Consider the following 71,692-nt stretch of genomic DNA (forward strand, 5'->3'; position numbering starts at 1 on the left):
TTCCAGAGGAGACAGACACGATGCCATCTTCCGTGCTTGCAGACGAGTAAGCTTCCGCCTGAAACACGGCACAAGAAAACACTTTCGCTTTCACAGAAAATGAAACTCAAAGTGGTGTCAGTGAGTCTATGGAGCCTCTTGCAACATTAATAGTGTTCTAAGACCAGCAAGTCGTCTTAGCTCGATAACATTCGGTTTCAGGTTGAGCGAGTCTAGGTTAAAGATGTAAACATATCATTTTACAGACAGTAAGAAAACAGCATGTGGTTCAGGTTCTCGAGGACAGGCGTGTAGTTTCATTTCTGCAAAAGCGAAGGCCATTAAAGTTTTACAGAAGAATCACTTCCCGGCATCTGTGAGGATCTAGTGCAGTGACGATGGCGTCATCTCACACGAAGCTGGAAGAAAACCTCAAGTGCTCTATCTGTTTAGAAATCTTCAAGGATCCTGTGGTTCTGCACTGTAGTCACAGTTTCTGCAAGGCTTGTCTGGACGGGAGCTGGAATGGGAAGGAGGTGAAGGAATGTCCACTCTGCAGAAAAATATCTACGTATACTCCTCTCAACAATCTAGTCCTCAAGGATGCCTGTGAATCATTTGTGGAGGAAAGGAAGCACAGAGTTTCAGCAGAAACTGAAAGCGTAACATGTGTGGTCCATTCTGAAAAACAGCAGCTGTTCTGTGTGGATGACCAAAAGCTGGTGTGTATGCAGTGTATAGCTCAGGACCATCAAGATCACAGCTTCTGCTCCATCAGCAAAGCTGCGAGTCATTGCAAAGTAAGGACTAAACAACTTCCATCTTATTAAGTGCTTTCGGTGCTTAGGGATGCCGGTGGGTGGGTTCTGTTTAGGTTTATTCTCCCATCCCGTTTTCTAGGGCTTTTCATGTAAATATTTTTCCTGAGGAAGTGGAAAAAAGTTCATCAGATCAGTGACTTCTGTTTGTCTGTACAGCTCACTTACTATGTCTGTCTAAGGATACACACATAATGCATAAAAACGTATATAATTGGCAATAAATGTAGTTAATATGTCTAATATTTCTTATTTTGAGATGGTTGTAAGAATATTATACTTTGTTGTCAGATCATTTTTTCAGGACATAACTTGTTTCAGGACATAAAAATGCTTGAAACATGAAATTAGCTGACAATAAAACAAGAAAATTCCCCAAAGAAAAAGGTCTAGAACTAAGTTTAATAATCCCACAACATTCTTACAACAATCTCATTGCATATCAACCTAGTTAATTTAAAAAATACTTTTCTTTCTTTTTAAAATATTTTTAATTATTATTTTATCTTTACCTTATTTTTCTTCATGAGTTGATTGCATTTTTTGCTTTTCAATCTATTTTCATTATATTTGCACATGCATGCTCAGATGCATTGTAAATGAGGGCCACTATGTATTTCTGGGATAAAATGAGGGTGACTAATTTTTTGTAGTGTTTTATTTTAGCCTCAGATACGTAACTGTAGATCACAGATTTGTAGTTAATCTTCCAGCTGGGTTTCCTTTGCAGCACTTCCTCTGGTACTTTTATCGGAGTAGCTGCCATGCTTTTACTGCTGATATACTTTGTGCAATTAAGAACGTCTTTCTTCTGATCCTCTATTGACTCTAACCTTCTCAATACTAGCAAATGAAGTAACTTCTTGCTGCAATTTAGGAGGAGCTGAAGTCTTCCCAGGTGGCTTTGCAGGCATTGCTGGATACATTTAAGGATTTTAAAAGCACCTATGAGGACATTGCCAAACACATCAAGGTGGGTCAACCTGAAAGGAATTCACGTTCTCTACGAAAAGCATTCTCAGCATGCTTACATAGCCTACATTGACAAATCTGACTTGTGAAGGGTTTGAGCACTAAATAAGTGTGTTAGACCAGTGTTGTGCATGGGGTCCTCAGTTCCGAAACTGAGAATTCCTGATGAATTTATAGAAGTATCTGTTAGAGTTGTGGTCATGAGCATGAAAGGCAAGATTGAGACTGAGACACATTAAGTCAAGACAAAGAAGATTTGCAGTTTGTATGCATTACATTTTACATTCATTATGAGAGATAGAGTTCACAAAAATACATTCAAAATTGTAATGTTGGGGAGCGATGATGAGACGGACGCATATGCGAAGAGAAGTGAGATTTATTAGGGGCAAAACGAGATTCAGGGTCAAAAATGGTCCAGGGTCAGAGAGCCAACACGGAGAGATCGGGGAACAGACATTACGAATGAAACACAGACTAAACACACAACGGAAGTCAGAAGAACAAACACCAATACAAAGACCAGCAAACTCACAGCTTAAATACAGGAACAGGTTAACAAGACACAGGTGAAAACAATCAAGGGTGGAGTCCAGAAACAAGGGGGCAGGACAGGGAAGAAGCAAAACAAGGAAGCACATGGACAAGACCAAAAGGTAAACACAGGCACATGGATGACTGAGAGGGGCCAATCGTACAAAAATGATATTAAAAACAATAAATAGTCAAATTAGCTCAGCTCTGCTTTCCGATCTTTATAGGGATGAAGCAAATACTGTAGACATTTCCCTGCTTTCAGTTCTCAGTTCTTTGGTCAAATACTGAATGAGGAGAGTAGTGATTTGTCTTTCTCTTATTAGCCCATTTTCATGCATTTTCTGCATTTTATTTTAGATATATATATATATGCTGATGTTTGATATTGATATTTGAAGCTTATGCTATTATGAATACGACTTTAATTAATTTAATGAATATGAGTTAAGCTGAGTGGTGTATCACTGAGCAGAACGTGTTAAGAGCGCATTAGGCTAATGCTATTTTCTTACAACCAAAGTCTCAGGCTCAGCAGACAGAGGCGCATATAAAAGAGCGGTTTGAAAAGCTTCACCAATTCCTCAGAGAGGAGGAGGAGGTCAGGATCACAGCACTGAGAGAGGAAGAGGAGGTGAAGACAAACAGGACGAAGGAGAAGATTGCAGCAGCTGATAAAGAGTGCAGCTTACTGGACCAACTGATCCAAGAAATAGAAGACATGATGGAGGCTGAAAATGAGAGTTTCTTTCAGGTCAGTGTGCAAATATGAATAGAAAAGAAAATCTGCTTCAGATCAGAACAAAGTCAGTAAAACGTTCAATTTCCATGTCTTCCTCTTTCTCTCTAGAACTAGAACATCTCTCTAGAACATCAAGATGTCAGTGAAAGGTACTGTTTCATACAGTCATGCTATACACAGATCAGCCGTAACATTCTGACCACCTCCTTGTTTCTACACTCACTGTCCACTTTATCAGCTCCATTTACTGTATAGCTGCACTTTGTAGTTCTACAGTTACAGACTGTAGTCCATCTGTTTCTCTGATACTCTGTTACCCTGTTCTTCAGTGGTCAGGTGGTCCCCATGGACCCCCATGGAGAGCAGGTACTATTTGGGTGGTGGGTCATTCTCAGCACTGCAGTAACACTGACGTGGTGGTGGTGTGTTAGTGTGTGTTGTGCTGGTACGAGTGGATCAGACACAGCAGTGCTGCTGGAGTTTTAAACACTGTGTCCACTCACTGTCCACTCTATTAGACACTCCTACCTTGTCGGTCCACCTTGTAGATGTAAAGTCAGAGACGACAGCTCATCTGCTGCTGCACAGTTTGCGTTGGTCATCCTCTAGTCCTTCATCAGTGGTCACAGGACGCTGTTGGCTGGATATTTGTGGTTGGTGGACTGTTCTCAGTCCAGCAGCGACACTGAGGTGTTTAAAAACTCCAGCAGCTCTGCTGTGTCTGATCCACTCAGACCAGCACAGCATACGCTAACACACCACCACCACCACGTCAGTGTTACTGCAGTGCTGAGAATGATCCACCACCCAAATAGCACCTGCTCTGTGAGGGTCCATGGGGGTCCTGACCACTGAAGAACAGGGTAACAGAGTATCAGAGAAACAGATGGACTACAGCCTGTACCTGTAGAACTACAAAGACCAGCTATACAGTAAGTGGAGCTGATAAGGTGGACACTGAGCGTAGAAACAAGGAGGTGGTCAGGATGTTAGGCCTGATCAGTGTATTTTCATATAATTTTTATTCTCCAAAGAAATACTGCATATCTTGGGTTGAATTTCGAAGACTGAAGAATAACGATGCATGTTCTTTTAGAGCTCATTACACAACAGCATCTCCACAGCTGGACTCAGAAGCTCTGATTGACGTGGCCAAACACCTGGGGAACCTTACATACAATGTGTGGGAGAAGATGAAGGACATCTGTCCATACTGTAAGTACAGATATATTGGTCAGAAAGTCTAAAGTTGGTCAGATTACACATTTTGTTGATTTTAAGTCAGAAGAACTTAACATTGCATTTGAATGAAATACATTTAAACATGACATTTTTCTACAAATTTGAACACATTGGAAAAATGTATAACATGAAGTGTGGCAAGTGCAAAAGTTTAGACACCCTTTCAGATGCTCCACTAGTGTTATTTCTTCAAGTTCCAGTGATTCTGGACCCAAACACTGCACGGGCAACCATAAAACTCTGTGACGATCTGATAAGTCTCAGTGGAGGACACCCATCGCAGGATCTTCCAGACAACCCAGAGAGGTTTAGAGTTCATCCAGTCATCCTGGGCTCAGAAGGTTTTGACTCTGGATCACACAGCTGGGTAGTAGATGTTAAAGAGTGTACAGATTGGATCATAGGTGTGGCAAAAGAGTCTGTCAGAAGAAAGGAAATATGTAAAGCAACTCCTGAAGAAGGCATTTGGATAATAAGTTTCTGCAACAATAAATACTCCTGGACCACTAGTAGGCCTACCACTAAGTACCAGACATTCAGAATTCAACTAAACTGGGACGCAGGGGAAGTAAAGTTTTACAAAGATGAATGTTCTTGGGTTTTGTGTAGTTACAAAGATAGATTTACTGAGAAGATCTATCCTTTCTTTCATTACATTGATGACAAACCATTAAAGATTTTACCTGCTAAGGTCACAGTTCAGCATCCAGAGTAACAATTGTTAGCATTGCTGTCTAAAACCAGGGTTACAGTCAGAGTCCTTGAGTCAGCTGCACTGTATAGATTAGTATTATTGTCTTTTACTTCTAATTCAGATTCTCCGCTGAAGAGGAATGCATAATTATTTGAAAATTCACTGAGTGACGTTTAGTGTATATTTCATGATATGAGCAGAAAATAAAACTGTAATATGTAGTATGTTTAAGATCATAATCCATTTATGGTTGATACAAAATCCAAGCAGACTGCATTACCTACTCATAAGCCCTATTGGAGCTGGATTAGTTTTACCGGAGGAGGTCTAGTAATGTAATTTGTAAGTTTGAAATTGTTCATTTTTACAGGATGTCCACTTAAATGGATCTAAACAATTAACAAAAAACTTCTAGTAAGCATATCAGATAGAACAGCATTAGGCTACTGAGATCTCTTAGGCAGTCATTCAAATTACAGCACCTTCCCACGTAAAACTAATCCAGCTCCAATAGGGCTCATCATGAAGTATTCCTTTAGCATGCATGAACTGCACAGCAATATTGCAGTCAGATGATGATCTTAAGAAGTATTAGTGAATATTACATGAAACGCAGTTTTATATAATAGGATAGAAATGTGAAATATTATTGATTTGCGTGATCATGAATGTAGATATTTTGGTATATGTGCTTAAAATTGTGTTCCCAAAAAAGAGAACTGTGTATTGTAATGTATTCATAATCATATACCTAAGTAAACATCAATGAGTGAGGCTTCAATTCTGTTTGAATATTTAGTGATTGTTTAAAATTATTATTTGATTATGCAATTGTTAAGCAAGTGTTATTGTACTGTTTATAGAGATCCAATTAATGCTCCTGTGAATAAAGCTTTATCCTGGTTTTATCTCACCTTTTTATTTGAATGAATAACTATGAGTTAAATATGGGTTAAATATGAAATATTCCCTGCCCTACCATATTCTAAATTGAATTTAAGCTTATCAAACTGGTTCCATATTATGACCATCTGTTTTTTTTAGATTTTGGGACACTGGGTTTTATATATATATATATATATATATATATATATATATATATATATATATATATATATATAAGGTTGTTCTGAAGTTCTAATAGCCATAGGACGTGAAGCTATAAGTGAACTGACCATAACAGACGTGTGGTCTGAAAATGCAGTTGCAAAAATTGTCACATTGTCTACATTAAAACCATACTCCAAGCTGTCCCATCCCAAAATATACCTAAACTTTATGTTTAAGTTAAGAATACTTCATTATACATGTAGGCCAAATATACTTCTAGTCATATGTTCGAAGACTTATTGTGGACAGTTGACACCTTAGACCCTCCTTTTTTAAGCACTGCTTAACAATGTTAATAGTAATTAATATAATGATATTTTTTATTTACATAGCACTTTTCATGCTGGTGGCAGCTCAAAGTGCTTTACAGACAGGTGATAAAACACAGTTACGCGAGATATCATTAGCATTTGTTTAGATTCAGAGGAAAATGAAACATAAATAAGATATATACCACAAGACGTAGAGCTTTAGTTAAATGCTCAGTTAAAGAAATTAATTTTTAGATGCTTTTTAAAAGTGAACACTGAGCTTGACTTTTGAATAAAAGGTGGAATTGAGTTCGACAGTTTAGAAGCAGAATAACTGAAAGAGCCTCTCCACGTTTTCTACATTTTATAGAGGGTGATTGCTGAAGGCCACTATCTGCAGATCTTAGATTACGTGCCAGAAGATAAACACACAGGCACTCTGTGATGTAAGCAGGTGCTAGGTTATTTTGAGCTTTGAAGACTAGTAGCAGACCCTTAAAATCTATCCTGAAAGCTACAGGCAGCTAGTGCAGTTCATTTTAAACAGTGATCTGATCTCTCTCTTTTGTTTTTGTAAGGATGCTGCTGCATTTTGTGCGAGTTGTAATTGATGTATCATTTTCTTAGGAAGTTCAGTAAGAAGATCATTACAGTAGTCAGGTCTGCTTGTAACAAATACATGAACAAGTTTCTCAGCGTTGCTTGGGGAGAGAAAAGGCTTTACCTTAGCGATATTTCTCAACTGATAAAAAGCTACGTTAGGGATTGTGTTTACAATGCGGGATAAAACAGAGCTCAGAGTCTAAGACCACATCCAGGTTTCGTACTTCAGGTTTGGTTTATGAAGGTAAAGAACAAAGTATCTCGTAAATGATTTTTCTCTGAGTTTCTGTACCAACGATCAGTATTTCAGTTTTTCATGATTTAATTGTAGAAAGTTGTGACATCCACTGAGAAATATCTAACACACAGCTGGTCAGTCAGTGTTGATCTTCAGAAGGAATAGAAATGGATAGCAGGGTGTCATCAGCATAGCTGTGAAAATGTATACTGTGCTTCCTAATGACATCACCTAGAGGTAGCATGTGCAAAGAGAAAAGCACAGGACCTAAGACTGAACCTTGGGGGACTCTACAAGAAATGGTATATGTTTTTGAAGAATGACTTCCAAGTGAAACTATGAACTGCCTATTACTCAAGTATGATTTAAACCATTCTAAAACTGTGCCTGAGAGGCCGACCCAGCATTGAAGACATTGGATTAGAATGTTGTGGTCAATGGTATCAAAAGCTGCACTAAGATCTAATAAAATCAGAATAGAAGGTTTTTGTGCACCGGCGCTGAACCTGAGGTCATTCATAACATGAATCAATGCTGTCTCAGTACTACGGTTTGAATGAGTACCTGACTGAAACTTCTCCTACACATTGTTTGATATTAGATATGTATTTAGTTGTTTGAAAACAACTTTTCCTAAGACTTTACTTAGAAAAGGTGGGTTTGAAATTAGTCTAAAATTATTCAGGACAGAAGAATCCATCCTTTTTTAGCAGAAGCATCATCAGGGCCGTTTTAATGTGTCTGGAAAAACAGCTGTTGACAGAGAACAATTTACAAAAGTTGAAAGAACATTGTGAACACAATCAAAAACCATCTTAAGTCGGAACAGGGTCAAGATGACATGTGGATGAACTTAGTTTGCTTAAAATAGTTGTGAGCTCCTCATAGTTGATAACAGAGCAAGATGTCATTACTGATGTAGCTGGCTTATCAGGAACATTATAGGAGCTTGTTTGAGTCCGCTGAGCTACACTCTGTTGTATCAGATCTGTTTCATTTTGGAAATGAACTGAAAACTCTTCACAGACTTTAGAAGACAAATCATTAAACGCACTAGCAGATAAGTTAGGGTTAATTAGTTGGTCTTCAATGGAGAAAAGGACTTTGGTATTAATTTTGTGTCTATTGATTACGCTGGAGAGATTTGACTGTCTGGATATTTTCATAGCATTATTATAGATTGAGATCTGATCTTTGAGAATATCATAGGGTACCTGCAGTTTAGTTTTCCTCCATAAGTGTCTGATTTACAACAATTTCTCTTAAGTTGGCATCTTTCCGCATTCACCCATGGATTTTTAAGAGTGAGCAAACTTATCTTGCTTTTTACTGGAGCAGGAATGTCAAGGGTTTCCTGTAATCTAGCACTTAGATCGGAGACTAGATCATTAAAGGATGGAGTCAGATCCTAAAATCTAGCTTATGCTCTATGATAAGATCTTGGCAGGGTTTTGTTATTTAGTGACTTCACATTGAGTAAAGCAAGGTTAATTGACCACGCATGTTTTTCTCTGATTTTTGAATGACACATCTAGCAGAAGCTTTAGTGTTAAGACGGCAGAAACAGAGGGGAATGGTAGCAATTAAGGGCACTTCGTCTATAACGTTAAAGGCACTTACTTGTCTGCTGTTGATGCTGCTTACCCATTGTCTCCTACAGTTAAGTCCAGTCGGGCCTAGTGTAGTACTTTCTGGGACATGATAACAGACCCGTGGTGGCTCGGGTGGCTCAGGTGGCTCGGTCGCTCCCAGAAAACACTCCACTTGCTCACATAGCCGATGCCGTTGATCTTACACCAGCCTTGGAGCCAGCAGTGCAGTCACTGACCTAATCTGCAAAAGATTGATTGACATGACTCACGACAAACCGTCACTGCTTATCAACTGTCTCTGAGGACTACTTTCTTCATCAAGTGAAGGAAAAATTCCTCAGGTCAACCCTGTGCTGAGAACATCAATGGTGATGAGTTAGAATTACTAAAGAGATGGGTATGTCACTGAGAAATACTTCATTTCAACACAACCTCAACATTTGGTGTGTAGCACTGTTTCATTTTGTTGTTTCATTTATTTCACGAATCCGAAAAGGTTTTGGATTAAACTAAGGGGAAGACCTGCACTGACTGCTCCATGCTAATAAAACAACCAACTCCAAGGTAAGCTAAATGTGATCTCGGTCACTATTTTTAGTGGCACAGATTTGATTGTACTGCCCAACATTAATGTTCAATTAATAAATGTTACAAATGAGCAACATTGAGATCAGTTAGATTTTGTCAACTTAGAATTGTAGAAACCAAATTAGAATCTGTGAACCATCATTTTCTTTGTTATGAGTGATGGCTGATGAAAGAGCTTTGGGTATAATAGGTGTTCCCTTGGTATAATGCTGGACTGAGCAGCTCTAGTTTTAGCTTTAGTTTTAACTAATCTATAGAGGCAGTTATAGTTGAAACTCTTTGTCAATGAGAAAAAGGGGGGGGGGGTAAGTTTTTAGATATTTTAATTCCATTTTAAGTGTCCAATATTCCAATATTATGGAGTCCACACCCTCTTACACAGTGCATATTTTGTCCCAAGACTTGTTGACCAGCTGCCTCTATTTTGGACACTCCTTCACTACGAAGTCAGAAGAGTTTCTTACAGCGAAATCCACTGGTGGCTTATCACTGGAAGCCTGCTGTCTGCAGACACGACATTCTTTCTTTCCTCTTTTGCTCCAAGCACTTTCTTGGAAACTGACTGGAGGAGAGAAGCACAGGTTCTGAGAAAACCTCATTGCACATGAGACATTAAGACCCTCATCCAAAGATGACAAAACCATTCCTAACTCGGGTTTCATTTGCATGAAACATGACTCAGTAAAATACTTTCCGTTTCAGTGAAAATGAAACTAATTTTAAACAAATTTTACATGAATGACACACCTACACCTTTAGGCGTGGCCAGCCTCTGTAGTCTCTAGCAAGGTTAGGCTAGAGCCTGACGTTTTACCGCGACGTTTTAAAGCGAAGACTGTGGAGGTTTTACAAGGGAAACAGTCCGGCATCTGCGTAGATCACGTGCAGCGATAATGGCATCGCCTAACACTTTGCTGGAAGAAAACCTGAGGTGTTCGGTCTGTCTAGAAATCTTCAAAGATCCTGTGCTTCTCCACTGCACTCACAGTTTCTGCAAGGCTTGTCTGGACAGGAGCTGGAATGGGAAGGAGGCAAAGGAATGTCCACTCTGCAGAAAAATATCCAAGTCTACTCCTCTTCGCATTCTATCCCTTAAAAACACCTGCGAATCATTTATAGAGGCAAAGAAGCGCAGGATTTCAGCGGAAACTCAAGGTATGATATGTTTGCGCCATGCTGAGAAACAGCAGCTGTTCTGTGTGGATGACCAACAGCTGGTGTGTATGCAGTGTGTGGCTCAGGACCACCAGGATCACAACTTCTGCTTCATCAGCAAAGTGGCCAGTGAACACAAGGTAACATTTTTTTAAATTATTTTTTACAGTGGGAAAACTGATGGTCACTCGGATGAAAGCAGTATGCCAGTTTTGATCTTTGCTGACACCTTCCGATTTCATGATTGTTTAACTGATTGGTCAGTTTGCGCATTCTGCTCTATCTGGTCAGCATCCAGAGTAGTTCTGCTCCTGAACAAACTCTTTCCGGGCTCCACCTTCACCTGCTGTGTGCTGTGTAAAGGTGAGCCAGACTTGCCGGCCGGCAGGGAATGAGGATTGCATTATCTTGTAAAAAAGGAAAAGGGCTGGGATTCCAACACTGCTTTGAGGCAGCTGAGAAAAGCGCTTTCTGTGGGAGAAAGTTTCACCGTCTAGAGTGAACTTTGAGCTTTACAATTTTGCAGACTCCCTCAGGGTCACTCGAGCCTATCCCAGAAATCATCAGGTGGAAGGCAGGATACACCCTGGACAGGTTGCCAGTCCATCACAGGGCAAACAGACACATTCACTCACACCTAGGGGCAATTTATCATGTCCAATTGGCCTGTTTGCCATGCCAACTGCATGTCTTTGGACTGTGGGAGGAAACCCATACAGACCCCAGGAAACCCATGGTCTCCCAGCCAGGGAATCAAACCCAGGCCCTCATCGCTGGGAGGCAACAGCGCTACCTGCTGCACCACCACGCTGCCGCAGCGCCCCAGAAACTATAATAGAATCATTTGAATGTAGTAAAGCTCTATGTGTGCCGCATTAGCCTTGCACTTTTAAAGTTAACTGCCTTTTTGTGAAAGTGAGCCAAATCGCTTCTAGGTACCAACTGATGCTTTGGGGGCTAAATCACTAACAGGTTGATGTGCACAAAGGGAAACAGTATGCAGAGTTGTAGGCTAGTTCAAAGCCTCAAAGTAGCCTAATAATGTTTTTTTTTTATCTTAAAGAAATCCTAGAACGTGATAATGTCCTGTGCAAGATTTGTTCTAGCCTTCTGGGGGCCCTACATGGGATTATTTGGGGGCCTAGGCACTTTCCCAGTTGCAAATAATACAAATCATTTAAAAAATAAGTGTGGAGACTAAGATTTAAACCAAATATTTGAATGCCAAATAAGATAAATTTCCAAATAAGTAAATGAAAAAAAAAAAGTTTGTTAGCTGCTGTATCTGTAACATTAGAAGCTAACTAATAACTTTGGCTACCACAAGCAGTCTAAATTGTAGAATTTTATAACTAGTTAAACGAATTAGTTTGTCTATCGCAGTTGATTAGATGATCTTTTGGGTTTCTAATGAGTTCAGTTATAAAAGACCTCAGCATTTTTTCATGATGCAGTATTTCTTGCTGATTTAGCATCTTTAAGATTAGGTCAGTCTAGTCTTGGATCTTCTGTGTCATGACAGCAGATCACTTTAAACCAGTATAAATCACCAGGGCAGCTTATTCTGCATGCCTGACCAGTTCCAGGGCAGTAACCACTCACATTGTGGTTGTGGCGAAAGTATTGCTGTGAAATATTGTAAATGGATTTACATTCTACATATTTATGTAATATGATCTTTTTCCTTCTTTGATGATTAATCCTGTTTCACATCACTGGCTAGTCATCAAAAATGTTGCACTTCCATGTTCATGTGCACTAGGATTAAATATTATTTAAACCTGAATTAATCACAGTTTGAATATTTAAACTTGGATTCATCACAGTCTGAATGTCTAAAACTGGATTAATCACAGTCTAAATATCTGCATCTGGATTAATCACAATCTGCGTGTTTAAACCTGAATTAAATACTACTTAATTATCTGCACCTGAATTAATCACAGCCTGATTATCTACACCTGAATTAATCACAAGATGAGTAAATAAATCAGGAATAATCACATTCTGAGTACTTAAACCTGAATCAATGACAATCTGCATGTCTAAACCAGGATTAATCACAGTCTAAACATCTAAACCTAGATTAAACACAATCTAAGTATTTAAACCTGAATTAATCTCAGTCTAAGTATTTAATCCTGGATTAAACACAGTCTGAGTATCTAAACCTTGATTAAACATAGTCTGAGTTTTTCAACATGGATTAATCACAGTCTGAATATCTAATCCTGGATTAGTCACAGTCAGACTATCGAAACCTGGATTAATCACAGTCTGAGTATCTAATCCTGGATTAGTCACAGTCCGACTATCGAAACCTGGATTAATCACAGTCTGAGTATCTAATCCTGGATTAGTCACAGTCAGACTATCGAAACCTGGATTAATCACAGTCTGAGTATCTAAATCTGGATTAGTCACAGTCAGACTATCGAAACCTGGATTAATCACAGTCTGAATATCTAATCCTGGATTAGTCACAGTCCGACTATCAAAACCTGGATTAATCACAGTCTGAGTATCTAATCCTGGATTAGTCACAGTCAGACTATCGAAACCTGGATTAATCACAGTCTGAGTATCTAATCCTGGATTAGTCACAGTCCGACTATCGAAACCTGGATTAATCACAGTCTGAGTATCTAATCCTGGATTAGTCACAGTCCGACTATCGAAACCTGGATTAATCACAGTCTGAGTATCTAATCCTGGATTAGTCACAGTCAGACTATCGAAACCTGGATTAATCACAGTCTGAGTATCTAATCCTGGATTAGTCACAGTCTGACTATCGAAACCAGGATTAATCACAGTCTAAACATCTAAACCTAGATTAAACACAATCTAAGTATTTAAACCTGAATTAATCTCAGTCTAAGTATTTAATCCTGGATTAAACACAGTCTGAGTATCTAAACCTTGATTAAACATAGTCTGAGTTTTTCAACATGGATTAATCACAGTCTGAATATCTAATCCTGGATTAGTCACTGTCCGACTATCGAAACCTGGATTAATCACAGTCTGAGTATCTAATCCTGGATTAGTCACAGTCCGACTATCGAAACCTGGATTAATCACAGTCTGAGTATCTAATCCTGGATTAGTCACAGTCCGACTATCGAAACCTGGATTAATCACAGTCTGAGTATCTAATCCTGGATTAGTCACAGTCAGACTATCAAAACCTGGATTAATCACAGTCTGAGTATCTAATCCTGGATTAGTCACAGTCCGACTATCGAAACCTGGATTAATCACAGTCTGAGTATCTAATCCTGGATTAGTCACAGTCAGACTATCGAAACCTGGATTAATCACAGTCTGAGTATCTAATCCTGGATTAGTCACAGTCTGACTATCGAAACCTGGATTAATCACAGTCTGAGTATCTAATCCTGGATTAGTCACAGTCCGACTATCGAAACCTGGATTAATCACAGTCTGAGTATCTAATCCTGGATTAGTCACAGTCTGACTATCGAAACCTGGATTAATCACAGTCTGAGTATCTAATCCTGGATTAGTCACAGTCAGACTATCGAAACCTGGATTAATCACAGTCTGAATATCTAATCCTGGATTAGTCACAGTCCGACTATCGAAACCTGGATTAATCACAGTCTGAGTATCTAATCCTGGATTAGTCACAGTCCGACTATCGGAACCTGGATTAATCACAGTCTGAGTATCTAATCCTGGATTAGTCACAGTCAGACTATCAAAACCTGGATTAATCACAGTCTGAGTATCTAATCCTGGATTAGTCACAGTCTGACTATCGAAACCTGGATTAATCACAGTCTGAGTATCTAATCCTGGATTAGTCACAGTCCGACTATCGAAACCTGGATTAATCACAGTCTGAGTATCTAATCCTGGATTAGTCACAGTCTGACTATCGAAACCTGGATTAATCACAGTCTAAACATCTAAACCTAGATTAAACACAATCTAAGTATTTAAACCTGAATTAATCTCAGTCTAAGTATTTAATCCTGGATTAAACACAGTCTGAGTATCTAAACCTTGATTAAACATAGTCTGAGTTTTTCAACATGGATTAATCACAGTCTGAATATCTAATCCTGGATTAGTCACTGTCCGACTATCGAAACCTGGATTAATCACAGTCTGAGTATCTAATCCTGGATTAGTCACAGTCAGACTATCAAAACCTGGATTAATCACAGTCTGAGTATCTAATCCTGGATTAGTCACAGTCAGACTATCGAAACCTGGATTAATCACAGTCTGAATATCTAATCCTGGATTAGTCACAGTCCGACTATCGAAACCTGGATTAATCACAGTCTGAGTATCTAATCCTGGATTAGTCACAGTTCGACTATCGAAACCTGGATTAATCACAGTCTGAGTATCTAATCCTGGATTAGTCACAGTCAGACTATCGAAACCTGGATTAATCACAGTCTGAGTATCTAATCCTGGATTAGTCACAGTCTGACTATCGAAACCAGGATTAATCACAGTCTAAACATCTAAACCTAGATTAAACACAATCTAAGTATTTAAACCTGAATTAATCTCAGTCTAAGTATTTAATCCTGGATTAAACACAGTCTGAGTATCTAAACCTTGATTAAACATAGTCTGAGTTTTTCAACATGGATTAATCACAGTCTGAATATCTAATCCTGGATTAGTCACTGTCCGACTATCGAAACCTGGATTAATCACAGTCTGAGTATCTAATCCTGGATTAGTCACAGTCCGACTATCGAAACCTGGATTAATCACAGTCTGAGTATCTAATCCTGGATTAGTCACAGTCCGACTATCGAAACCTGGATTAATCACAGTCTGAGTATCTAATCCTGGATTAGTCACAGTCCGACTATCGAAACCTGGATTAATCACAGTCTGAGTATCTAATCCTGGATTAGTCACAGTCCGACTATCGAAACCTGGATTAATCACAGTCTGAGTATCTAATCCTGGATTAGTCACAGTCAGACTATCGAAACCTGGATTAATCACAGTCTGAGTATCTAATCCTGGATTAGTCACAGTCCGACTATCGAAACCTGGATTAATCACAGTCTGAGTATCTAATCCTGGATTAGTCACAGTCCGACTATCGAAACCTGGATTAATCACAGTCTGAGTATCTAATCCTGGATTAGTCACAGTCAGACTATCGAAACCTGGATTAATCACAGTCTGAGTATCTAATCCTGGATTAGTCACAGTCTGACTATCGAAACCTGGATTAATCACAGTCTGAGTATCTAATCCTGGATTAGTCACAGTCCGACTATCGAAACCTGGATTAATCACAGTCTGAGTATCTAATCCTGGATTAGTCACAGTCTGACTATCGAAACCTGGATTAATCACAGTCTGAGTATCTAATCCTGGATTAGTCACAGTCAGACTATCGAAACCTGGATTAATCACAGTCTGAGTATCTAATCCTGGATTAGTCACAGTCCGACTATCGAAACCTGGATTAATCACAGTCTGAGTATCTAATCCTGGATTAGTCACAGTCCGACTATCGGAACCTGGATTAATCACAGTCTGAGTATCTAATCCTGGATTAGTCACAGTCCGACTATCGAAACCTGGATTAATCACAGTCTGAGTATCTAATCCTGGATTAGTCACAGTCTGACTATCGAAACCTGGATTAATCACAGTCTGAGTATCTAATCCTGGATTAGTCACAGTCAGACTATCGAAACCTGGATTAATCACAGTCTGAGTATCTAATCCTGGATTAGTCACAGTCCGACTATCGAAACCTGGATTAATCACAGTCTGAGTATCTAATCCTGGATTAGTCACAGTCCGACTATCGGAACCTGGATTAATCACAGTCTGAGTATCTAATCCTGGATTAGTCACAGTCCGACTATCGAAACCTGGATTCATCACAGTCTGAGTATCTAATCCTGGATTAGTCACAGTAAGAGTATCTAAACCTGGAGTTCTCACAGAGTACAGATGTTATATATTGCTTGTCATCTTTATCTTTAGACCCAACTTCACCAACCACTGCAGCAACTTCAGACCGATCTGAAAACCCTGAAATCAAACCAGGATAAATTTGATCGCACATCTACAGAACAGCTCCAGGTACCACTGTATGTGTTATAGCAAAGTTGTTCTTGGCAAACACCTTGAATTCCAACTGATAATGAGTGACGGCTTTCTCCTCCTAGTCTCAAGTTCAGCAGACGGAGAAGCAGATAAAGCAGGAGTTTGAGAAGCTTCATGAGTTCCTCAGAGAGGAGGAGAAGACCAGGATTGCTGCACTGAAGGAGGAAGAGAAAAAGAAAATGCAGATAATAAATGAAAAGGTTAAAGAAGCTGATGACTTGTGTTCTGGTCTCTCTGAGCGAATTAAAGAGATTGAGGATGACATGAAGGGTGATGACAGTGTGTTCTTACACGTAAGCACGTTGCCGTATCTCTGCTTTGATCATGCATGTTTTATACAAAACGAAGTTACATCTCCTAATGGTTCTTTTTTTTTCCAGAAATTCAAAGATATACAGGAGAGGTAAATTTTGCTTTATCAGTGTTTTCTTTCATAGTGCATAGTTATTAGTTTGTCTATTGTATATCCCCTTTCTGAGCACAAGAAACAGTCCCTAAATCTTTTTCATTTTATCTACCATGGACCGACTGTGATAAAGAAGATGATTTTTCAATTGATTTAAAAGGCATGAAGACTTAAATTCTTATTTAATATATTGTGCCTGTGTGTGTTTTTGTGTGTATTTCTCTCCCAGAGCTAACTACGCAGTGCCAAATCTACAGCTGAAGGTTGCTCATCTGATTGATGTGACCAAACACTTGGGGAACCTAAAATACAAAGTGTGGGAGAAGATGAAGGACATCTGCCCTTACTGTAAGTAGATGGGTGCAATAGTAGGTAGCTTAGATCTCTATTTATGAATATATATATATATATATATATATATATATATATATATATATATATATATATATATGCATAGGTATAACTGCCAGATCTAGACCTTATGTCCTTATGAGTCTATTTTTTCCTGCTGTGTGAAAATCTCAAGACAAATTGACGAGTACACTTTATATTATAAACCTTGAGCTCATTTAAAAATTGGGAAACATCCCTTTTTCCAAGTAAAATGACAAATTTATTTCACATTTACGAATTGATTTTAACTTAAGTAAATGTAATTCTAAAGCCAAGTTCAGAATCAAACGTCAGTCTTTCTATGCAATAATTGCCTACTTGCTGAGCTTTAGTTACAATTCTTTTATTATTCTACAATTCTTAGACTAAATTATAAGTGAATAATAATAAATTTTTAAATTATTAGTTAATACATCATTTTGCTTAAAACTTTGTTGTAAAAATATACTCTGTACTAAAATATACCATTCTTTAGTATAGATTGTAGCCATGTAAACAAATAAAATAAATAAAAACAACAAATGAGCTAAATATAAACTCATGTATGCACGTATTTCTACAATGACTTTTCCTCCCTTTTCTCCTAAAGATCCAGTGATTCTGGACCCAGCTACCAAAACGCTTAAACTGAAACTTTCTGAGGATTTAAGTAGCCTTACTTCTGAACGAAGGCTGACTCCAAACTCACCAGAGAAGAATATCAAGCTAGTACTGGGCTCAGAAGGATTCACTTCAGGAACTCACACCTGGGAGGTAGAGGTTGGGAACAACCAATGGTGGGCTGTTGGAGTCATCAAAGAATCAGCTATAATCAGAAACTTTTCAAACAGCTCAGTACTAATGTATCAGTTTAAAGGTAAATGTTCATGGAATCCAGCAGCTCCAAAGTTCATGAAAGTCCGTGTGATTCTGGATTTTGAGAAAGGCCAAGTGATGTTCACTGATCCTGATACCAACACAACGTTACAAACACAACCATACAAATTTAATGAGAAAATGTACCCTTGCTTTTATACACATAGCCAAGTTCCACTGAAGATTCTACCAGCAAAAGTATCAGTGTCTATGTAGGTGATAATCACTCCAACAGTTTGAAGCACGGTCAACTAGAAAGAATAACAGACCTCTATCAGACTTTCTGATATAAGCAAGTTATAAAGATGCCAATCTAAGTCAATTCCTGGCTTGCCTTGATGTATGAACTGGGCTGTGTACAACCCCAATTCCAATGAAGTTGCGACGTTGTGTAAAACATAAATAAAAACAGAATACAGTGTTTTTATTGACTACAATATGTAACAAATAACACAATTATAGTAAATAAACAAAAATAACATTTTGGTTAAGAAACAAAACATGACAACATGACAGGAAACAACATTACAATTTATAGGGGTCCAAATATCAACTGTAATATGTTTTACATTTTCAGACATAAGAGTCATTCAGTCATTCTTTAAGTAATTAAAAAAAATAAATCAATCTGCTTCATTCTGTTAAATCTGGTAAATCTGATTTTCTTTTATTTCTGGACCAATTCCTTCATTAGGAAGAGGCTCAGGTCATTTTAGTAGACTTTTAAACCTTCATACCTGGCTTCAGAACACCTGCCTTTCCCAAGGCTTGACTTTTATAGACAATTTTAACCTCTTCTGGAACCGCCCCTCCTTCTATAGATCTGATGGGATTCATCCCAATAGGCTGGGTGCTCAGATTTTAGGACATAATATGTTTTACTCTGTTTTTAATTTTAAATGACAACTCAAGACCTACAATGCAAGTTCAATTATACCAGTAGTCATTAATAGTAGAAGAACTAGGACCAGCATTTTTACAAGAAATGCCAATAATCCTCATAATTTTAACGTTTTTATTAATTGTGATAATCTTATCCGCATTAAGCCATCTCTAATTTCCATAAACCCCCAAGAAAACTGCACTGATAACCCAATGAGTAGTCTTGAGAGTTTTAAGAAAAGAAAAGGTTTAGATATAATCCATCTGAATATTAGAAGCCTACTACAAAAAGATAGAATGGATCATCTTAAAATCCTGGCTGCACAGTCTGATCCTGATATAATCGTTTTAACAGAGACCTGGCTTAGACACTGTACCACTGATGAAGATGTAGCTTTAAATAATTTTATCCTCCATAGAAAAGACAGAGTTTCAAGGGGAGGGGGAGTTGCTATTTATACCAGAGTAAATTTACAAGCTAATGTTTTATGTGCAGTATCCAAAGAAAAATGTTATGAGTTCTTAGCCCTCCAGGTTTCACTCGGGAAAAATAACTCTTTTGTTGTAATTGGGATATACAGGCCTCCCTCTGCCCCACACTCTGCAGTCGAGGAATTAGCGGATCTTTTATTCAAATTTAGAGCTTCTGAATTGCTGGCCTTGGTGATTTTAACCTCAACTGGCTTTCTAATGCATCCAATCACTTAAAGGAAATATGTGGCAATCTTACCCTAACACAGTTAATCAGTGAACCGACTCGCCCAAATCTGAAAGAACCCACCAAGTCAACCCTGATAGATCTAATACTCTCCAATAAAGCCGACAAAATTACTGCGTTTGAGTTTTTGAACTTGGCATAAGTGATCATTGTCCCATCGCATGCATTAGAAACAGTTGTACAAACAAAACAGGCTCTCGGTTGGTGGTTAGAAGAAATTTTAATCATTTTAATGAGCAAGCTTTCCTTTCTGACTTAGCAATGAGTGAAATCCACCTTACACTAGAAATCTCAGGTGTTGATGGGGCACTAAACCACTTCAGTAAAACTTTCCTAACAGTCGTAAACAAACATGCCCTCCAGTGGTTGGTTAGTGTAGTGGGTAGTGGGTAGTAGGGGGTTCAATCCCCCACCTGGGTAAACACCCTACACTATACCAATAAGAGTCCTTGGGCAAGACTCCTAACACCATCTTGGCCTACCTGTGTTAAAATAACCAAACTGTAAGGGGCTCTGGATAAGAGCGTCACCCAAATGCCTAAAATGTAAATGCATTCAAAAAGTCAAGAATCAGAGACAGATCAAGTCCCTGGTTTACGGGTGAGGTTTCCTCATTGTTTAAGGCCAGAAATAAAGCTTGGTCAACTGCTGGACGCTCAGGGGAGAGAGACCACTGGCTTACCTTTAGACAGCTGAGAAATAAATGTACTTCTGCTGTTAGAAAAGCTAAATCAGAATATTACCTCAGCTTAATCACCAGCACTAGAAACCCTCAAAACTTCTGGAAAATAGTAAATTCTCTAAAAATAATTCCCCCCTTTTTCCAACCAGTGTTTTAGTTGACGATCAGCTGATTTCTGCCCAGAAGGAAATATGTCAAGCCTTTAACTCACATTTTGCTGCAGCCGGCCACATCTTTGATAAGAATAGCACAAACCCATTGAATAAAACTGATCTCAGCTCTACTGTTTCTAGAACACGGTCTTTTCTCACTCCAGCCATTTTCCCCATACTTAGTTGCTAATGCCCTGGCTAAAATTAATCCACGAAAAGCCACTGGAGAAGATGGGCTGGACCCCTTTTTATTGCGTGTCGTAGCCCCGATTATTTTAGAATACATTTTATACATTTTTAATCTTTCAGTTTTATCTTGCAGAATTCCCAGGGTCTGGAAAACAGCTCATGTAATTCCTCTGCATAAAGGTGGTGAGACAACAGATCTGAATAATTATAGGCCAATCTCAAAACTGTCGTGTTTAGCAAAAATGTTAGAATCTCTAGTAAACCAGCAACTGAAATCATTTCTTCATGAAAATTCTGTTTTATCTAAATATCAGTCTGGTTTCAGAGGAGCTCACAGCACTATCTCTGCTACAACACTGGTTTTAAACAATCTTTATTCAGACATAGACAAGAGGAAACATTGTGCAGCTGTTTTTATTGACTTAGCAAAAGCATTCGACACAGTTGATCACACTCTTCTTTTACAGAACTTAGAAAAGATTGGCTTTGATGCAACTGCGCTGGACTGGACCCAAAACTATCTCACTGACAGAAATCAATGCATGGCATTAAATAATTATAAATCAGAGTTGGTGTCTGTATCTAAAGGTGTACCACAAGGTTCAATTTTGGGTCCAGTCTCATTTAATATCTACATAAATGATATTGCTGCCTCTGCTTCAACCTCAGACTGCAAAGTTCTTTATTTCTTTTTTATTTATTTATGTGCAGATTTTTATTTTCTCTCATTTTATTTTTAATAGTTTTGTATCATTACTTTTTAATTTGTATTACTGTATTATTACTTTATTAATCTCTTATCTTCTTTTGATCTTAATCTCTTATCATTTAAACCTCAAGTTTTATTTTTATCTATTTTTATCTTTTATTCACTGTTATTTTACATTTTCTTTTAATTTAAAAAGATTAAATATAGTTATTATTGTCTTTGTCATGTCAATCCCTGTTTTTGTAAATGCTCAGTTACATTGAAAATGAGGGTTGCCCTCAATGTACTTCTGAGTCAAAATAAAGGTTGATTGATTGATTGATTGATTGATTGATTGATTGATTGAATAAAACAAAATAACAGAAATTCAATTTCCTTATGTGGAAATAGTTGATAGGTCAGATTACAACAGGATTAGAAAATATTTCTTATTTACAACTGAGAGGTCTGGTTTGTTCATTGTTATTGGTGTGTGCGTGGTATCACCATGCTTTGATCAAAAGATTCCTCTGAGGCCTTCAGAAAGAAGGTTGTAGATGCCTCAGAGTTTGGGAAGGGGTCTAAAAAGTGTTTTCAAAATACACCGTCCAGAAGATCAACTAAAGTGGTCACCTCAAAATTTCCCCCCCAAAAATTACAGGAACTGCCAGTAGCTCTACCTTTAGAGCAAGACTGCACAAATTTGACCTATACAGGAGATGTGCCAGGAGGAAGCCTTTACTGTATAAAGAGAACATTAGGGAAAGGTTCAAGTTTGCTAATGAATATTTAGGCAAGGGCCAGGACTTCCGGATCAATGTACTATGGACAGACGAATCAGAGATAGAGTTGTTTGGCCCCAGTATAAGAAAAGATTTTTGGCAAAAAACAAAAACAGCATTTGATCAGAAGAACCTCATACCAGCATGGTAATGGAAATATTATGGTTTGCAGCTGCTTTGATGTGATTAGGTTACTTACTTTTACTTTAAGACTTCTAATCTGTAGTGTATCAAAAAGATTTACACTTGTGTAACTAATTGGTGGGACCAATTCCTGTTACTGTGATTAAACACAGATACACACATGGTCATCAAAAAAAAAAAAAGCCAGAATGGCCAAAGCTTTCAATGGTCTTAACAACAAATCATTGAAAAAATAAGTAAAGTAACTTGATATGAGAGACACTCTCCCTTTGATTTCTTTACGTGTTGATGTTTTGTGTGTAAACTTGCAGACAGTCTTTTACAGAAATTAGGGTCAGTATTGCTCCACTCGGCATTCACAGCCTCAAACAGCTGCAAAACACCTGCCGAGCTGGTTAATGTTTAATGTGGCACCAAATATACTACAGGGTTTAAATCTGGACTCATCAGACAAAACTGGGACCATCAGACAAAACCCGTAAAAAAACAGTAAAAAGGCCCATTTTTAGCAAGTTTCTGTTTTCTTATCTTGAATAGGGTTAGGGTACCATAAACATCATTCACCTAAAGTTCATTCATTTACGGCATTTGGCTGATGCTTATATTCAGAGTGACTTAGAATTTGATCATTTTACACAGGTTGGCCAAGGCAGTGTTAGGAGTCTTGCCCAAGGACTCTCATCAGTATAATGTAGGGTGCTTACCCCGGCAGAGGTGTTACCCACTACACTACACCAGAAAGTGTGAACTCAAAAGTGAAGTGGCTTTGTATAAGATAGTTAAGATGAGATAGTTGCATTAAGTCACAGAGCTTGTGGCCTTTCAGCCAAAAAAAAAGTACAAGGGACTTCTTTATTGTCAGCCTACCACACCCCCATACTGAACTTTGAACAGGAACAAGAATGACTTCTGTTGTTTATGTGAACAAGTCAGAGACTGCCTACAGTAGCTTCTACAGTCCAGACGTGAAATAAGCAGCAAAGCAGTGATGGCGTCGTCTCTCTCTTCACTGGAGGAGGATCTCAAGTGCGTGTTGTGCCAAAACGTCTATAAAACACCTGTAATGCTACTTTGCACTCACAGTTTCTGCAAGTCCTGCCTGGAGACCAGCTGGGCTGAGCGGGAAACTAAAGAGTGCCCGGTCTGCAAGAAGAGGTCTTCCATCGAGAACCCACCAGTCAACCGAGCGCTGAAGAGCGCCTGTGACTCCTTTATTCAGGAGAAGAGTCGCAGGGTTTCGGAGGAAGAACGAGGTCTGCTCTGTCCTCAGCACTTGCTGAACATGCAGCTGTTCTGCCTGCATGACGAGCAGCTGGTGTGTGCTGAGTGTGTGACCCAACAGCACAACAACCACAACTTCTGCTCCATCGGCAAAGCCGCCAACGAGCGCAGGGTAAGAGGAAGAAGGGCTTATTCAGCATGAAAATGTAGCAGAGATAATGATGGTCTTGATCTCTCTTATTAAAGTCTGAAAACGGTTTTTAGACCAGACTTTACTACATACAGTACGTAACGTATTAACTGGTTTATGACCTCAGACAATGACGAATATTAGCGAGTTCCTTATTGCAGCGGTAAACGAGTCGTAATCTTTTCATGTGATCAGTGGCCTTGTTTTCTGTTGCATGTGCAGGAGGAGCTCAGAGGCCCCCTTCAGGAGCTACAAGCCAACCATGCAGCGGTTTCTTCAGAAAAGCTCACCTGTCTCTCCGTCTCTCAGGAGATCCAGGTTTGGGTCTTAAATGTGCATTCACAGTGGGCAAAGTGCTTTATTTTTTATTCCCTTATTGTTATGACCCCGTGTTTTGTCCAGGGTGCCATGGGATCAGTAACCTGTGGCATTAGTCAAGTCAAAGTTTATTTATATAGTGCTTTTACAACAGGTGTCGTCACAAAGCAGCCTTACAGAAAAATAGTGGTCCAAGCCCCCATGTGTGTCACCAATGGTGACCGTGGCAAGGAAAAACTTGCTAAGAGCAAGAGGAAGAAACCTTGGGAGGAACCAAAACTCAAAAGGAGAACCCACCCTCCTGTTTCCTATCCGGTGTCAAGCAGTGTTAGTCTAACTACTAAAATACAGAAATGGGGGAAAAGCTGAAGCCATGGTTATGATGAGGGTTTCAAAAACATTACAATACAGTACTGGCGGTGATAGATTAACAGCTTGAGGAACAGACCAGTAGAGCTTTTGAAGCCATTTCATTAGAACCAACCACAATAAAACTGGCATGCTATGATACCTAGTACCACAGTGGAAGAGTCCAACTCCAAAGCACCAAAGAAAAGAACAAAACCTGCCTACTCAGAAACAAAACGTACTTCACTAATCTAAAAATAAAAAGGAAACCAAAGCAACCAAACCAGAAGATTTCCCTGGCCAGTGACCAAAAGCACATGTGACGGTGCCCTCTGACCGAGGGACCTAGAAAGAGCAGACCTCTATGTGGCGCAAATGTATAGGCAACCCCTCTTACCTGTTTCACAGCCCAATCTCTTGTATAAGAAGCTAAAAGACCAAATAAAAGAAATTCCCCTAATAGGAAACAAACTCATACACAAAGTTAAAATAAGTGCTGGTAAAATACATGAAACCCAAGCCCACCCCCAACACGGGAGATTAAAAACCCCCACTGAAGAGCAGCACACATGGTCAGTCCTCTCTCCAGCCAGCTTGAAGGCCTCTTTTAAAACATAGGCTCCTCCACCCAACTGCACCAGTCAGACCGCCGATTGCTAGAGGTCCTCCTCACATGACTCCTGGCAGAGCAGGTACCTCAGGCCAGGATAGAGACACACAAACACAAAACAAACAAACAAACAAAAAATGTGACACGTAAAACTTTTTATCAAAACATGATTGGACACTTTCTATTTGACGCCTTTTCTGAAGGTATTTAATGGACTGACTCATTAGTGGATCTACACACTGTTGCGTTGCTGCATTCACACCATTCCAGGAATTTCCCAATCACTGTTGACACTCTGCTGCTCTTTTTCAGTCTCAGTTCCTCCACACTCAAATGCAGATGAAGAAGGAGTTTGAGAAGCTTCACAAGTTCCTCCACGAGGAAGAGGAGGCCCGGATCTCTGCACTGAAGAAAGAAATGGAGAGAAAGAGTCAGAAGATGAAGGAGCAAATGGAGCAGATGGATGAGACCTTAGCTTCTCTTTCCAAAAGGATCAAACTGATTGAGGAATATATGAATGTGAGAGACAGTCTCTTTTTAAAGGTAAGGTTTTTTTCATTATTAGGGAAACGCCTATTGCTTCCATATCAAAACTTCATATCTGCAGAGGCACCGCTGCTCTTTATGAGGATCGGACCATTAGAATCAAGTCTTTTTACATTTTATTGAAGAATGTTTTGTTGTTTATATTGTGTATTTATTCATATACATATATATATATATATATATATATATTTAAATCTGCAATGTTATTATTTGTCATTAAATGTTATTTTCAACAATTTTCCTTTTCAGAACCTTAAAGATGCAGAAGAGAGGTAATCACTGCAATATTAAGAAAAAAACGTTTTTGATTATGTGTAATCATCTGGAAAATGTTAGATGTTAGATTATGTATTTTAATTTAAATGTGGCATTTTCTGCACAATTTTAACACATTGGAAAAAAAAAATAAAACATAAAATATGAGAACTTTTGCACAGACCATGTTTTGTGCAGAAGTGTGTTCTCTGTAGAGGATGTTCACTTGAATTCACCTAGAAGATCAACAGAACATGTAATTTAAGCAGGGGCACCCAAACGTTTTCATATGGCTGCATTATTTTGGTTTAAAATGTGTTTTAAAAGTGTTTGTGTGATCATTTTCAGTGCTGAGTACACAGTGCCGGATCCAGAGCTGGATTCAGGAGCTCTGATTGATGTGGCCAAACACCTGGGGAACCTGAGATACAGAGTTTGGGAGAAGATGAAGGACATCTGCCCTTACTGTGAGTAGATGGGCATTTTTTATTGTACAGCTCTGTTCCTGTAGTTCTAACAGTCTCTCAAATCTTCTCTAACCATTGACAATGGTCTTAACCAAAGTCAATGAGAGAGTTGCATCAACAAGTTTAAAACTTAAATGAAATTAATCTACCCTCTTAAAAATGATGGTTCTTCAAGGGTTCTTCAGTGAAGACAGTGGTCCTATACAGAACCATGAATAATCAAAGAACCGTTTGTAGGCTCAAATGATTCTTTGCATGGTGATTTGATTCGTTCCCTTGATGGTGAATGATCTATAGTTCAATACAGCACCAAAAAGCGTTTTTCTATTGCTGCAAGCTTTAGCTTTACATCGTAACCCTTTTTGGTGCTATGCAGCAGTGGTGGACAGTAACTGAGTATCTGAGTAAATGTAATTAGTTTCTGTACTTTAGTATTTTTGGTGTATCTGTACTGAAGTTTCTCCGTTCTGGGCGTCTTTTTCCTTTCACTCCACTACATTTCAGAGTCTAATATCCAACTTTTTCCTCCTACATTTTGAGAAATCTGTCGTTCCTTTTGGTTTCTGTGTGTATAAAAACGTAACATGTCAAAACGAAAGAAGCGCAAAGCCAGAGCACCAATCAGGGCCCAGCGGTCACTTTGTTTAGAGCTGGTTTTGACCTGTTGGTCATACCGACCCAGTGCAGCACGCGGTTCAACGTCAGCGCAGCAGCGTAAAACTTTGGGAGTCTGTTCAACATAAATGATGAACTAACCTAACTTTGTGTAAATAGAGCTCAATATAGAAATATGTCCACATATGCAGTCGAGACTGACGCGGCTTTTTTCTGAATTTCTACAAACACCATTTCATTTTATAGTAAATGAGTTTGGGCTGGTTTATGTTTATGAACAGACGCCTACAGATCAACATAGTAAAGGAGCTCATCTGTGATCCTGAGTTTAAAGCCAGTTTTTATTCAACTTAAACTTGGAACTAAGTTGTAAATAAATCTGAAACTGAAACTTTGCTTGTGTGTAAAAAGGGATTTCAGAGCCACTCGGTTCTCCCTGATGGAAACTGTTTACCTTCAGTGTTTTGTGCTTCTGATCATTTTAATAGACGTCAGCGTCACTAATTAATGACGTTCTATTAAAAGACTGGTTTATCAAGAGAGACGCTGGAGGACTTTCACCTGAAATGAGTTCATGAAGCCAGTCTGGTTATAAAAATGATAACAGGACATCAGAGCCAGAATTCCTCTTTTAGTACTTTTACTTTATACTTAAGTACATTTGAAGGGAAATACTTTAGTACTTTTACTCAAGTGGAGGTCTAAAGGGAGGAACTTCTACTTTTACTGGAGGAATATTTTACCTTGGGTGTCGACTTTAACTCGAGGACATGATTTGTGTACTTCGTCCACCTGTGCTATGCAGAACCCTTTTCAACAGGGTTTATGTAGAACCATGTGGAACACATTCTCCGTCAATCTGAAGAATGATCTCACCATGCAAAGGACTATTTGAGCATTTGACCATTTTGAGTGCTCATGATTCTATATAGAATCATTGTATTTACTAAAGAACCCTTAAAGAACCATCTTTTTAAGAGTGTAGTTGAACTGCACTTTATATATTAATAACACTGAATAGATTTGCATATAATCATTGTTTTTAAACATATCCCATGAGCATTAAAGCCCTTGGTAAAGTCCTAGAAAATACAGAGAATTGCATCAAAAGCTGGTTCTTCAGGGGTCTTTAGTAAAGATTGTGGTTCTATATACACCCATGAGCACTGTGAACCATTTGCATGCTTACAAGGTTCTTTGAACAATAAAAGGATTCTTCAGATTAATGGGGAGTGTGAGGTAGAGGGTTCTTTATAGAACCTTTTTGAAAATGGTTCCATGCAGCACAAAAAGTGTTATTCTGTTGTTGCAAGCTTGAAGAATCCATTTTGGTGATACATCTAAGCTTTTTAAAAGACCTTATATAACACATTCTCCATCAACCTGACAAACTACTGACAAACTACTTCACAATCTGAAGCATCATTTAAGTACCCAGTGTACATGGTTCTATGTACAGCCTTTGTCTTTACTAAAGAACCCTTAGAGAACTATCTTTTTTAAGACTTTTGTTCATTAAAATGTTTACAAAGAGTATTACACAGTCACATATAAGTGGTCATTAATTGGTATATGTTTATTTGTTTGTTTGTTTTTTATTATAAGACCCTGTGATTCTGGATCCAAACTCTGCCCACAGCAGTCTTCACCTGTCAGTGGACCTGATCAAAGTGAACTGCAGGGATACGAAACAGAACCTTCCAAACAACCCAGAGAGGTTCATGATGCACCCGGTCATCCTGGGCTCTCAGGGTTTCAGCTCTGGAACCCACAGCTGGGTAGTGGACGTTGGGGAAAGTGACAACTGGACCATAGGGGTGGTGAAAGAGTCCATCAAAAGAAAAGATGAGATCTCAGTGAGCCCTCAGGATGGGTTCTGGACCATAAGTCGAGAAGATGGAAAGTTCTCATTCAGCACAGGGTACTATGGAGCTCAGAGGGTGCAGAGAGTCAGGGTACAGGTGGACTATCACAGGGGCCAGGTGATATTCACCAACTCTGAATCCAACACACAATTACAGGCCTATTCACACTCAGGAGAGAAAATGTACCCATATTTTTCTACACTCAGTGAGCTCCCACTGAAAATTCTACCGGTCAAGATTTCATGGGCAGCTTGTTAAATTGATCTTGCCACTTCAAAGTCAAGTTAATGGTAAAAAATGAAAAATGTGTGTGAATTATAACGTTTATGTAGGAAAGGAAGCGTGGTGACTAATGAAATGATTGGTATATGACTAGTTATAATCACTGTGTGATTATGGGTCGGGGATAGGCTCTTGCCTCAAGTGGAGGAGTTCAAGTATCTCGGGGTCTTGTTCACGAGTGATGGTACAAGGGAGCGGGAGATTGACAGGCGGATTGGTGATTGGTCAGCAGTGATGCGGGCTCTTTACCGGTCTGTTGTGGTAAAGAAAGAGCTGAGCCATAAGGCAAGGCTCTCGGTTTACCGGTCGATCTACGTTCCCACCCTCACCTATGGTCATGAGCTTTGGGTAATGACCGAAAGAACGAGATCGCGAATACAAGCGGCCGAAATGAGTTTCCTCCACAGGGTGTCTGGACTGTCCCTTAGAGATAGGGTGAGAAGTTCGGTCATCCGGGAGGGACTCGGAGTAGAGCCGCTGCTTCTTCACGTCGAGAGGAGCCAGCTGAGGTGGTTCGGGCATCTGGTTAGGATGCCTCCTGGACGCCTCCCTCGGGAGGTGTCACAGGCGAGTCCACCTGGGAGGAGACCCCGGGGAAGACCCAGGACACGCTGGCGTGACTATATCGCCCAGCTGGCCTGGGAGCGCCTCAGAATCCCCCTTGGAGAGCTGGTGGAAGTGGCTGGGGAAAGGGAGGTCTGGGCTTCATTGCTTAGGATGCTGCCCCCGCGACCCGAACCCCGGAGAAGCGGAAGATAATGGATGGATGGATGGATGGATGGATGGATAATCACTGTGCGCACAACTACTAACAACTTCTGTGCTGTTGAAAGGATTTTATGTCTTTTTGAAATGAAACCGACTGCAGCCAAAACGGCTTCTTCAGCATACTGGCCCAGAAATATTACTAAGCTAGATGTTCATCACGACAGTGGACAGCAATAAATAGCAACATGATTGTGATCAAATGAAGAAATCAATTTTAATCATTCAATTAAAATGAAATAAAATAATGTAATAAAAAAAAAAAAAAACTCAACTTACTGTTTCACGCTGCCTGAAGGTGGCTACACTCCTGTAGTGAATTCCATCTCACTGGCACTCTGCAGCAAAAAGCAGATTTTATAGGTGCAGTATAAACTCTCGGAACATGACAGTCAATAAAGCAAGTCTGGTCATTGCCATTGTTTGAGAGATCATTTACATTTATGTCATTTGACTGACGCTCTTATCCAGAGCGACTTAGTTTGATCATTTTACACAGGGAGGCCAAGGCGGTGTTGGGAGTCTTGCCCAAGGACTCTTATTGGTATAGTGTAGGGTGGTTACCCAGGTGGGGATTGAACCCCAGTCTACAGTGTAGAAGGCAGAGGTGTTTTCTAGGCATTTAAAGCTAGTTTGTTCTTCTATAGAGCCATCTATAAGGCATTAAATGAACACTGGAGTTTTTCTATTGCTGCATGTGCAGATTTGGCTAAAGAATATAAAATCATGTCATCTGCACAGAAGTGCACTTGGCAGTCTGAGGTGGTGGCAGCAAGATCATTGACGTATATCATTAATAAAACTGGACGCATGATTGAACCTTGTGGGACTCCTTTAGTTACAGAAATTAAATCAGATTTATGGTTAACCAGTGCATTACGTTCAAGCTAGGCCTTTTTAAGTATCCCAAAAGACAACTATGGTCAACAGTGTCACAGTGCTTCTACCTGTCTAGCGCCATTTAAAAGCAGTGTGGTTGCAGAGGTAATGCTTTGTGTGACTGAAAGTTAAACCGAAATGAGTTTTCACAAAAAAGTGATTAGTGTTGTCTATTCCTAAAGGATTCTAAGATTTAACCCAGACCCGACAGTTCTGAGATTGGTCTGTAGCTATTTAGATGTGCTCCTGTGCCTCTTTTATGCATTGGAATAACATGAGTTTTCCAGATTTTGGGGATTCTAGGAGATAAAATGGAAAGAGTAAAAATGTATGTAATATATTCTAAAATAACCAGGGTGGCTAGATGCAGGAAATTGGGTCCAGACCCTCCTTCCTGTAGTGTTAATAGCAGGGAGAACATTAGACAATACATATGGAGAGAAGGTCTGGAGTGTGAAGAGACTGTGGTCCTCTGTAGCCGTAGAAGTAATGCCTGATTCAAAAGTAGCTGTAAGTCTTTCATTTTTGAATAAATACCTGGCTGAAGAAAAATGTACATGAAAGGTTTGGCAAAGGTCTTTCTGGTATATCAGTTGATTATGAACTAAAATTATGGATGAGATAAAAGAGGAGTTGTTTTTGAGGGAATTTACTTATGTTGCAGTCTATGCAATATTCATTTATTATTGCTCAAACCTTTGGATTAGGGAGTGAGGCAACCTGGATTTATGATATTAGATTTATATTAAGTTCCCAGAACAGAGTAAGAGAGAGAGAGACGCTCGCACCAAGGATGCTTCAATAAAATGGAGTTTATCGGCTAATATTAAACTACCTTGGACTACATTCAACTATAGATGAAAGAAAGAGAATAGAACAAAACACAACAAAAGGATAAAAGTTAAAAGGACAACAGCTCACGTGAAGTGATTCAGTTAAATGCTATGAGGCAGGGTGGTTCTCGGGAAGACGTGGGAAACTTCAACTTGAAGAACTAACCTAAGTATGGATGGGAGTAACTACATATGCCTGAGTTAAATGAACCTATTAAACGCTGTCTTATTAAATAAATTGGCATCAGAGCCCTGATCAGGGATTGGTAAAGGCGTCTCGTGGCCGTCTCAGGGTGGCGTCTCGTGGCCGTCTCAGGGTGGTGTCTCGTGGGCACCTCAGGGTGGCGTCTCATGGCCATCTGAGGGTGGCGTCTCGTGGCCGTCTCAGGGCGGTGTCTCGTGGCCGTCTCAGGGCGGCGTCTCATGGCCGTCTCAGGGTGGCGTCTGGCAGCCTTTCGCTGGTTAATCTGCTCACAGATTAGTGCGTGGCTCTGGGGGTGCTGCTGGGTCTCTGTGGCGTCTGAACGGCTTGTTATTTTCCTGTGTCCAGTTTGATTACAGTCAAGGTTCTGAGGCTGAGACGCAAACTTAACTAACTACCTCTCTTTAGCAGACAAGAAACATCTACCTACCTTCTCTGAGGGTGGTCTAAACTGAAGGTCTGTAGACGGACTGATCTAAGCAGGTATGATCTTGGAGCATCCCAATTCTGGCCTGTCTCTCTGACTAAGACCGGCACAAACTTAGGAGTTCAGCTATCTTCTGCTTGAAAACGCTGGCTCCTGCTCACTCTGTCTCTCTGTTCTGTCTCATCTCTTTCGGTTCTGTGCCCTGTGGTTTTGCTCCAACTGCTGACCCTTCCCCTTGGGGTGGAATCAGAGTGCTGATAGGTTTTCCTGACCTAACACTTCCAACCCTGATTGATTGTGCATGATTTTAGGAACGCCTTCCCCAGAATCACTGCCTTCTTTGTTTGAGTTAGTTTAAACAAAGGAACATTCTTATATCATCAGCTTGGTTCCAACTTTCAGAATCAGTGAATGAACAGAATATTCAGATATGTTTATAAAATAGAGTTTGACCCTCGGTACCTGATACCCAACACATGTTAAAGAACATGGGTAATGCTTTTCCTATACTATAGACTATAGAACTAAAATTGACTACAAAAGGAAGGGATCAAAGGAAATAAAAGACAACCACATTCAAGTTCAAGTTCAAGTTCAAAGTGTTTATTGTCATATGTACAGAGGAAACAGGTTTCCTTATATACAATGAAAAGCTTACTTTTCTCCTCGCTAAGAATGCCAGATATAACATTAAAAATACAAAAGAGTATATATACAACCATATATATTAATCAAGAAATAAATAAATTACAGTGGTATGGATGGATAGTGCTGTGCCTTGCCAGGAACATGATTATCTGCAGCAGAAATGAGTAGTAAAGTGAATCAGGATACATATTGGTCACTCCATATTTCTAGACATAATACAAATCTCTGGACTTCTTGAAATGGTGGAAATTCCATATTGGTGCGGTCTAAATGATGATTTCTGTTAATGCATAGCTGAGTTAAGGTTTGGGAAGATCTGCAGCTGGAACCCAGGCCAGGATTTATGGCTTGGTCTGGTATGCCCAAATGGCCAAAGGGGATTGCAGGTCTCCCACTGTGTCTGTATTTTCAAGATAACATCCTTTTAAGTCATAAAACTTGTAGGCACCGTAATCCTGTTTGGATGACATCTGCTTGACCTTTGAAACAGTCCTGAGCTCAAAGTTCAGGAGTGTGGAGTTCTCCTAAGCAGTGTGATTCTGGCTGACTAGATTGGGTGTGTCCGCTACACTTAGATTCTGAATGTTGCAGGAGCACGTTTATTTCTCAGTTGTCTGAATTTAAACCAGAAGAAGTTTCACTAGTAAAGCAGAGACACTATCTCCTATCTCCTACTCTAGCTTTTTGTGGGGGGCATGTTTGTTCACCGCTACTAGGAATGATATACTGAGATGATCTAGTGTTAAATTGTCATCGGAACTTTGAACGTTAAGTGAATTTCACTCATTCTTAGGTCAGCAGGAAAGCTTACGCGTTGAAATTTCTAATGTTTCTTCTAACCACAATCTGAGAGCCTGTTGATTCTACTGCATCCGATCAGGCAAAGGTCACCGACACCAAGATCAAAAACTCCTAAAGTGCTAATTTTGTTCATTCTGTTGGATAAAACTGAATCAATCAGGGTAGACCTGGTGGGGTCATATAGGTTTGAGTGAGTTGATTCAGTGATGCTGTGTGAGGGTAAGATTGCCACATATTTCTGTTAAATGATCAGATGCATTAGACAACCAGTTGGGATTAAAATCCCCTAGGACCAGCATTTTTGAAGCAGTGCATTGCAATTGAACATCAGTTATTTCTGAAGGAGCGTGTTGCAGTAGAAGATCAGCAGAAGGAAGCCTGTAAATCCTTAATAATACAAAATAGTCACATTTAGGAACTCAAAGCATTTAGCTACTCTGCCTCTGTTAATTCCATATACAGTGATATTATTTATAGCTAAATCTGCATCACAATTAGGGTGACAACCATAATCATTTGGTAATGCTTGCTACTCTCTTAAGAACTGTTGATATGTGAAAATGTATTGTAAAGCGTTACAGTTTTCCTCATGCACTTTTGAGGGAAAGGGAAATATCAGCGATAGATTAAACAGACTAAATGGAACTGCAGCTACACCCAGCTATGGAATAACTTCATATGTGGAGAATTTACATTCAATGCCACCATTACAGCATCACAGTTTGACAGTTGGTCTTGAGGTTCAGGCTTCAGTAGACTGAATCCGATTGGTTGCTATACAGGTTTAGGCTATAGTACACTGGACCTGATTAGTTGGTGTTGGGGTTTAGACTCTGACAGAATCTGATTGGTTGGTGTTGGGATGTAGACTCTGGGAGACTGAATATGACTGGTTGATATTGGAGTGTAGACTCTGATAGACTGAATCTGATTGGTTGGTTTTGGGGTTTAGACTCAGGTAGACTGAATCGGATTGGTTGGTGTTGGGGTTTAGACTCTGGTTGGCTGAATCTGATTGGTTGGTTTTGGGGTTTAGACTCAGGTAGACTGAATCTGATTGGTTGGTGTTGGGGTTTAGAATCTGGCAGGCTGAATCTGATTGGATGGTGTTGGGGTTTAGACTCTAGTAGACTGAATATGACTGGTTGATATTGGAGTGTAGACTCTGGTTGGCTGAATCTGATTGGTTGGCTTTGGGGTTTAGACTCAGGTAGACTGAATCTGATTGGTTGGTTTTGGGGTTTAGGCTCAGGTAGACTGAATCTGATTCGTTGGTGTTGGGGTTTAGGCTCTAGTAGACTGGACCTGATTAGTTGGTGTTGGGGTTTAGGCTCTAGTAGACTGGACCTGATTAGTTGGTGTTGGGGTTTAGACTCTGTGACACTGAATCTGATTGGTTGGTTTTGGGCTTTAGGCTCCGGTAGACTGAATCTGATTGGTTTGCATTTGGGTTTAGGCTTTGTTAGACTGAATCTGATTGGTTGGTGTTGGGGTTAAGACTCTGATATACTGAATCTGATTGGTTGGTGTTGGGGTTTACACTTTGGTAGACTGAGTCTGATTGGTTGGTGTTGGGATTAAGACTCTGATATACTGAATCTGATTGGTTGGTGTTGGGGTTTACACTCTGGTAGACTGAGTCTGATTGGTTGGTGTTGGGATTAAGACTCCGATATACTGAATCTGATTGGTTGGTGTTGGGGTTTACACTCTGGTAGACTGAGTCTGATTGGTTGGTGTTGGGGTTTAGACTCTGGTAGACTTGGCCCATGCTGATGTTCTTGTTTCCAGTTGGATTATTTTCACAGTCATAATCAACCTGAGAAAACAGCACAAAACACATAGTTTACATTTAACATTAAACATTAATAAGAATCTATATTCTATTCAGAAAGCAATGTAAACAAACTCACTCTTTCAGTGCAGCCTGTGGAAAAAGAGAAACATCTGTAAAAATATTATAAAATGAACAAAATCATTACAGCCCCAATGGATGTGTATGCATCTCATGAACAACTGGACCAGCTGTAACATATAACTCTACCTGTGTGTGTGTGTGTGTGTGTGTGTGTGTGTAATACCTTCTATCTTGCTACATCCCAGTTTGTAGAGAACCAGCACCACAATCAGCAGCACCGTCAAGCAGACACACACAGTGATGATGACAGGAGAATTTGAAGGAACACCTTTTAAATAAGAATAAAAGTGCTGTTTGCAAAGCAGCAAAACAATAAATGCAGAAGCAAAACAGCCCCAGACGCCACTACACTACCACCACCATGTTTCACTGTTGGTATAATGCTCTTATGGTGTAATTCAGTGTTAGCTTTATGCCAGTTGTATTGCAACCAAAACGTTCTGTCTTTGACTCATCAGTCCACAGAATATTATCCCAAAAGTCCTGGGGATCATCTGGATGGTTTCTGGCAAAGTGGGACAAGCCTTTGTGCTCTTTTTGGTCAGCAGTGATTTGCCTATGGATGACATTATTGCCCAGTGTATTTCTTATTGTGGAATCATTACGTTGACCTTAACTGAGATAAGTGAGGCCTTCAGTTCTTTAGATGTTCATCTGTATTCTTTTGTGACCTTGTGGATGAAATTTACCACTGTTTTCTTTTCTCCATTTGTGCATAATAGCTCTCAATGTGGTTTGATGGCTTAGCAATGGCTTTGTAAACCTTTCCAGACTGGTAGATTTCAATGACATTGTTTCGCATTTGTATTTGAATCTCTTTAGAATGTGACATCGTGCATTGCTTTTTAAGACCTTCTAACTGCTTCCCATCACCAGACAGGTTCTATTTAAGTCATTTCAAGATTCAACGGGTCTGGAAGTGATCATGTCCGGGTGCGGTTAGTGAAACTGAAACCAAAAAACAATTGAATTTGGTTAAGGAGTTGATTTAGTAGCTAAGGGTGCAGTTACTTTTTCACTTATGGCCAGGCCTGAACAGCATTCTTCTTTCAATACTGGCCCATGATGACCAATCCACTTTGGAAGCTGGCACATTCCCCGAGTTTTTCCAGCAAGATGGTGCACCACCACATTATGGGTGTCAGGTCCGAGCATTTCTAGATGAACAGTTTCCTGGAAAGTGGATTGGTCGTCGTGGGCCAGTTGAATGGCCCCCAAGGTCTCCCGATCTAACCCCCTTAGACTTTTATCTTTGGGGTCATCTGAAGGCAGTTGTCTATGCTGTGAAGATACAAGATGTGCAGCACCTGAAACTACGGATACTGGAAGCCTGTGCTGGTGTTTCTTCTGCGGTGTTAGTCTCAGTGTGTGAAGAGTGGGAGAAGAGGCTGCACTGACAATCCAACACAATGGGCAGCACTTTGAACACATTTTATAAGTGGTCAGAAACTTGTAAATAACTCATGAAAGAATAAAGTTACGTTAAAACCAAGCACACCGTTGTTTTTCTTGTGAAATTCTCAGTAAGTTTGATGGGTCACACGACCCTCTTCCCATTGAAAAAACTAAAGTTGGATCCAAAATGGCCAACTTCAAAACAGCCGCCATGGTCTCCACCCATCTTGAAAAGTTTTCCCCGTCCCATAAACTAATGTGCCACAAACAGGAAGTTAATATCACCAACCATTCCCATTTTATTTGGGTGTATCCATATAAATGGCCCGCCCTGTAGTTTGAGTATCTAAACCATGAGTATCTTTTTTTTTTGTTTACAGTGTCCTCTACTGCATGAGTTCCAGTGTCCTTTGATTTTCTATGTTGTTTTGTTTTCTTTAATTTCACATTGGACTTCTACTCACTGCAAATAAAGCCTGCCTGCACCCACATCCCACCACCTCGCCTCAACTGTCACAACTGCACCGCTGAGACGTTCTTAAGAGCCTTAAAGTGTGCTGTGAAAACACTGCTTAAATGTTTTCATTAACATCTGCTTTTTGGAACAGCAAATACATTTTAATAAATTTTACAACAAATTTTAGAGCAAAACAGTAAAACAAGTAGTTCCAGTTTCTCATCTGCTCAGCTGCCGTGATTTAGCCCCATCCTGGTTGACTGATAATTGGGAAACTATGAAAATAAAATTGTAATCTTTTCTAAAACAGATGCTACTACCTGTCATGCTTCCTGGCTCTCAGTTGGACTCCAGCCACATCTATCATGTGACTCAGCCAATCATCTGTTAACCAGCAGATCCAAGTCACCGGAATACAGTTTACTTTCACCGGTTTACTTGTACATGCCTGTCGTTCATTCTCTCTTTGTGAAGGATTGCTTCTGCCTTGTCAGTGCAGATCACTCCTTTCTCTTGTCTTGCAGTTGTGACCTTGTTTTATTTGTCATTGTCGTTTTTCAGATTTAACCCTTTGTCCTGTTTCTTGGCTCTTTGATTTTAACCCTCGATTGTTTGTCTACTCCGCTTTGCCTTATCCCATGTATCCTGTTTTGCTGCGCTTGTCTAGCGTAAACCCTGTTCCTTTGGTTAATCCTTTCAATAAACCTTATGGTTGTATTTTATATCTGCTTATTTTGTGTATGTTTTTTTTTATTTTCTCATTTAACTATTTAACTTTCTACTTAACTTATATGGGTCATTTCTGACAGTGAAAAAGGAAAATATATTTTCTCTTTCTTCTCTTTGGATATTATGGGCTCCATTTCCCCCCACGACTCGGGAGGATAAGCAGTTTAGAAGGTGTGTGTGTGTGTATGTGTGTTTGGATATTTTTGGAGAGCAAAGAACCAGAAAAAAAAAATATTATATACATGTACACTGCTCAAAAAAATAAAGGGAACACTCAACACATCCTAGATCTGAATGAATGAAATATTCTCATTGAATACTTTGTGCTGACAATATGTATATATAATGTGTGTAGCGGCATTTCAAAGTTTGTGGGGGCAATGTGATGGTCTTACCTGTACAGGTAGCAGATTCTGTGGGCTTTTGGAAATGCTCACACGCGTATGAGCCAACAGTATTTATACATGTTGTATTTTTGGTACACGGGTTGCTTGATATACACTCGTTTATGTCTGAATGGTGAAGGACAGAAGACACAGAAGCAGAGTGACAGATAAGACCGTTTAGACCTTACAGCAGTTTTTTTTTATGTCTATCAGCCACATCAGTCTATATTGGACCCCTCAGAATTAATGCACCTCAGAATAGAGTGTCAGCTTCTGGATTTTGGTGATATAGTAAGTCTTCTGCCTTGCACAGCTGTCTTAATCTGCATTTCCAATGTTTTTGGAATGTGTTGAAGGTGTCAGTTATCTCTATGCTGTTGTCATTTAAAAGAAGGTCAAAGTGAAATTACACATGACTAATTTCTGTTTTTATCTGGATTTTATCACTGTCCCTGCTTGTTAGGGAATTGGGTTTTGTATCACAGACGATATTGGCCACATTTTTTAAAAATACATTCGTAGTAGAAGCCACTGGGCAGTTGCTCAATTATACAAATTACATTTTAAAATGTGTGTTTCTATGATGTGAACCGTAAACTAGGGCTATATAGTTTACAGGACAGGGACTCCAAAGAGACTAGCAGGAGTTTTGTCTGACACTGGAGCAACCCAAGTTCCAAAAGCCAGTTTCAGCAACTGAGGATCAGAACTGAAGGGGTGTGATTGGGAGGAATGGCCTCTCTGATCTGAACCCAAGTGGTGTTCAGTTTTTGGACTTCTGTGCAAACCACAGTTTGTCCATCACGAACACCATGTTTGAACACAAGGATGTCCATAAGTGCACATGGCACCAGGACACCCTAGGCCGCAGTTCAATGATTGACTTTGTAGTCGTGTCATCGGACTTGGCCGCCCATGTGTTTTGGACACTCGGGTAAAGAGAGGAGCTGAGCTGTCAACTGATCACCACCTGGTGGTGAGTTGGTTCAGGTGGTGGGGGAAGATGCCGGTCAGATCAGGCAAGCCCAAACGTATAGTGAGGGTTTGCTGGGAACGTCTAGCAGAAGAACCTGTCAGATTGATCTTCAACTCACACCTCCGTCAGAACTTTGACCAGATATCGGGGGAGGTGGGGGACATTGACTTAGAATGGGCCATGTTCCGCTCCTCCATTGTTGAAGCGGCTGACTGTAGCTGTGGCCGTAAGGTAGTTGGTGCCTGTCGGGGCAGTAATCCTCGAACCCGGTGGTGGACACCCCTGGTGAGAGATGCCGTCAAGCTGAAGAAGGAGTCCTACCGGGCATGGTTGGCCTGTGGGACAGCAGAGGCAGCTGGCAGGCCAAGCGATCTGTGGCTTCAGTCGTCGCCAAGGCAAAAACCCGGGTGTGGGAGGAGTTTGGTAAGGCCTTGGAAAGTGACTTTAAGTTGGCTCCGATAAGATTCTGGCAAACCATCAGGCGACTCAGAAGGGGAAAGCAGTGTGCCACTAGCACTGTATATAGTGGAGATGGTGTGCTGCTGACTTCGACTGAAGACGTCATTGGGCGGTGGAAGGAATACTTTGAGGACCTTCTCAATCCCACCAACACGTTCTCCAGTGAGGAGGCAGAGTCTGGAGACACGGGAATAGGCTTGTCCATTACTGATGCCGAAGTCATTAAGGTAGTTAAAAAGCTCCGTGGTGGCAAGGCTCCAGGGGTGGATGAGATCCGTCCCGAGTTCCTCAAGGCTCTGGATATTGTGGGGCTGTCTTGGCTGACATGCCTTTCCAACATTGTGTGGACATTGGGGGCGGTGCCCCTGGATTGGCAGACTGGGGTGGTGGTGGTGCCTCTTTTTAGAAAGGGGGACCAGAGGGTGTGTTCCAACTACAGGGGAATCACACTCCTCAGCCTGCCTGGTAAGGTCTATGCAGGGGTACTGGAGAAGAGAGTCCAGCTTATAGTCGAACCTCAGATTCAGGAGGAGCAGTGCGGGTTCCGCCCTGGTCATGGAACACTGGACCAACTCTTCACCCTCTCCAGGATTCTGGAGGGTTCATGGGAGTTTGCCCAACCAGCCCACATGTGCTTTGTGGATCTGGAGAAGGCATTCGACTGTGTTCCCCGGGGTATTCTGTGGGAGGTGCTTCGGGAGTACGGGGTACATGGCTCTTTGCTACGAGCCATTCAGGCCCTGTACAAACAAAGCTGGAGTTTGGTTCACATAGCCGGCAGTAAGTCAGACTTTTTCCCAGTGAGAGTTGGACTCCGTCAGGGCTGCCCTTTGTCACCGATTCTATTCATAATTTTTATGGATAGAATTTTTAGGCGCAGTCAGGGGATGGAGGTTTGGTGACCTCAAGGTCACATCGCCGCTGTTTGCAGATGATGTGGTCCTATTGGGGACATCAGGCCGCGAACTTCAGCTTTCGCTGGATCGGTTTGCAGCCGAGTGTGAAGCGGCCGGGATGAGAATCAGTACCTCTAAATCCGAGACCATGGTTCTCAGGTGGGAAAGGGTGGAGAGCCCTCTCTGGGTCGGGGATAGACTCTTGCCTCAAGTGGAGAAGTTTAAGTATCTCAGGGTCTTGTTCACGAGTGATGGTAAAAGGGAGCGGGGTGACAGGCAGATTGGTGCTGGGTCAGCAGTGATGCGGGCTCTTTACCGGTCTGTTCTGCCTCTAAATCTGATCACCACTTTTGAAATATGAGAAATTCTGGATATTATTATTAACTTTGATAGAACTTTACTTTCTACATTGTACAGCACTCTCAGTCATTGTTGAATATTTTACAGCTCTGTTCATAATCCTAGACACGTAATATTTCTTCGTTTTTTACAATTTTGTACTGATTAGTTGAAATGAAATTGAAATGGAAAGTTGAAGAGAAGCAGCATCATAATACAATCATTTCAGTAATTTTTCTGCAACTTCGTTTTATTTTAGTTGAAAACAGGGATGCCAAACTTTTGAACTCATGATTCCAAAATTTTAAATGCCAGTATGAATAGAAATTAGACAAATCAATGGAAAAAAGATAAAAAGATTTGTATCTTGTAGCACTGTGTATTGAGTAGTTCCTTATTTCTGTGAGTAAATGTTTGTAATATGTGATGGTATAATGTGAATTTGTAACTGCAGTCAATACACTGTAAAAGTACATGGATGAGAGTAGCTGAAAGAATGTCTAATTTAAGCTGATTTTAAAATCTCGACTGACATTCCTACACTGATCAAGAAGTACCACAATTTCTTAAACTTTTTTCTATCTGAAGAACAAATTCTACAGATTTGCAGTATAGTTTAGAAAAACTTTAGACAGAATAATTTCTATAAGTTCTCAAAAGAAAACAGAAGTCAGGAACTGCCCTTGGGCTTTTATTAAGAGAGTGTTCTGAATCAAGTAGAATTTTTTTGGTGATGAGGATATACAGATATTTCTCCACATCCTGTGTTGCCAAAGGGGGGTGATAGGGACACAGTAATTGCAGTGTCTCCTACAGCAGACTAGGGACTCACAGCATGACATTGGACTCCAAAGAGCACCTGCAAATGAGTGCTGGACTCCACAGCACTGTCCAATGCTCTGGATATCACCAGTGAGAGAGAGCAGGGCTCCAAAGCTCTGCCGAGTAATACGAAAAACACTTATCCATCATTGTCTGCCCTCAAGGCTCTAATCAGTGCTATAGAGAGCATTGGTTTATTATTGCCTGCCCTCAAGGCTCTACTCAGTGCTACAGAGAGCACTGGTCTATTAGTGCCTGCCCTCAAGGCTCTAGTCAGTGATACAGAGAGCACTGGTCTATTAATGCCTGCCCTCAAGGCTCTAGTCAGTGATACAGAGAGCACTGGTCTATTAATACTTGCCCTCAAGGCTCTACTCAGTGCTACAGAGAGCACTGGTCTATTAATGTCTGCCCTCAAGGCTCTACTCAGTGCTACATAGAGCACTGGTCTATTACTGCCTGCCCTCAAGGCTCTACTCAGTGCTACATAGAGCACTGGTCTATTAATGCCTGCCCTCAAGGCTCTACTCAGTGCTACATAGAGCACTGGTCTATTAATGCCTGCCCTCAAGGCTCTACTCAGTGCTACAGAGAGCACTGGTCTATTAATGCCTGCCCTCAAGGCTCTACTCAGTGCTACAGAGAGCACTGGGCTATTAATGTCTGCCCTCAAGACTCTACTCAGTGCTACAGAGAGCACTGGTCTTTTATTGCCTGCCTCAAGGCTCTACTCAGTGCTACAGAGAGCACTGGTCTATTAATGCCTGCCCTCAAGGCCCTAGTCAGTGATACAGAGAGCACTGGTCTATTAAGGTTTGCCCTCAAGGCTCTAGTCAGTGATACAGAGAGCACTGGTCTATTAAGGTCTGTCCTCAAGGCTCTAGTCAGTGATACAGAGAGCACTGGTCTATTAAGGTCTGTCCTCAAGGCTCTAGTCAGTGATACAGAGAGCACTGGTCTATTAAGGTCTGTCCTCAAGGCTCTAGTCAGTGATACAGAGAGCACTGGTCTATTAAGGTCTGCCCTCAAGGCTCTAGTCAGTAATACAGAGAGCACTGGTCTATTAATGTCTGCCCTCAAGGCTCTAGTCAGTGATACAGAGAGCACTGCTCTATTAATGTCTGTCCTCAAGGCTCTAGTCAGTGATACAGAGAGCACTGGTCTATTAAGGTCTGTCCTCAAGGCTCTACTCAGTGCTACATAGAGCACTGGTCTATTAATGCCTGCCTCAATGCTCTACTCAGTGCTACATAGAGCACTGGTCTATTAATGCCTGCCTCAAGGCTCTAGTCAGTGATACAGAGAGCACTGGTCTATTAAGGTCTGCCCTCAAGGCTCTAGTCAGTGATACAGAGAGCACTGCTCTATTAATGTCTGCCCTCAAGGCTCTAGTCAGTGATACAGAGAGCACTGCTCTATTAATGTCTGTCCTCAAGGCTCTAGTCAGTGATACAGAGAGCACTGCTCTATTAATGTCTGTCCTCAAGGCTCTAGTCAGTGATACAGAGGGCACTGCTCTATTAAGGTCTGCCCTCAAGGCTCTAGTCAGTGATACAGAGAGCACTGGTCTATTAAGGTCTGTCCTCAAGGCTCTACTCAGTGCTACAGAGAGCACTGGTCTATTAATGCCTGCCCTCAAGGCTCTACTCAGTGCTACAGAGAGCACTGGTCTATTAATGCCTGCCCTCAAGGCTCTACTCAGTGCTACAGAGAGCACTGGTCTATTAATGCCTGCCCTCAAGGCTCTACTCAGTGCTACAGAGAGCACTGGTCTATTAATGCCTGCCTCAAGGCTCTAGTCAGTGATACAGAGAGCACTGCTCTATTAATGTCTGTCCTCAAGGCTCTAGTCAGTGATACAGAGAGCACTGGTCTATTAAGGTCTGCCCTCAAGGCTCTAGTCAGTGATACAGAGAGCACTGTTCTATTAAGGTCTGCCCTCAAGGCTCTAGTCAGTGATACAGAGAGCACTGGTCTATCAATCACTGCCCTCAAAGCTCAGCTAACCCAGTTGGATGGTATGCTGGGGGAGACTCAGCTTGGAGTCTCCTGGGCTTCACTAACTTTACTCCTCTCACACACACCTGCGGCTCATTTCAAACACATCAGGATTCTCATGTACCCCTTTGTTTTTCAGTTCTTGCTGTGTCTTTTTTTTTTTTTTTCTATGTGCTTTTGCTTTCAACTGCTTGTGTGTTGACCCCTGCCTGTTAGATGGACAGAGTATTGGACTGCCCCAGTTAAACACCTTTGCAAAGCTTCGCAAGGCTTCAGCGCCTACAGTGCAATGTGGAATCAACTTCCACAAATGGTTGAATAGTGCATTATATAAGCCTGTGTTTCTGATGAGTAAATGCCATGTGTTGTCTTACCTGTGCATTTGGCCTGGTTGTTTCCATAGTTACGGTATCCAGGGTTGCACGTGCAGTTGTAGCTGCCAGGTAAGTTGATGCACTTTCCATGTTCTCCACACTTGTGTTCCTCACTTTCACATTCGTCGATGTCTGAGAGAGGCAGACACTCTGTCTGTTATCTGGTTCTTTGTTTTGGTTCTAATATATCTATGATTATTTGTGCTTACATCACATCACATCACATCACATCACATCAAGGAATTACAGTTACAAGAGCTGTGAATCTTTGAGCTGACACCAAAACAATTCATTTTTGTGATTAATTAAAAATGCTTTGATTGATGAAGCAGTGATTCAACTTAGTGAGTCAGTATAGTACCTTTAGTAAATACTACTATGAATTCAAAGTGTGTAATAAAACGTTTGGCCACGTGAGGCTGAAGCTTAATCAGGAACCGTTTAAAGTTAAACATGCTGTGTCAGCTGGCCCCAGGACAGCTGGGGTCTGGCAGCTCCTCTACACTAAACATGATCAGTGATCAGGCCCCTGTGGGTTTAGTAGTGCTGCTGTCCATAGAGAGTTGCAGATGAGTGTGTGTTGAAGTGATGAGGTTAGCCAAGCAATGTCAGTGTCCATCATCTACAATCCTATTGGCCCTCACCTTCACATGGGGTACTGCTGTTGCCCTGGTTACGGAACCCCACGGGGCAAGTGCAGGTGAAGCTGCCATGTGTGTTACTGCATAAGCCATGGGAACCACACACAGCGGGATCATTAGCACACTCATCAATGTCTGCAGTGGAGACACACACACACACACACACACAGATTTGAATCAGTTGGTGAGTCAGACGACATGTCAGTTTTATAAAAGGTGCAGAGAAATATACTTTACACAAGTACATGCTGTAAAAATTCACTGTACATTCTGACTGTAGTGCAGTTCTAACCCTCAGGACTGAGCTGGGACCTTTGCTAAGTGTTGTGAGTGTAACTGTAATTGTATTTATTGATGTAGCCACAACAATAATAAACAACTAAAAATTCCCATATAAGAAACAATATTCAAATAACATAACAATAATCATAACAACCAAAACATTTCACTATCTCAACAGACAAAAAATAACAATAAACATTCCAATATTCCAGTACCTTCAGCAAAATTCTCATATTACCATACCCAAAATAAAAATTCTGTGTTTTGTTAAGGTTGTGATAATATTGGAATTATCAACATATGGTAAAATTACAATATTACATTAAGCAAAACAATCCAATATTTCTAAAGCTATAACAAAAACATTTTAAAAAGTCCCATAACCATAACATAAGGTGGTTGGTTAGTGTAGTGGTTAACACCTCTGCCTTCTACACTGTAGACTGGGGTTCAATCCCCCACCTGGGTAACCACCCTACACTATACCAATAAGAGTCCTTGGGCAAGACTCCTAACACCGCCTTGGCCTACCTGTGTAAAATGATCAAACTGTAAGTCGCTCTGGATAAGAGCGTCAGCCAAATGCCATAAATGTAAAATGTAAATAACTATACAGATATTCAAATATACCAAAAGCCACAAACTATAAACATTCCAGTATTCAAATAGCGATAAAAAATATTATTCTCAAAAATATAATAAAAATATTTCCATAATCATGACAGTGCAAATGTTTTAATGTTCCAATCACCATAATAAAACTACTCCAATATCCCAATAGCCACATTTCCAACTGATACAATAACAATGAAGATTCCACTTTTCCAATAGTTATAATTACAAGAAATCCTCTAATATACCAATAAGTATAACTGCTAAATATTACAGTAACCATAATATTGGGCTGGAGGTTAGGGAACCAGCCCTGTGACCGGTAGGTCGCCGTTTCGATTCAAATCTCCCACTTTGTTCTGTATGACTCTCTTGGGGGTGCGGAGTCTTAGAGTATTAAAGCCCTGGGTCCAAAACTGGTCTTCAGACTTGAATATGAAGATTAAGTCACCCTTATTAGTCCCACAGTGGGGAAATTTCTCCACCACATTTAACCCAACTCTCACATACACACTAGACCCACACTAGGGGGCAGTGAGCACACGTGCCTGGAGAAGCGGGCAGCCCTATCCACAGTGCTTAGGGAGCAGTTGGGGGTTAGGTGTCTTGCTCAAGGGTACCTCAATCATGTGCTGTGAGCTCAGGCGATCAAACCAGTGACCTTTCGGTCACAAGGCTGGTTCCCTAACCTCCAGCCCACGACTGCCCCATTAGCAGAGGATGTACCAAGTGCTCTTTTAATAAATCATATTTTCTGCAAACCCCAGTCTCCTGAATCTTTTCCATAGCAAGATCAAACATCTACCTTAGCAGCCACCTTGAAACCTGAATAATGCCTGTACTTTAGTCCATGTTTATACATAACAGTGCCACAAAGTGTCAGAAGCCACATTTGACTTTGAAACAAATGGAAGAAGTCAGGAGAACAAACTAGAACCTGCCAATGCAGAACGTAAATCAAATATCAATGTCACGCCCCCCTCTGACCTGGTCATTACTTCTGCTAATGGGCCCGCCCAGGACTCCAATTCCCAGAACTCCTTGCTGCAGGACATGACCACTGACTCTAAACTCTCACAGCTCCTCTTCCCCAGACTGATTTGCACTCATCAACACTTTAGTATGTAAGCCCGGGCTTTAGGTCAGGTCTTTGTGACGTATCGTCGCCCATATGCGTACTGAGCGTTCTTCCCGTGTCTGATCGCTTTTTTTCATACACACAATGACCAAAGAAACAATAAAACCATGGACAAGATCTCACCTTTACAGGTGGAGGTCTCTGTGGACTTCCAGAAGCCAGGTTTACACTCACACGTGTACGAGCCAATAGAGTTCCTACACGTCGAGTTCTTGGGACACATCTTCTCTTTATCTGTGCACTCATTTATGTCTGAGGAGAGGAGGACAGGAGAGAGAAGGGTTAACATGTTTACAGATTATTTATAAGAGTATCTTGTGTGTTTACAGTCCAGTGTGCTCTAAGAGTGATAAGAGTGTTCGTAGGTGTCTCACTCTCACCTTTACACTGGCCAGTGGCGGCAGTAAAGTTGAGCTTTGTGGGCTGAAATCCTGGCTGACAGCTGCAGTAATAGCTGCCGTCTGTGTTGTGACAGACTGAATTATGACCACAGATACTGGGATCATCCTCACACTCATCCTCATCTGAAAGAGATGGAGATAGATAGATAGATAGATAGATAGATAGATAGATAGATAGATAGATAGATAGATAGATAGATAGATAGATAGATAGATAGATAGATCATTTGTGGAAATCAAGAGCACACCCAATGTTTTTCCCTTTCTGCTGCAGAAACTGTCTCTACTTTTCTGGGAAGGCATTACGCGACATGTTGAACATTGCTGTGAGGATTTTATTGAACAGTGAGGTCAGGTACTGATTTGGATGGTCAGTTCTGGACCAATGCTGGGCGGCTTTATACCCGTATACTTTGGGCATGATGACAATAGGCTCATGTGCAGCCATTCACCAAATATTCAGATATGTTACCTATACACTGCTTTCCCACGTTGTGGAACCCAGTACCACAAAACATGGCCTTTCCAATGAGCACAACCTGGAGGAGACCTAAAAAAGAAGAAGAAAGAAATTATCACTGGGTATCAAAGGGCCATCCATATACTGACCCGTCCATCTGCTAAAACGTGATACTGATACTCCATCATACTTCTCTTCTTCTCTTTTGCAGTGTAATTAGCATTTTATATATATAATATAATATCCATATAACTGCTGTGTTCCTGTTTTCATGAGGCTTGGTTTAGTTCATTCTGTTTAGTGTGAGTTACTGAAGGTATTCAGAACCGGACAGTTACTACAGTCATTTTCTACAATATCAAAACAAAACAAAACAAAAACAAACAAAACAGTAAAATCCATAAAAACCAAACTAAAAAGCACTTTTCCTTTCTGTAAGTGCGTTAGGGTTGGAGGTCATGCTTGGTAGCTGAGCTGCCCCACACTGTGATGGACGTGGTGATGACAGACTCTATGATGGCTGTGTAGAACCACACCATCAGCTCCTGGGGCAGGTCGAACTTCCTCAGCTGACGCAGAAAGTTCATCCTCTGCTGGTCTCTCTTGATGATGGAGTTGATGTTGCTGTCCGACTTCAGGTCCCTGGTGATTGTTGTGCCCAGGAACTTGCAGGACTCCACTGCCACCACAGTTCTGTCCAGGATGGTGAGCGTTGGCAGGGCTGGAGGGCTCCTCCTGAAGTCCACCGTCATCTCCACTGTTTTTGCTGTGTTCAGCACCAGGTTATTGTGGCTGCTCCGAAGGACCACCTGATCAACCATCCGTCTGTAAGCAGACTTGTCACCATCTCAGATGAGACCAATGACTGTCATCTGCATACTTCAATATTTTGACTGAGGGGTCCGTGGAGGTCCATTCATTCATGTACAGAGAGAAGAGCAATGGTGAGAGGACACAACCCAGTGGAGCGCCTGTACTGATGGTCTGGGTGTTTGAGGTGAACTTTCCCAACCTCACCTGCTGCTCTCTGCCAGTGAGGAAGTTAATGATCCACTGGCAGGTGGGGCTTGGCACGCTGAGTTGGAGTAGTTTGCTGTGTAGCTGTCCTGGGGTGACTGTGTTAAAGGCTGAGTTGAAGTCCAAGAATAAAATTCTTGCATATGTTCCTGGGTGTTCAAGCTGTTGAAGAATAAACTGGAGTCCCATGTTCACTGTGTCGTCCACTGACCTGTTTGCCTGGTTTGCAAATTGCTGGGGGTCTAGCAGATGATCTGTGATGTTCTTCAGATGGGAGAGCACCAGTCTCTCAAAGGATTTCATGACTACAGAGGTCAATGCAACGGGTCTATAGTCATTCAATCCTGTGATGGTTGCTTTCTTGGGAACTGGTACTATGGTGGAACGTTTAAAGCAGGAAGGTACAACACACAGCTCCAGTGATTTATTAAAGAGTGCTGTAAAGACTGGTGCAAGCTGGTCAGTGCAGACCCTCAGACAGGAGGGTGAAACTTCATCTGGTCCTGGTGCTTTCCTCACTTTTTGTCTCCTGAAGAGTCGTTGCACATCCTTTTCGCAGATCTTCAGGGCAGGCTGAATGTTTGGCTGAATGACAGGAGGGTGTGAATCTGTGCTGGACGGGTGTGTGGAGCTGGGCTTTTCAAACCTGCAATAAAAGGTATTAAGCTCATCAGCCAGCTGACAGTCACCCATTGTCTGGGGGGTGTCCTTTTGTAGCTGGTGATGTTCTGCAGGCACTTCCAGATGGTTGATGGCTCATTTGTGGACATCATGCTACTCAGCTCTGATTGCTTTGTTAAGTGTGTTCCTAGCCTGAATGTACAGAGCCTGATCTCCACTCCTGTACGCTGCTTCTTTAGACCAGCGCATTAAACCAGGGCTTGTCATTGTTATATTTTATGCAGGTCCTGGTGGGAACACAGGTATCTTCACAAAAACTGATGTAGGATGTCACAGTGTCTGTATATTCATCCAGACTTCCTGTAGCTCCTCAAACACACTCCAATCTGTTAGCTCCATGCAGTCCTGAAGCCTTTCTTTAGCCTCGTTGGTCCACCTCTTCACAGAGCCGGCTACAGGTTTGGCACACTTGAGCCTCTGCCTATAGGTTGGAAGGAGGTGGATTAGCGAGTGACCGGAGAGGCCCAGAGCAGCCCCCTTTAACACAGTGTAGCAGTGGTCTAAAGTGTTACACTCCCTGGTGGGGCAGGTAACATGCTGTCTGTATTTAGGCAGTTCGCTGGTAAGTTGGGCTCTGATGAAGTCCCCTAAAATGATAAAACCAGAATCTGTGTTTGAGCTCCGCGCTGGTGACCTGGTCCACGAGAGCGCACAGCACCTCGTGCACGCCTGGGGTGGAATGTAGACTCCAGTGAGTACGATAGACGTGAACTCCCCAGGGGCGTAAAATGGTTTACAGTTTAGAAAAACTGTTTCCAGGTTAGAGCTGCATGTTTTCGTTAACTCTGTGACATCCGTACACCAGCCTTGGTTGATGTAGAAGCAGATTCCGCCGCCTTTCTTCTTGCCCGAGAGCTCCGTGGAGCTGGAGCGCGCTGTCCAGGGTCGACTCAGTGAGCCAGGACTCACTGAAGCGCAGCACAGCAGGGAGAGAAAAGTCCTTGTTGGTCCTGTTTAGAATGGAAAGCTCGTCCAGTTTATTGCTTAATGTGAATGCTGAATACGCATAGTTATGTAAATTGTAAATCCCTCCTTTGCTCCCAGTTACCAAATCGCACCAAATTAAACTCATAATGTGACTTAACAATCATAAATCAAACTTGAGAGGTTTCGGCTCACCCTTTGCAGCTATAACAGCTTCACCTCTTCTGGGAAGGTTTTCCACAAGGGTTAGGAGTGTGTTTATGGAAATTTTTGACCGAGAGGTCTGTTTTGGATGCTGGAGATCTTTGTGCACTCAGGCGGACTGCATTAAAAACAGGCTTGATTCTGTACTGGAAATCATTGCATGGGCTAAGAAACACTTCCAGAGATCATTGTCTGTGAACACAGTTTGCCATGCAATCCACAAATGCAAGTTCAAGCTATGACAAGTACCATGCAAAGAAGAAGCCCCATGTTAACACAATTCAGAAATGCCAAAAGCTCATTTAAAATGAACTGAAGCAAAATGGAAAACTGTTCTGTGGTCACAATTTGAAATTCTTTTTGGAAATCATGGATGCCGTGTCCTGCAGACTCAAGAGTAGACGGACCATCCAGCTTGTTATCAGTGCAAAGTTCACAAACCTGCATCTCTGGTGGTCTGGGGTTGCATTAGTGCCTTTGGCAGCTTACACATCTGGATAAGCTCCATCAATGCTGAAAAGTATATAGAGGTTTTAGAACAACATCTGCTGCCATCCAGACAACGTCTCTTTCAGGGAAGGCTTTGCATATTTCAACAAGACAATAAACCACAAACTGCATCCATCATAACAGCACGGCTTCACTGAAGAAGAGTCCAGGTGCTGGACTGACCGCCTGCAGTCCAGACATTTCACCAACAGAAACATTTGGCACATCATGAAACAAAAAAATCCAGCAAAGAAGACCCAAAGACACAACACTGAGACTCTAGACTCCTACAACCACAATTCCAGTGAAGTTGGGACGTTGTGTAAAACATAAATAAAAACAGAATACGATGATTTGCAAATCCTTTTCAACCAATATTCAACTGAATCCACTACAAAGACGAGATATTTAATGTTCAAACGGATAAACTTTATTGTTTTTTGCAAATATTCACTCATTTTGAATTTGATGCCTGCAACACGTTCCAGAGAAGTTGGGACAGGGGCGTGTTTCCCACTGTGTTACATCACCTTTCCTTTAACACTCAATAAGCGTTTGGGAACTGAGGACACTGATTGTTGAAGCTTTGTAGGGGGAATTCTTTCCCATTCCTGCTTGATGTCCAGCTTCAGCTGCTCAGCAGTCCGGGGTCTCCGCAGTCGTATTTTGTGCTTCATAATGCGCCACACATTTTCAATGGGAGACGGTCTGGACTGCAGGCAGGCCAGTCTAGTACCCGCACTCTTTTACTACGAAGCCACGCTGTTGTAACACGTGCAGAATGTGGCTTGGCGTTGTCTTGCTGAAATAAGCAGGACGTCCCTGAAAAAGACGCTGCTTGGATGGCAGCAGATGTTGCTCCAAAACCTGTATGTACCTTTCAGCATTAATGGGGCCTTCACAGATGTGCAAGTTACCCCTACCATGGGCACTAACACCCCCCCCCACCATCAGAGATGCTGGCTTTTGAACTTTGCGCTGAAAACAATCCAGACAGTCCTTTTCCTCTTTGGCCTGGAGGACACGACATCCATGATTTCCAGAAACAGTGTGAAATGTGGATGCGTCAGACCACAGGACACTTTTCCACTCTGCGTCAGTCCATCTCAGAAAAGCCGGCGGCGTTTCTGGGTGGTGTTGATATCTGGCTTCGCTTTGCATGGTGGAGTTTTAACTTGCACTTGTAGATGGAGCGACAAAATGTGTTCACTGACAGTGGTTTTCTGAAGTGTTCCTGAGCCCATGTGATAGGCTGTCACAAGAGGGGGGCAGGCTATCTCACACCTCCATCCCTCCCCCACCCACCACCTCTACAGTGCGTCTCACTGCTGACCAGGTGAGAAGACAACTGAACAGACTCCACGCAAACAAGGCTGCAGGCCCTGATGGGGTTCCACGCAGGGTGCTTAAATCCTGTGCCGCCCAACTTTGTGGAGTACTTCAACGTGTCTTCAACTTGAGCCTGAGTCTCCAGAGGGTCCCCATGATGTGGAAGACATTGCATTGTTCCGGTTCCAAAGACGCCACGACCCAGTGATGCCAAGGACTACAGGCCAGTGGCACTGATGTCTCATGTCATGAAGACCATGGAGAGGCTCCTCTTGGATCAGCTCCAACCCATAGGCCAGCCTTTTCTAGATCCCCTCCAGTTTGCCTATCAGCCCCGCCTGGGAGTTGAAGACGCCATCATCTACTTCAGCTACTGCACAGGGACTTGCCACCTTCAGAGTTTTCTGATGACTTTGCAATAGTTGGATGTATCAGCAAGGGAGTGGAGGAAGAGTACAGGGCGACCTGAGGAGGGACAAGGCGTCGGTGACCCCTGTGTCCATCAGCGGGGTCAGTGTGGACACTGTGGATGATTACAAATATCTGGGTGTGTATATTGACAATAAACTGGACTGGGCTAAGAACACTGACGCCCTCTACAGGAAGGGCCAAGGTCGTCTCTATTTTCTGAGGCGCCTGAGGTCCTTCAACATCTGCCGGACTATGCTCAGGATCTTCTATGAGTCTGTGGTGGCGAGTGCTGTCCTCTATGCTGTTGCATGCTGGGGAAGCAGGCTGAGGGTGGCAGATGCCAACAGACTGAACAAACTGATCCGCAAGCCCAGTGATGTTGTGGGTGTGGAGCTGGACTCGCTGAAGGCCGTGTCGGAGAGGAGGACGCTGTCTAAACTGCAGGCCATTATGAAGAATTCTTACTCTTCATTCTTACCTGTGGCCATCAAACTCTATAACTCCTCCCTCAGTGTGTGATTCACAAAACTCAATATCAAACTGTTCATGTGTGCAATAATAACAATTGTGTGTGCAAAAACTCAGAAGGACACTAACTAATTTAAATAATTGTAACTGCTTTATACCTGATGTTTCATATTACTATCACAATCACCGCCACCGTACTATATTCATAAGTACTTAAATCCTGTGTACATACTGTAAATTCTCTATATTGTCTTAAATTATTAGTAAAGTGTTTATTTTTACATAAATTGCTGCAACTGTAACAACTGCAATTTCCCCCTGGGATCAATAAAGGAATCTGAATCTGAATATTGCATCTGTCAGTAACATGGAAACAAAATCAAGTAGGCATTCAAGCCTTTAGTCTGATCGCACTAACACTGTATGGTGGAGAACCACACCCTAATCTCAGGGTTAAAGAGGAGCTTTGTCGGTGAGACTTTTGTCTGATGCAATCAGGCTTTTATTCTTACAGAAAAGATTTACTACATATTCCTCTGCCTTTATGAATCTCACATTTCTGCCTCCTGCCTCCAGTATTTTATACTGAATACTTTTTCAGTATTTATTGCATTGTTACTCTCTCTTAGAAGTCACCTTTAAACATCTTCCTGGTAAGATTTTACATGAACTACGCAACATAACGTTGCCATACCCATGTCAAGAATATATCGTGGCAGCTTATGGCACATGCAAAATCTTTAGACAACTGTACTCTAGTAAGCCACTGGGACATCGAGCGTTACTATATTTCCAATTCCTTGGAGTTTGCAGTAGATTATGACACTTCCTCCTGAACAGCCAATCACAACCAACCAGACTACTGGACCTGGCAAACAAGCTGAAGGTTCAACTTTCTGATCTCTTTCTAATAAAATTCTCCAATTTTTTCTCATTTCTGCAGGTCTACATCACAATAATATAAGATTCCAACTTCTAATAAAAACTACTAATATAAGAACCTACTTCTGATAAAATCTGAATCTTATATTATGTACAAGAACCAGTAAATCAATGCTAAAAGTGCTGTTACAGTAAAGTGAGGTAGAATAGCTCACCTGAGATCAAGTAGAGGGTGAAGATGAAGAGGGTCTTCATCTTGATCTGAAGGTCAGTCTCTGTGATGTGCACATAAACTTTAATTCAGGAAATGCTCTTGTCTTCCTGGCACTGCCTTTGTGGTCATTTCCTGTTTCTGTGGAAGGTCTGAGATATTTTTAACTTCATAGCTCCTCCCATCAGCATCAGAGACCAAATGCGCCTGCACGAAGGAAGAGGTGAATGACGTCAGTGTGATAAACATCAGTGTACACAGTGCATTAAAGACCCTTCAAGCAGTTCAGACCACCAAGACGTGTGAAAACTTCCCATTTCCAACACATACCAGTATCACATATGCAGTGGCAAAATATCGTCACAAGACAGGCGGTGATCGTTTTCTGCAGTAGATCTCTAGTAGGTTTGTGACAGTAAAGTTTGTTGAAGGTTACCTCTCAGTGTATCTGTAGTGATACACCACCACCCTCCCTCCTTCAACATCTCCCCGTCTCTGTGTCTCTTGCCTCTCGCCTCTGAGTTTGTTTTTAGCTGTGCTGGCCTACAGACTGGGACATTTTAAACTTCCTCTTTGGTGGCAGTATCTGTATTATTTGGTTTCTGCTTACACTTTGTAAAACTTAGTTAGGAAATAGAAAAAAAAGACTTCATTTGTCTCATTAGTCTGAAGTCACCTGACCTATGGTCCACATTCAGAAATATACTGTACCATCACCAGAAGGAGAAACACGGGGGACACACCACGATTCTTCTACAAGAAGTGCTCTTTATTCAACACACTAGCACAAAGGCATATACGGTACCCTGAAACTGTGGGGCAGGTCACCACTAGCCAGTGGATACACCCTGATGGTGACCTTTTGTTGGAGGCCACAAGCCTCTGTGATGTCATGAGCCTTTTTTTGTGGCCATCTGTACAGCCATGCCTCCAGAATGTCTAGGAGCTAGAGCTTCCCCTCCTTAAAAGGTCAGCTGGTGCCCAGCGACCTATTAGCTTGTGCCATGTCCTTGGGTATGTGCAGCACTGAGCAGGAAATCCACACAGACTGCAGAATCACATGCGTTTAATAAGAAGAAACCACACAGCAGAGAGTTCAGAAAGACAGGTAACATGAACAGGTAGGGAAAATGCAGTTCAGTGGGCATGCATACCTACTAAGGGGCCTTCAATAGATGAATATGTGGTACTTACCAATAATTTTGAATTTGATGCCAACAACATGTTTCAACAAAGTTGGGATGGGGGCCGGTTTCAACACATCTTCTTTTAACAATACTGTAAGCAGTTGGGAACTGAGGAGACGCTGCTGCAAAGTAAAATGTTTTCCTGTTCTTTTTGATACAAGGTTTCAGCTGCTCAACAGTTCAGGGTCTCATTTGTTGTATTTCATTCAATAATGTGCCAAATGTTATCAGTGGTGACCGGTCTGGACTGCAGGCAGGTCAGTTTAGCGCCCAGACTCTTTTAATACGGAGCAGTGTTGCTGTAATACATGCAGAATGCGGTTTTACATTGTCTTGCTGAAATAATCAAGGCCTTCCCTGAAAAAGACGTCGTCTGGATGGCAGCAGATGTTGCCAAAGCATGTTTATATCATTCAGCTTTAATGGGGCCTTCACAGATGAGCACATCACCCATGCCATGTGCACTAATGCCCCCTAAACCATCATGAATACTGACTATTGAACTGTGCACTGATAACAAGCTGAGGGGTCTTTAGCCCGGAGGACACAGTGTCCATGATTTCCAAAAAAGAATTTCAGATGTTGATTCGTCGGACCGCCAGACACTTTTCCACTTCCCCTCAGTCCATTTTAAATGAGCTCAGGCCCAGAGAAGGTGGCAGCGTTTCTGGATTCTGTTTATATTTGGGTTCTTCTTTGTGTTTTAGAGTTTAACAGCGTTTGTGGATGCAGTGATGAACTGTGTTCACAGTCAGTGGTTTTCAGAAGTGTTTCTGAGCCCATGCAGTGATTTCCACTACAGAGTCATGTCTGTTTTTAATGCAGTGCTGCCTGAGGGCCCAAAGATCACGGCCAGCAGATACTGGTGTTCAGCCTCGTCCCTTGTGATTTCCCCAGGTTCTCTGATTCTTTTAATCTTATACACCATAGACGATGAAAAGCTGAAGTTCTTTGCTATTTTATGTTGAGAAATGTTATTCTTGAAATGTTGCACTATTTGCTCATACAGCCTTTAACAGAGTGGTGTTTAGAATTTAGAATGGGCAAGTACTTTTCAATAAGCAATACAATTTCTCAGTTTCAACATTTGATTTGTTGTCTTTGTATTATTTCCAATGAAAAATAGGTTTTAATTGATTTGCACATTGTGATGTATTGGCCATCTGTTGGTTCTTCTTATTAATGGACACTCGAGGGCGCTGTTTTCTCTAGTGGTCTTGCAGAAGAAGTCGAGTCGCTGTTTCCCAGTCTCTTAATTCATCTCTCTTATAATTTATAGTGATAAATTTTACTTAGATAAGCCATTGTCTAGCGAACTGGGTAACATTACACTGAGAACATAAAGTGGTGACGAGTACGGTTTGAACCACATGCATGGAAAGGAGTCACCGGAGGTGGTATTGAATGGGCTAACTCAGACATTGGACAGGTGGCGCTGTTCATACAAGTCAAGAAACAGATAAGAATGACACACATCACTGGACAGATTGAGACATTGAACAGAGCAAGGAAGCAGTGGTCTACCTACATGGAGAGGTTTGAGCATTTTGTAACTAGAGTAAGTACTAGAGGTTTGAGCATATATAACTAGAGTGTATCTCTCACCATTGTCTCTATTTTTTGTATATATTTTCTCCATATTTTGTGTATACTTTCTCTCTATTTTGTCTATATTGTCTCTATATTTTGTGTATATTTTGTCTATATTTTCTCTATATTTTGTCTATATTTTCTCTATATTTTGTCTATATTGTCTCTATATTTTGTGTATATTTTCTCTATATTGTCTCTATGTTTTCTCTATATTTTGTCTGTATTTTCTCTATATTGTCTCTGTATTTTGTCTATATTGTCTCTATATTTTGTCTATATTTTCTCTATATTTTGTCTATATTTTCTCTATATTTTGTCTATATTCTGTCTGTATTGTCTCTATATTTTGTATATATTTTCTCTATATTGTCTCCATGTTTTCTCTATATTTTGTCTGTATTTTCTCTGTATTTTGTCTATATTGTCTCTATATTTTCTCTATATTTTGTCTATATTTTCTCTGTATTTTGTCTATATTGTCTCTATATTTTGTCTATATTGTCTCTATATTTTGTGTATATTTTCTCTATATTGTCTCTATATTTTGTCTATATTGTCTCTGTATTTTGTGTATATTTTCTCTATATTGTCTCTATATTTTGTCTATATTTTCTCTGTATTTTGTCTATATTGTCTCTATATTTTGTCTATATTGTCTCTATATTTTGTCTATATTGTCTCTGTATTTTGTGTATATTTTGTCTATATTGTCTCTATATTTTGTCTATATTTTCGCTGTATTTTGTCTATATTGTCTCTATATTTTTTCTATATTGTCTCTATATTTTGTCTATATTGTCTCTGTATTTTGTGTATATTTTCTCTATATTGTCTCTATATTTTGTCTATATTTTCTCTATATTTTGTCTATATTTTGTCTATGTTGTCTCTGTATTTTGTGTATATTTTCTCTATATTGTCTCTATATTTTGTCTATATTTTCTCTATATTTTGTCTATATTTTGTCTATATTGTCTCTGTATTTTGTGTATATTTTCTCTATATTGTCTCTATATTTTGTCTATATTTTCTCTATATTTTGTGTATATTTTCTCTATATTGTCTCTATGTTTTCTCTATATTTTGTCTGTATTTTCTCTATATTGTCTCTGTATTTTGTCTATATTGTCTCTATATTTTGTCTATATTTTCTCTATATTTTGTCTATATTTTCTCTATATTTTGTCTATATTCTGTCTGTATTGTCTCTATATTTTGTGTATATTTTCTCTATATTGTCTCCATGTTTTCTCTATATTTTGTCTGTATTTTCTCTGTATTTTGTCTATATTGTCTCTATATTTTCTCTATATTTTGTCTATATTTTCTCTGTATTTTGTCTATATTGTCTCTATATTTTGTCTATATTGTCTCTATATTTTGTGTATATTTTCTCTATATTGTCTCTATATTTTGTCTGTATTGTCTCTGTATTTTGTGTATATTTTCTCTATATTGTCTCTATATTTTGTCTATATTTTCTCTGTATTTTGTCTATATTGTCTCTATATTTTGTCTATATTGTCTCTGTATTTTGTGTATATTTTTTCTATATTGTCTATATTTTGTCTGTATTGTCTCTGTATTTTGTGTATATTTTTTCTATATTGTCTCTATATTTTGTCTATATTGTCTCTGTATTTTGTGTATATTTTCTCTATATTGTCTCTATATTTTGTCTATATTGTCTCTGTATTTTGTGTATATTTTTTCTATATTGTCTCTATATTTTGTCTATATTGTCTCCATGTTTTCTCTATATTTTGTCTGTATTTTCTCTGTATTTTGTCTATATTGTCTCTATATTTTCTCTATATTTTGTCTATATTTTCTCTGTATTTTGTCTATATTGTCTCTATATTTTGTGTATATTTTTTCTATATTGTGTCTATATTTTCTCTATATTGTCTCTATATTTTGTCTATATTGTCTCTGTATTTTGTGTATATTTTCTCTATATTGTCTCTATATTTTGTCTATATTTTCTCTGTATTTTGTCTATATTGTCTCTATATTTTGTCTATATTGTCTCTATATTTTGTGTATATTTTTTCTATATTGTCTATATTTTGTCTGTATTGTCTCTGTATTTTGTGTATATTTTCTCTATATTGTCTCTATATTTTGTCTATATTTTCTCTATATTTTGTGTATATTTTCTCTATATTGTCTCTATGTTTTCTCTATATTTTGTCTGTATTTTCTCTATATTGTCTCTGTATTTTGTCTATATTGTCTCTATATTTTGTCTATATTTTCTCTATATTTTGTCTATATTTTGTCTATATTCTGTCTGTATTGTCTCTATATTTTGTGTATATTTTCTCTATATTGTCTCCATGTTTTCTCTATATTTTGTCTGTATTTTCTCTGTATTTTGTCTATATTGTCTCTATATTTTCTCTATATTTTGTCTATATTTTCTCTGTATTTTGTCTATATTGTCTCTATATTTTGTCTATATTGTCTCTATATTTTGTGTATATTTTCTCTATATTGTCTCTATATTTTGTCTGTATTGTCTCTGTATTTTGTGTATATTTTCTCTATATTGTCTCTATATTTTGTCTATATTTTCTCTGTATTTTGTCTATATTGTCTCTATATTTTGTCTATATTGTCTCTGTATTTTGTGTATATTTTTTCTATATTGTCTATATTTTGTCTGTATTGTCTCTGTATTTTGTGTATATTTTTTCTATATTGTCTCTATATTTTGTCTATATTGTCTCTGTATTTTGTGTATATTTTCTCTATATTGTCTCTATATTTTGTCTATATTGTCTCTGTATTTTGTGTATATTTTTTCTATATTGTCTCTATATTTTGTCTATATTGTCTCCATGTTTTCTCTATATTTTGTCTGTATTTTCTCTGTATTTTGTCTATATTGTCTCTATATTTTCTCTATATTTTGTCTATATTTTCTCTGTATTTTGTCTATATTGTCTCTATATTTTGTGTATATTTTTTCTATATTGTGTCTATATTTTCTCTATATTGTCTCTATATTTTGTCTATATTGTCTCTGTATTTTGTGTATATTTTCTCTATATTGTCTCTATATTTTGTCTATATTTTCTCTGTATTTTGTCTATATTGTCTCTATATTTTGTCTATATTGTCTCTATATTTTGTGTATATTTTTTCTATATTGTCTATATTTTGTCTGTATTGTCTCTGTATTTTGTGTATATTTTCTCTATATTTTCTCTATATTTTGTCTATATTGTCTCTATATTTTTTCTATATTGTCTCTATATTTTGTCTATATTTTCTCTGTATTTTGTGTATATTTTCTCTATATTGTCTCTATGTTTTGTCTATATTTTCTCTGTATTTTGTCTATATTGTCTCTATATTTTGTCTATATTGTCTCTATATTTTGTCTATATTGTCTCTATATTTTGTGTATATTTTGTCTATATTGTCTCTATATTTTGTCTATATTTTCGCTGTATTTTGTCTATATGGTCTCTATATTTTTTCTATATTGTCTCTATATTTTGTCTATATTGTCTCTGTATTTTGTGTATATTTTCTCTATATTGTCTCTATATTTTGTCTATATTGTCTCTATATTTTGTGTAAGTTTTCTCTATATGATGTGTATATTTTGTCTATATTTTGTCTATATTTTGTGTATATTGTTTCTACATTTTGTGTATATGTTTAATACTACATAATCATTTGAAGCCACTCAAGAGAAGTTAACAATAAAAAAAAAACAAAAAACACATTTCTGCAGGCATATTCCGGGGTATGAAAAGTGAGGTATTAAAGTTTTATTTAAGGTGTGAATTACATGCATGTTATATTTTATTTAGAGCTGTAGTTCTGCAGAGACTCTTTCATTAAAGAATCCTGAAATAGGGACGACACTACTTACCATTTCTAACATTAGACTGAAACATATTGGTTATGCAGTAGGTTAAGGGCCAAATGGAAGTAGTTCAAGGTTAAAGTGGTTGGTTAGTGTAGTGGTTAACACCTCTTCCTTCTACGCTGTAGACTGGGGTTCAATCCCCACCTGGGTCAGTACCCTACACTATACCAATAAGGGTCCTTGGGCAAGACTCCTAACACCACCTTTGCCTACCTGGATAAGAGCATCAGCTAAATGCCAAAGTCCACTAAAGGCTGCAGTCAGAAAGATTGGAACCGAACAGCAAATTGAAATGGAGCAAAAAGACTTATAAACTTATGAAAAAGCTACTAAAGATTCACAAGAATGCAATTTGCTTAGAAACACCTCACGTTGAAACACTGCGTTTGGTTATAGATACTGCGTATGGTTATGGACACTGCGTATGGTTATGGACCCTGCGTTTGGTTATGGACACTGCGTTTGGTTATGGACACTGTGTATGGTTATGGACCCTGCGTTTGGTTATGGACACTGCGTTTGGTTATGGACACTGCGTATGGTTGCTTAAGAAGTTTGTCTAATCGAACGTCAAGTATTATCTGAAGGGACTGACAACCAAAACTTTAAGTATTTCAAAATGTTTCTCATAATATGTGGAGCTACAGACTGTCCTTGGATGGATAAGGAAGAGGATGCAAATGGATGGATAGCAGTTGGGCTGGAAGAGGACTTGAACGCCTGGGTGGACCATGAGAGGAAAGGTTTTCCTCAGTCTGTCTAGCTTTGTGTAAGGGCCAGGACTGGAGCTTGACCAGCGCCGGCCACCAGAGGGCAGTGCAGGGCTGCTCCTAATCAGGAGAGGTCCACTACACCTGTGGGATGGCCTGTTTAAGAGTGAGGCTCAGTTTCAGGGTCGCTCAGTCTTTGTATGAAGTTTTTACAAGCAACTTGGCTGGTATCCTGAGTAGAGACGAGGGGTTTCCTCTTGCGTCTCTTTTGTCTCTCTAGCTTCTCGAGATCTAACCTGTTTCTTCTTTAAAAATTGTGTTTAAGGAATTCTTTTGCTATGTTCTCATTATTTTTGTTAGGTATGAGATTAAAGAGATGCATGTTGCCCTGTTTCCTTGGTAGTCTTTTGTTCTCCATCTTGTGGTAGTGTTTTCAAGCCTCCACCCATTTTTGGGCCCACCAAGCTTTCTCCACCTCTTTTGAGGTGGTGCCTTAGAGAGAACGAGTTCGATCCCCACCTCGGACGAACTCATGAAATGCCCTAAGCCATATTCCTTTGTCTAATTAGTTCTGTATTAGGGTTCTCCTTGAGCCTGGATTTGGTGACACCCTCGGTTCATGTTAGGAGGATTCGGGGGAAGCCTGGGTTTGAACTTCCTTCTGTGTGGGTCATCCATTACACTTTGCTCTGGCACTAAAAATGCTCTCAACAGAATGATGTGAAGATGGACAATCAGTATCTTTAAAAGCAGAGTCAGGCCGGGTGCACGTCCAAGTCCAACCCCTTGTTTTGTAACTCCTCCCCTGATTGTTTTCACCTGACCCTCGTTATCCCTGTGTATTTAAGCCCTGTGTTTGCCGGTCTTTGTTTGATGTATCGTTCTGTTTGTTGGCTTCATTTGACTCTCTGTGTTGTTGATTGTATTCTGGTCTGTTATGCCTGAACCCCGTTTTCTCCGTGTTGGCTCTTTGACCCTGGACTGTCTTGGCCATGACCCTGGATTTGCCCCTAATAAATCTTGCTTATCTCAGCACATGGGTCTGCCTCATCGCTCCCCGTTACAGAGCCTATCCCAGTGGTCATCGGGCGGAAGGCAGTCTGTTTTCATGGTTGTGTTTAGCTGTAGAGTCACTAACTATGCTGCGACTTAAAATCAGGGAAAGTGTTTAGGTGTTTGAATAACAGCAATGTGACCATAGATCTCCTGCAATGCCTTTATGGTATAAACCTATAATCAAAAGGTGAAGCCATCCTCCTCTGGTCCATATATGTACCATATGGACCAGAGAATAAAATTGTACAATTAATATGCAACATTGAATATACAAAAATGGAAAAATGACCCAGTCAGTTATTTGGACAGAAGCATTTCGATTAAACAGTGATAATCAAGGCCTACTGTTAGATGTCTACTAGAGATCTGTGAAAATTATCAGTGTGCATGTGAAAACCAGCGACTACTGTTAGAAATGTATCACAGAGAAAACCATAAACATCAGTACTACTGTTAGAAGGCCTTAATCAGGATCTGTTAGCATGAATATGAGAAGTGCTCAGACTACGGTGGGTCAGGAGAAGCTGTGTCTATGATTAAAATGTTTGTAGTCAGCTGAAACAATGTCTACATTTATGATAAAAGAATTTGAGCCTGTACAAGCAGTTATATCATCAGGAGGGTCAGTGGCATGCACGTGAGGGTTTGGGCACAACAGTGGATAGCCAGATGAAGCAGATGAGGCCAGATGAAGCAACAGCATCAGACCACACAGGATGGATGTTCTCAGCTCAGCAGAAATGCACGCAGACAGGTAGGATCTGTTTGGATTGACTTGACAATGACAGTGTTAACAGAGTGTAGCATTGACTCTGGAAGGCCGAGTTACTACAGCCTCACTAAAGGGGAGAGTCAGAAGGCAACAGACACGAGGTGTCCCTGGGACCCCTCTGTTACACTGTCAACAAACCTGAGTGGGTGAGTGAGTGAGGCAGCGGGACGACAGCACCAAAACTCCCAGTTTACCATAGTTAGTTAGTTAGTTAGTTAGTTAGTTTCTTTATTTGTCTCCCAAAGGAGAATTTTTTCTTGGAATGAGGGCATACTGCACTACAACAAAAGAACAGACAGACATACAAAATTTCATGTGACCAAAACCCATGTCATTACAATACATTAAAGATTTACAGTGCATTACATTTTATACTTCTACACAACCCCACAACCCCTATACGACCGTAAAACAGTCAGATGTCATTATTATTTAGGATTTTAATTGACATTGGTACAAAAGAATGTTTAAACCTATTATGCCTGCACAAGGGAACCCTATATCTCCTGCCTGAATTCATGAGCTGGTACTCCTGATAGAGCGCATGTGTTCTATCAGATACAATATTCCTAACCTGCCTAATTATAGACTGCTGCCACAGCTCCTGAGGGCCAAGAGGGGCAGGAATGCCCATTATTTTCCCTGCTATCTTAACTAGGCTATTTAATTGTGTCTTTGATTTAACTGTTAAACTGCCAAACCAACTTGTAATACCATATCTTAAAATTGATTCAATAGCAGCTCTGTAGAATATTAACATGATGTTTTTACAGACACCAAATAATTTGAGTCTGCGCAGAAAATGAAGGCGCTGATGGATCCTAGAGCACACCTTGGTCACCTGTGTTTTCCAACTCAGATCACAGTCTATATAAACTCCAAGATATTTAAATGAGCTCACTTGCTCAATGGTTTGACCATGAATGGACACAGGGTCAGAGTTTCCAACTGTTCGAGGGTCCACCAGCATTTCCACAGTCTTATTTGTGTTAATCTTGAGTTTATGTACCTCGCACCAGGCCACAAGATTCTCTACAGCTATACGATAAGTGTTTGGGTTAGAGGTTTTTGTTAACACTAAGTAAAACTGTGTCATCAGAAAATTTTATCAAGTGCTGGTTTGTGTCCATACTAACACAATCATTAGTATAGAAAGTAAAAAGGAAAGGTGAACTAACACTCCCCTGGGGGGCACCCGTACTACAGACTGTTATATCAGACAGAGCAGAGTTAAATTTAACTTGTTGTGGCCTATTTGACAGAAAAGAGTAATACCACTTAATTAAGAATGGATTTACATTCGCATGGACTAACTGAGAAGCAAATGTGGCTGTATTAAATTAAAGGCTGAACTAAAATCAATAAACAGTAGTCGAACATATGCAGTTGGACACTCAATATGCTTAAGAATAAAATGCATTAATGTTGCTATGGCATCACTTGTGCTTCGTTTTTTTGTATAAGCAAACTGGAATTTATCAATTAGTGGTTCTACCTGTATTCGAAGCTTTTCAAGTATCAATCTTTCAAATGATTTAAAAACATTTGAAGTAAGTGCCCCCGGTCTATAATCATTATTCTCCTGAGGGCTGATTGTTTTAGGAACCGGAATAATTACAGATTTTTTCCAGAGTATTGGCACAGTGTGGGTATCTATAGAAAGCTGGAATAATCTGTGATAGACAGGTGAGAGCTCTTCAGCAAAGGTTTTCAACACAAATGCAGTCATACAATCTGGGCCTGTGGCTTTGTTGGTCTGTATAGTTTTAAAAATTTTAGTGACCATTTGTAGATCAATTGTAACTCTGTCCATATTTAAATCACAGGTTATATTCTCCAGTACTGCAGTACATTCCTTAGCATTTTCTGTGTTAAACCGCATGTAGAAGTTATTTAGTTCATTCGCCCTAGTTGTTTCATCAAGGGCAGACAGGGGTTTCCTTTTTCCATAGTACTCTATGACCATGAACCCCCAGATCTGCACCTTTTATGTAACAGGAAAAAATGAATTACCAAAGGCTCGACTAAACAAGTAGGTATTTAGCCTAGACCTTAAAGCCTGAGGCTGAGGCTGAGTGCTCCACACTGACTGTAAGATTATTCCAAAGCTGGGGGGCTCTGTATGAGAAGGTTCTCCCCCCCTGCTGTAGCTTTATTAATTCTAGGTGCTAATTCTAGGTCAGCCAGCACCTTGTGATCTAAGTAGGCATGATGATTCATAAGAAGTTCACTAAGGTACTGAGAGGTGAAGCCATTTAGAGCTTTATAGAACAGTAGAATAACTTTGTACTCAATGTGTGTTTTAACCGTCAACTGCTGGCAAGACTGGCCCTGATTCAGTGGTGTAACTATAGGCTCCCCCATTGTAATGGTTCCAATAAGTTGATGCTCTCAAGATTTCACTGCACACACTAGCATCTAACGCTACACTAATCTCAGACTTTGAGTTAGAATTTTGGATTTAGAACAAGAACATTTTTTCAGAAAGTGCAGTTAAAAGCAGTTAAGTGCAGTAAGGAAAACGTGTTGATGGTCAGTAAAGTTGTTGGTATGTCTGTTAAAAGAATAGAGATAAAACAACACAATTTCGGTTTTAATTTACTAAGAACAATTTATTAGTCTTTCAGCCATCAGTGCAACTGGCTCATACTTGTGGTTAGTCTTTAGCTGGGTTGCCTTGGTGACACTTCCTCTGGCACTCTTGTAGGCATAGCTGACATGCTTTTTTCTTTTCTTCTAGGCACATACTCTATAGTTTCCAACAATCATTAATTAAATATAATTTTTATTACTGCCTGGTGATACGTATGAACACAATGCACAGTCCAGAGTAGTGAAATACAGATAAGGTATTACACTTTAACAGAAACAAAAAATGCATATTTTATATATATAGGGCGGCACGGTAGCGCTGTCGCCTCACAGCGAGGAGGGCCTGGGTTCGATTCCCCAGCCGGGTGACCGGGGTCCTCTCTGTGTGGAGTTTGCATGTTCTCCCCTTGTCTGCGTGGGTTTCCTCCGGGTTCTCCAGTTTCCTCCCACAGTCCAAAGACATGCAGTCAGGCTGATTGGACATGCTACATTGCCCCTAGGTGTGAGGTGACTGTCTGTCTGCCCTGCGATGGACTGGCGACCTGTCCAGGGTGTATCCTGCCTTCCGCCCGATGACTGCTCGGATGGGCTCCAGCACCCCCACCCCCCCACCACCCCCACCACCCTGACGGAGAAGCACATTATATATAATCTGTATATATATAATGTATATATTTGTGTGTGTGTACACACAAAATTATACAGTTAAATTGTAAGTGCCTCAAAACAATTGGTTATTAATTGATAATTTTTCTGTTCATTCATTCAGTCACTCATTCTCTCATTCATTCATTCGTTCATTCATTCATTTTAGTTCATGATGCACCCGGTCATCCTGGGCTCTCAGGGTTTCAGCTCTGGAACCCACAGCTGGGTAGTGGACGTTGAGGAAAGTGACAACTGGACCATAGGGGTGTTGAAAGAGTCCATTAACTGACATTACATAAGACTGAAACTGACCTTACACAAGTCCAAGCGCTCTCTCTCTGATATATATATATATATTTATTTATATATTTTATATATATATAAAATGTAACTACAGCACACCCTGTGCTGCTCTGGGCTCAAGGAGGACAGAGTTCAAGTTCATAGCAGCTGTTTTCTTGATTGTTCTCATCAAACACACACAAAAACAACTCGTACCCAAATGAAACCTAAGCTGGTCACTTTTCAGTGGCTTCAAACTCTCACTCTGACTTTTCTGCTCTTCAGATGCTGCTCCTTGTTCCTCTCTCACCCCTTGTCTATTACATCCTTCTGTGGTGTTCAGGATTCTCCTGCCTCCCCCCACTCACTCGCTGTTCTCTCCCCACCATCCTCGCTGGATTGTATCCTCGCTCGGAATTTGGGCCTCCTTCCTGCCGGCTCTCGCAGCCGTTATCGGGGCCCGGGGGATGGGCGCATGCCATAGTGACCAATTAAAATAAAAATACTTAAAAACATCTCAGAAACATCTAATATATCATCAGGCTTTTATGCTACTAAGAGTTAGCTGATGGTGAGTATTACTATGAATATATGTGCATCCATGTTTTTTTGTTTGGTTGGAAACTTCTACAAGAAGATTCACTAGAAAGAGGCTCCAAATATTCTCTAATAATTCTCTTTAGGATGAAGCAATCTAAACAAAACCATGTGCTCCAAACAAGCCGGGATTCCCTTGCACCGGAGCGATGAGGTAGAGCACCTTCCGTTTACATACCCCCATACCCCTTCATGTGTCCGGCAGATGGTCGTTATAGTCCCTGGTTTTCCAATGACCTGGCAAAGTTAATCCATAAAAAGAACATCCTTTGGCACAAGCCCGTTCCTCTCAATCTCCTGCTGATTGCCTTGCCTTCAGGCAATGGCGGAATAAAGCAACACAAGCAATCAGGAATGCAAAAATTTCCCATTTTAAGGAGAAATTTTCTACTTGTGGCTCTGACGCAAGGAAGTTCTGGAAAACAGTAAAGTCTATGGAAAACAAACTTGTTTCCCCCCACTTGCCAATGTCCATGGTATTCAATAATGTTGTTGTTAGTGATAAGCCTCGTATGGCTTCACTTCTTAACCATTATTTTATTAATTCAACCAAACCTTTTACTCTCCCCGACCCAGTCGCTGCTTTGTCAGTTGCTCAGCCTTCCTGCTCCAGCAATGCTGGTTTCTCTTTCAAACCCATTTCTATATTAGAGGTGCGGGATGAACTCACTAAATTAAACCCAAATAAATCGGCTGGCTTTGACGGACTCGATCCCATGTTCTTAAAAGCATCTGCTCACATCATTGCTGCTCCCATTACAAAAATATTTAACTTGTCTCTACAGCTCTCTGTTTTTCCCTCTGACTGGAAATCAGCCATGATTTTTCCCCTTTTTAAAGGTGGCTCTGTTTCAGACCCCGACTGTTATCGACCTATTTCTATTTTACCATGCTTAGCGAAAATCTTGGAGAGGTTGGTTAATAAACAGCTAACCCATTTTCTTGATTCAAATGATATCCTATCTGACGTTCAATCTGGTTTTCGTACTGGTCATGGATGCTTGACTGCTATTACAAAGGTCCTTGATGACATTGTTACAGCATTGGACAGCAAAAAGGCCTGTATAGCTGCTTTTATTGACCTGGCCAAAGCCTTTGATTCAGTTGATCATAGGATCCTTCTACGTCGACTTTCCAGCATTGGTCTGTCTACTACTTGCTGTGATTGGTTTGCCAGCTATTTATCTGAACGTGTCCAGCAGCTGAAAACAGAAAACATAGTGTCAGAACCATTAACCATCTCCAAAGGTGTGCCTCAGGGCTCCATCTTGGGACCAACTTTGTTTTCCATCTACATTAATGATGTAGCCAAAGTTGCTGGTAACTCTAAAATCCATCTATACGCTGATGACACCATACTTTATTCAGTTGGCCCATCACTTCATTCTGCAGCATCTACACTTCAATTGAGTCTCACCTCAGTAGAGCAGTCCTTTCATAACCTTCATCTCCGCCTTAATACTAATAAGACCAAAAGCATTATCTTTAGTCGAAAAAAAGATGCTGCTAACCCCCCAAGATCAGCTGTGCTAATGGCATTACTTTGGAATTTGTTCAATCTTACAAATATTTAGGCATCTGGTTGGACTCGTCTCTGTCTTTCTCCACACATATCAATAATCTCCAGAAGAAAATCAAAGCTAGACTAGCTTTTCTTTTTCGTAATAAAGCCTCTTTTACTTATGCAGCCAAGCTTACGCTTGTTAAAATGACAATACTTCCAATTTTGGACTATGGTGACATCATCTATAAAATGGCATCATGCACTGTTCTTCGAAAACTATACACACTTTATCATTCTGCCATCCGCTTTGCCACTAATGCACCTTTCAATACTCATCACTGTGATCTCTATAAACTGGTGGGCTTGCCCTCACTTCATACTCGGCGGCTCCATCATTGGTTTCACTTCACCTACAAGACGATCTTGGCCATAACACCACCATATCTGTCGTCTCTTCTTCACGTAGCCAATAATAAATATCGCACAAGGTCAAGTGAATACATCAAGCTCACCATTCCCAAAACCTGCAGTACCTTTGGCTGCAATTCCTTTCGTTTTTCAGCAGCAAATGATTGGAATACTTTACAAACCACCCTTAGACTTGCAATTTTAACACCTCTTACCACTTTCAAGCATACAATTAAAAATACAATAGAAGACTGTTGCTCTTGTTAATAATCATGGCTAAAAATAATGCACATACTCATACATACTCATTTTTCTCTATCCTTACTCCTGCTTTTTTCATATTTTTTGGTTTGTTTTATGTAAATCTGTATTTTTTTGTTTGTTCTGTTATGTTTTACTTTTGGTATGTATACTTGCTTTTGTATGTATCTGTTTTTATGTGCCGTGGACCTATTTTTATTGGGACCTTTCGGCCAGGTCATGTTGAGAACTGGTTCTCAAACACTTTACCTGGTAAAATAAAGGTTTAAAAGATGGAGATCATTTCCAGCATCGCATGCAATGCAATCGATTATACATACGATGGAGAAATGTAGCAGATTTTTCTGGTTCAGGTTGCTTCATCCCAACAGGAGTTACAACAGAATAATCAGGGCCTCTTTCAAGTGAATCTTCCTGTATAATAAAGTATAATAACCATAATGTAGTCATCCTTAAGATTCTTAGATCTCTTATCTGACTGCAATGCAAACGGAGGCAAAGGAATGCATGCAAATGACATTACATAACCAAACATCCTTCCACCTCTCTGCAGCTCTCTCCTCTATCTGACTCTCCCACTTTCTCCTTCACTCCGTTGGCATTGAGACAAGCCTATATATCTTTTTTCCCCCGTTTGTTTATAGATTTACACACACTCAACTGTGAGGGTGTGCCAAATAGCCCAGGGTTATTATCAAACCTCTGGTTGGCAGTCTCTATTCCCATATCTACATTGCTTCATGCATGCTGGCAGGTCTGGTTTCGATTCATCAGAGACACAGAAACTTAAATTCGCCTTCGGTTTCATTTCGGTGACTCAGGATCTGTTGAACAGGATCATCAACAAACATTTGCATGTGCGGTTTCAGTCCTGTAAGGACGCAGGTGTGATTTCTATCCATCCCAGTTTCATTTCTGTGAAAGTAGTGAAGACAGTAGGTTAGGCTGTTAAGTTGTGAAAGGGCACCGACAAATTCCACATAGAAACACCCAGACATTCTGGACAACGGCAATGGCATCATCCCTGACCGCGCTGGAAAAAGACCTCACGTGCGCAATTTGCCAGGAAATTTATAAAGAACCTTTGATTCTACTTTGCAGTCATAGTTTCTGCAGGGCATGTCTAAAGGAGAACTGGAGGGAGCGAGGCGCGAGAGAATGTCCTTCCTGCAGGAAGAGGTCCTTCCTTGAGAACCCACCAGTCAACCAAGCCTTGAAGAGCGCTTGCGAATCTTTTATTCAGGAGAGAAACTGTAGCTTGTCGGCTAAATCTCAGGGCGTGCTCTGCGCCGAGCACAATGAGAAGGTGCATCTGTTCTGTTTGGACGATCACAGGCTGCTGTGTGCAAGCTGTGTGTCTCAACAACACCGGAACCACAACTTCTGCTCCATCGCTAGAGCCGCCTTTGAGTTCAAGGTAAAAGTGTCTTTTGGCAAAGTATTTAAAGTGTAAAATGTTTACCTGTTTATTTAGGTTTGTACACTGG

General features: G+C 40.3%; 5 protein-coding genes across 5 annotated transcripts in view; 3 read left to right on the plus strand and 2 right to left on the minus strand.

The window, feature by feature from the left end:
* The window catches only part of LOC108413366 (tripartite motif-containing protein 35-like), a 6,430-nt gene extending 6,360 nt beyond the window's left edge, over positions 1-70 (minus strand). The window contains exon 1 of the mRNA XM_017685846.2: positions 1-70. This exon is cut by the window's left edge and continues 378 nt beyond it. Coding sequence (XP_017541335.2) covers positions 1-27 — 27 coding nt within the window. The 5' untranslated portion in view covers positions 28-70.
* A 41-nt stretch (positions 71-111) lies between these two features.
* Positions 112-4,244, plus strand: LOC108413368 (tripartite motif-containing protein 35-like). Its single transcript, XM_017685849.2, has 5 exons — positions 112-779; positions 1,675-1,770; positions 2,827-3,057; positions 3,154-3,194; positions 4,142-4,244. The coding sequence occupies exons 1-4, from the start codon at positions 378-380 to the stop codon at positions 3,157-3,159; spliced, it is 735 nt and encodes a 244-aa protein (XP_017541338.2). The 5' UTR covers positions 112-377; the 3' UTR covers positions 3,160-3,194; positions 4,142-4,244.
* A 6,276-nt stretch (positions 4,245-10,520) lies between these two features.
* Positions 10,521-18,799, plus strand: LOC108413370 (tripartite motif-containing protein 35-like). Its single transcript, XM_017685855.2, has 6 exons — positions 10,521-10,658; positions 16,525-16,623; positions 16,710-16,940; positions 17,028-17,050; positions 17,283-17,401; positions 18,036-18,799. The coding sequence occupies exons 1-6, from the start codon at positions 10,521-10,523 to the stop codon at positions 18,515-18,517; spliced, it is 1,092 nt and encodes a 363-aa protein (XP_017541344.2). The 3' UTR covers positions 18,518-18,799.
* Positions 18,800-23,466: 4,667 nt separating this feature from the next.
* LOC108413365 (nuclear factor 7, brain-like) lies at positions 23,467-29,490 on the plus strand. The gene is made up of 6 exons (XM_017685845.2): positions 23,467-23,931; positions 24,172-24,267; positions 25,538-25,768; positions 26,021-26,043; positions 26,375-26,493; positions 28,714-29,490. Exons 1-6 carry the CDS (start codon positions 23,527-23,529, stop codon positions 29,229-29,231), a joined length of 1,392 nt encoding a protein of 463 aa, XP_017541334.2. The 5' UTR covers positions 23,467-23,526; the 3' UTR covers positions 29,232-29,490.
* An 832-nt stretch (positions 29,491-30,322) lies between these two features.
* On the minus strand, positions 30,323-54,787 carry LOC108415227 (adhesion G protein-coupled receptor E1-like). Its single transcript, XM_037543351.1, has 11 exons — positions 54,714-54,787; positions 48,106-48,183; positions 47,613-47,756; positions 47,356-47,484; positions 45,204-45,335; positions 44,560-44,691; positions 38,705-38,821; positions 35,892-35,996; positions 35,724-35,737; positions 35,489-35,629; positions 30,323-30,358 (listed from the first exon to the last, which is right to left on the minus strand). The coding sequence occupies exons 1-11, from the start codon at positions 54,751-54,753 to the stop codon at positions 30,323-30,325; spliced, it is 1,068 nt and encodes a 355-aa protein (XP_037399248.1). The 5' UTR covers positions 54,754-54,787.
* Positions 54,788-71,692: the final 16,905 nt, after the last annotated feature.

The sequence above is a fragment of the Pygocentrus nattereri genome, chromosome 12 (assembly GCF_015220715.1).
Source record: "Pygocentrus nattereri isolate fPygNat1 chromosome 12, fPygNat1.pri, whole genome shotgun sequence".
Lineage (NCBI taxonomy): Eukaryota > Metazoa > Chordata > Actinopteri > Characiformes > Serrasalmidae > Pygocentrus > Pygocentrus nattereri.

Coding starts and splice junctions, on each gene's coding strand:
- LOC108413368 (XM_017685849.2), top strand. CDS start 378: ATGGCGTCATCTCACACGAAGCTGGAAGAAAACCTCAAGTGCTCTATC. Junction 780..1,674: donor AAGCTGCGAGTCATTGCAAA/GTAAGGACTAAA, acceptor GCTGCAATTTAG/GAGGAGCTGAAGTCTTCCCA. Junction 1,771..2,826: donor ACATTGCCAAACACATCAAG/GTGGGTCAACCT, acceptor TTACAACCAAAG/TCTCAGGCTCAGCAGACAGA.
- LOC108413370 (XM_017685855.2), top strand. CDS start 10,521: ATGATATGTTTGCGCCATGCTGAGAAACAGCAGCTGTTCTGTGTGGAT. Junction 10,659..16,524: donor AAGTGGCCAGTGAACACAAG/GTAACATTTTTT, acceptor CTTTATCTTTAG/ACCCAACTTCACCAACCACT. Junction 16,624..16,709: donor CATCTACAGAACAGCTCCAG/GTACCACTGTAT, acceptor TTCTCCTCCTAG/TCTCAAGTTCAGCAGACGGA.
- LOC108413365 (XM_017685845.2), top strand. CDS start 23,527: ATGGCGTCGTCTCTCTCTTCACTGGAGGAGGATCTCAAGTGCGTGTTG. Junction 26,044..26,374: donor CTTAAAGATGCAGAAGAGAG/GTAATCACTGCA, acceptor GATCATTTTCAG/TGCTGAGTACACAGTGCCGG. Junction 26,494..28,713: donor GAAGGACATCTGCCCTTACT/GTGAGTAGATGG, acceptor TTTTATTATAAG/ACCCTGTGATTCTGGATCCA.
- LOC108415227 (XM_037543351.1), bottom strand. CDS start 54,753: ATGAAGACCCTCTTCATCTTCACCCTCTACTTGATCTCAG. Junction 38,822..44,559: donor CAACCAGGCCAAATGCACAG/GTAAGACAACAC, acceptor TTCACCATTCAG/ACATAAACGAGTGTATATCA. Junction 30,359..35,488: donor ACACCAACCAATCAGATTCA/GTATATCGGAGT, acceptor TTTTTGCTGCAG/AGTGCCAGTGAGATGGAATT.